Below are 68,234 nucleotides of genomic sequence, written 5' to 3'. Positions count from 1 at the left end.
CAGCAGCTCACACTTACACCTCAACACAACTGGCTTTTTGTCATCTCCGGACGGCCTACATTTAGTTCACAGTGCAACTGAGTCAATAAAACACGTCTGAGGACATTGCTGCACACAGCAGAGTGTCACAATTTCTTTAACTGCTGCCTTTCTGACGTTGACCTTACTCTGGGTTTACCTTATGCTTTGTTACCATTGGGACCATGATGCTCAATGCCAGGTGTTTGTTAGAGGGGTATGTATTCCAGCCTGTATCGGAGCAGTCTCTCGAGTGTTGGAAAGGATGGAGCATTATCCAATACCTCTTAGATGACCTGGAGGAGACTGCAAAATAATACGTATATTCATCTAGCCCCGTTTGTGGTCATACAGTATACAGTGACCTTCAAGCTCCAGGCTCTCGAATAAACAAAGTCCTTTAAAGGACCCTGAAAAAGTAAGATTAGTTATTTTTCCTCCAGAGCTCCCTCTACAGCTGAAGAGTGTAATTGCTGTTTATAGCACTGTCATGAAATCAAAGGGGACCGTGGTGGTTTCCTCTACACTCCTCCAAAAGTTACATAGTGCAGTCTCTGGAGCACTGAGACCAGAGTAGCAATGACAAAGACTCTAGTCTCCTTATTACAGTGATGCATCACAGTGATTTTGAAGCTATAACTTTAAGGTAAACATATATACTATCGGCTCTTTGTTAAAGTCAGAGAATGTAGAGAACAACTCTGTTAAACTCTGGAACCACTGAAGAACTGTGTTTATCCCAGTTTTAGAGCTTAGAATGAATGTGAAGGGTTTTTACATTAAGCCTTCGCTTTACTCTAAACAGGAATGCTAAAAACCACTCGTGTAAATAGTACCACTGGCAGTAATAACTAATAGCACTTTTCCACTGCATGGCACCTACACAACTCACTACACACTGATTTTTTGCTTTTCCATTTGGCAAATTTGATACCTGGTACTTTTTTAGTACTGGCTAACTCATGGTTCTCGCTGATTAAGGACTAGTCTGTGACATGGAATCCATGCAGAGCCCTGATTGGCCAGTGAGGCCTGTCAATCTTGACTAAATACAGACATCCAGCACAAACTATTTGTAAAATACCAAAGCTACATCAGAGATTACATTTGTTTTTATCTGCCTCATGATGGCAGCTCGTAAAATTACACCATAGTCTTTTGAAAAGGTTCAAAAGTTGGTGGCCGACACTAGACTCCAGCTTGGGCTGAATGGTACAACTAAGTTGGGTTCAGTCCCATTATTGGTGGAATTTTGTGACATCACTTGCTAAGTTTCATGGGGGCAGCCGTGGTAGTGGAGAATGATGCAGGTTTCGAAAAGATAGTAGATTCCAGTAGCGTAGGTATTGCACCTTCTAAGGGTTAAGTCTAAAAGGGTTAATCAAAAACTCTGGGCAAATCATTAGATGATTAGATTTGTCTTTAAATAATAAGAGTCTACTGTTTGTTGGGGGCCATTGGTATATTGTAGCCAATGAAATCTTTGGCAGTGCTCTTGTCCATAAGGGCAACAGGCTGTAGTCTTGGGAAATGTTCCAAATGATATCTCTACTCCTGTGCCCTGTTCCTTTACCTTACACAGCCCTGTTCATGTACACTATGCCCTGCCCTGCTCCGTCCATAAATTATTCCGCAGTCTTTAAAGGGTTTTCGATAGGCTGCCCTCTGGGACGGTCCCTTAAAACCTGTCAATTATTGGCCCTGTGCTGTGTTTCAATTCTCCACTTCTGGCTCATTGAGGTGGAGCAAATGAGGGGAAAAGCAGCATGAAGAGGCAACTAACCAAAGCAGAGCACAATGAGGAGGATTCTGTAATGTCTTGCGGACTTTGACATTTATTGCTTCAATCTGTGTAGGCACCGAATGGAATCTAATAGAGAGCAGTGAACCGGTCACTGTGACTGATTCGAGACGTGGCCAGTGGTCAGCCTGTGGGCAGTGCGCTTTGGCAGATGACAGTGCTGGCTCCAGTTCTGGCCCATCATTGGCCCAATGGCGGCATCCCAGCAGGACCAGTGTCAGGTGACAGGCGCCAAGCAGCCACCATCTCCCCAGCCCTCAAGCTCCAGCTGGGGATTGACTCTATACAGACCCTAATTACGGCCTCGTCTCAATCATTCCTCACCACAGAGCACAGCTTCTGGCCGCGGGGGGAGACCTGAAGGAGTCGTTTGGAGAGAAATCAAATACACACTTTTCCCCTCAAATCAAACCATGACACGTCTGTTTTTCTTCTTTAGCTTCGCACTGGAGCTTCAAGGCTTCGGCGGCTAACGTGGAGACTAACCCAACAATTGGAACTGCATTGACTTCATGCTTTAAATCATGCATTTGCCTCGGCGTGGTAGACAGATATTTAATCTCGGGAACACGACTCACATGAAATCGCTATAGCAAAGTATGGTCAAATTAATGGGTTACTCTGGAGCAGCTGCACATAAACCTAAGGTCAGCATACCTAATGTCACATGTGGGCTAGAGGGTTTAAATGCCCCCCATACTGGTCTCAGGAGTGATGGATTAGCAGCCAATAACTTAGGCACCAAGGTCTATATCGGGGTTAAAAGACAAAGATAACATCATCCCCATTTGAATACACACTGAAAACGACCAATTAAAGCAAAGAAAACTGTGCCAGATTCCCGTACCATGAACAGCTCCTGAGGTTTGATGCAGTGTTCACATATCTAGTGTATATTTTTCAAAAGTGTAGTTAAAGGCGGAAATCTAACAATGCCATGCATGAGTGGATCAGACACAGTAGTGCTGCTCAAGTTCTGACTCTGCCCATTCACTGGCTTATGTATTACATAAAACTACCTCATTTGTCTACCTCATCTAAAGTCAGAGGCTCATCTCCAGCACTGACATTTGAGGCAGTGAAGAACAGGGGAAAGGGGCTAACAAAGTATTCAGAGCAACTACATCAGTAATTGTAGAACTACAAAGTGCACAGTGGAGCTGATGAGTATAGAAGGTCATTTCATTTTGTAGGTATTTAACTTGAAAATGAAACTTATTGTAACATTTGCTTTGTAACTTCAGTGCAGTTATTATGCAGCTGTCAGAAACCGAACAATCTTTTCACTATTTTTTAACGCAAGTGCAGCAGTGCCTCAAGAAAGTAGCCTCATTGTTTCACCCTCTCTATCCTTTGCTTTCTTACTCTCTTCTTCTCCCTGTCCTGCGTAATGTGTTCTGTCCGTTATGTGCTTTGTGCCTGTGTCCGATCTCATTTCTCCGTGTCTGTTCTCTCTCTCTCTGAGACTGATGAGTGTCTGGAGCCAGGAAAGAGACTGGGCTTGCTGAGGGCAGATGGACAATCATTGATTTGGGACTGCACCAGAGAAAATAACGCTAAAGCAACTAAAGCATGCTCCAAGGCTAATACGATAACATTTCACTCACAAACTTATGACTTACGTGCCCAGAAACATCCCTCAAAACATTGACTGTAGACGTCTAGGGACATGGTTGTGGTTTTCAAGTTGAGATCTAGTCACTGTTCTCAAAATTTATTTTCAAACTTAGTTATTGGTACTTAATAAATGACATTTACATTCTTGTAAAGTTTAAAGGGCAAATATTATGAAAAAAATACAAATCTTTTATAATAAGGGCGGCACGATGGCGCAGCAGGTAGTGTCACAGTCACACAGCTCCAGGGTCCTAGAGGTTGTGGGTTCAAGTCCCACTCTGGGTGACTGACTGTGAGGAGTTTGCTGTGTTCTCTCTTTGTCCGCATGGGTTTCCACCTATGGTCCAAACACACGTTGGTAGGTGGATTGGAGACCCAAAGTGTGTTTGGTTTGAGTGTGTGTCGCCCTGTGAAGGACTGTATTATAAGAGTATAATCAGTAACAAAAGCAAAGAATCAAGAACAAATCATAGAACAAACTAGAGCTAAACCTTAAAGGAGCAATCTGTAATACTGACACCAAGCGTTTAAAATGGGAACTACAATACAATTTCAAAACAGTGGAGAGATCTGTCTGCCTCAACCCTCTCCTCCCCAGACACGACGCTCGGACAGGTTGCCAGTTTGAGGAAAACTGAACAAACCAGAGACGAGTTTAAGAATTTTGGACAGTAATAGCTAAAAGAATGTGCCATAATCAACCTATTTACACAGAAAAGTGTTTATTGTTTCAGTAAAACATCTACCTATGCTAAAGAAAGGCTAAAACTTGATTGAGCCCCCACCATTCTCCTGCATAGACAAAGCTGGTTTTATTATTATTTTCCCTTCCACCATAAATGTCGCTTTAGGAGTCAGATCTTTATTATTTATATAAAACACACAACCTATGTTTACTCCTTTTAATCTATACATAGGCATCTATACTTTAATATTTTTTCAAAAATGACTTCCTATAACCTGTTTAGGAGAAAATTAACCAACTTTGGAGCTGTTTTGTAATTCTGCTGCTTCGAAGCTGCCTCTATCTTTTAAGCACATGGCCAATATTTTCTGTATTTGCTGTCAGTCTGTTAAGATCTAACATTATCTCTGTTCACTTGGTCACTTCCTGGCTGTGTTTGTGGACTTGGCAACCCGGTTGGTTTGGACTGTAATGTGATGGGACAGAGGGCAAAGAGAATATACTGCTTCTGTACTCTCAGGGATGCCAGTGCTTCAACTTAGCTTATTTTCATTAATCTATAACCGCCCTGGACAATTTATGAGCAAGTACAATAAATGTATTACAGATTGCTCCTTTAAAACATAGATAAACTGAGGACTTAAAATAAAACCAAGGCAACAAATCAAGTATTAAACACTGGAACAGAGACAGAAATGAATAAAGGGACAAGATCAGACTGAAACAGGAACAGACTCAAACGGAGACTGAGGCAAAGACAGGGAAGGGCAGAGAAACTAACCCTGAACAAAGACTCAGAAAACCTGAGCAACCCGACGCCAGGAAGAAGGGGAACAACAGAGAATGTCAAGAGAAAAGAAACCATCAAAGAACCACAAACACCAAAACGAGAGTAACTATAAGCAATACATGAAACAGGATGAGAAGATAGCTAGGACATTAGAAAACAACCAATCGTAACCTATGACAGACAAACCAAAACACAAGTCAGAAAAACAGAGACATGTGGAATCAAACAAACCCAAGAACCACAAGCTACAAATGGCTTATAAACCTTAAAAAAACAAGGAACACCTTTGTGAGTCACATGAGGGCAGGGAACATGGCTAAGACAGGAACAGCAGGGTGAGTCACATGAGAGGAAGGGGCGTGGCCAAGGAGACAGACATGACAAACAAGAAGCACAAAGGAAAATAAACAGTGGATGTGGAAAGACAGAAAAACACAGCAGAGGCACATAGAGGATGTGTACTTAACTGCATTAAAAACAATGACAAACCCTGTAAAACTTACAGCTCTTTAATGCTGTTAGTTCAGTCACTGTAAGATGCTAAGTTACTACATTTGTGTCTTATTAAGTGCCTCATTTGGATTCAGCTCAGTCTGTGGGCTTTAAGGTGGTCTGAAGTGAAATGGGAGAGGAGTTGTAAATGAGGTCGAGAATTTCCCTGGGGCAGTCTGTTGCCCTGCTGGGCCGTGTGTTGGCATGTAGCTGACAGAGCTCTGTTGGGGGTGGTCTGGTCTGGTCCACATGGCGAACACCTGGACCCTGAATCAAGCCTCCGGGCCCTACCCCATCCATCCAAAAATCTGTCGACAGGGTCATATGACTAATTCAGAAAGAGTCACTGAAAAAACTTGCCTTAATAAACTTTAAATATTTATAAAACTACTAATACTTTTCTACATTGAGGATGTTAATTTGGCTGAAGTTGCCAGCGTTGTATATAATGCAGATCTAGAAAAAGTGCTAAAATGTGAGCATCTTTGGACATAATTAAAAATAGATGAATGAACATAGAAAGTAATTACGTATGTAGCAATGGGAGCAATGGACTTCACATAAAAGATCACACAAAATACAGACTGCTATTATTTATTGGGAGTTATGCTACGTTAATAGGAGGTTTATTTAGATTCTTTGTGCTATTATGGTTACTTTAAAAATCAGTCACACAGCCATGCCGTTCAGGTGATGGAATCAGGCAAAAACTGTAAAGAGTGAGATTCCCAGCAACTCATGGCCCAAATTGATAGTGGGAATAATAATTTAATCAGAGCCCCTTCAGAACAGAAGGTCTTACACAGTGTTTCCTGTATGCAGTTGTTAGTAACTATCAGAATGGTCCAAGGAAGGTCAACCAGTGAATTAGTGACAGGGCCATGGGTGCCCAAGGCTTATTGATGTGCAAGTGGAGCGAAGGCTAGCTCACCTTGTCTGATCCCACAGAAGAGTCACTGTAACACAGATTGCTGAAAAGATTAATGCTAGCCTTTGTTCCACACATGCATCAATAAACCTCGGGCACCCTTGATCCTGTCACCAGTTCACTGATTGTCTTTCCTTAGTCCATTTTTGTAGGCACAAATCACTGTGTATGAGACACACCCCACAAGACGTGTCAAAATATCGTGACCATCGCAAATTGTTAGTTTTCAAAGGGTTTCAGATGATAACGATTGACTGTTTCTTCTGCTTCCCACATCAATATCAAGTACTGCCTGGCCACATAGTGCCTTGCAGTTGGGCCTGTAGATCCTGCACATCCCAGCCATGAGAGGGAGCATGTGTCGGCAGGATGTTCCTCACATATCACTGAGCTTTTTGTGGGTATCACTAAATACCCACTGTCATATGTGGTGGCTCCCCACATCATGTGACCATCAGTTGGGGCAGCTGTGTTGTTCTGCAGCAAAGGCAGGAATGAAGCACTCACCACAAGGCATCCATACTCAAACCTGACCATCATCAGATCTCAAACTGAACCTGGATTTCTCGCTAAATACGATACTATTTCGGTCCATAGTTGTCCAGGTTTCACGTTCGTGACACCACTGCTCTCACACCTCCTAACAGCTTGGTCAGAATGGCCTAGATGGCGAGCAATTTGTGGAAACTGCCATCCTGCTTCTGTCAAACCAGTGATGTGCACCCTCTCAAAGTCTGTCAACTGGACAAAATGTGTCTAGCATTAAACAGTCTCTCACCAAGAGGTACACGATCCAAACATAGCATCTGAGAGACATTTTATAGGCGAGAGAAGCACTTTAACGTGCTTTTGTGGCAAGACCCAATGTCTAATCATACATCATACCACACCTGTAATCATTTACATATCTGAGACATAACTGCATGCTGAGGTTTGCAGTTGTTTTTTTGTGTGTTTGTTTGTTAGTTTGGTTTTAGTCAATGAGTTTTTTCTGTTAGAGTCCTGAGTATTACATGTAACAACACTTTCTAGGCCAATGACCTAATGTAATGTCTTTATGAGAATGAGAATGTAAATTGTAATGAATTACACTATTAATGACAGTGTGTAATTAACACATCGTTGTATTGCATTGCCTCGTATGCATCCCCTAATTTAGTTCATTGTTACTAATAACTATATATCATTCAGCGTCAGCAACCAGAGGGGCTCAGTGTATTAACTCAGTGTAATTTCAGGCAAGGTGCAAAACGATAATAGCAAACGAGCAAGTCTTCCTTTCACTTTTGCTCAGACACACTTTCATTTTAATAACTATACGCAGCTTACTGGCTTTATACTGAACGCAGTGTGAATGATGCTTGATATAATTGTGATGCCAAACCTTACAGAGTTCAAAATCCCTCTCACCTAACATGACACAATCTAACATTTGCAGTGAAATGCAGAATAATGAGTTTTGCCTGAGGCCAGATCATAGAGCAGTCTGTCAGCGAGAGGAAAAGCCCCGGCAGAGGCTGCTGGGATGTGCTTCTCCTGCAGCTGTTGTGACAGTGTGTTACGGCAGTGTTTGTAAGGTGTCGATCAGATGGCTTGACCGCAGATGTTGTTGTTGTTTGTGTTTGGCAGCATCCCCGGATCGGCTGTGTGTGCCTTCGACATGCAGCAGCTGGCGCGGGTGTTCGAGGGCAGGTTCAAGGAGCAGAAGTCCCCAGAATCCATCTGGACCCCTGTGCCAGATGAGCTGGTGCCTAAACCCAGGTAAAACCTGCATGTCTTCAAACACTTATTTGTAGAAATGTGCTAAAGCATTCCATTCTCTGTGTTGTATTTTTATGTTTAAATGTAGAGGCCACCATTTCAAATCGAACAGACCAATAGAAATGGTCCTTATTTGTAAACGGATTGTCCATTTCATCAGCTCCATTGACTCACGTTGTATTTCTATAGTTACGTCTGGTGCATCACACTACATGGTGAGCCTGTTCTTAAGTGTTCAGGCTGCCCCTGAAACATTAGAGGGCAGGTATTATTTGGGTGGGCGGTCATTTTCAGCACTGCAGGGACTCTGACGTGGTGGTGGAGTGTTACTGTGTTGTGTTGTTATGAGTGGATCAGACATCATACCAATGATCAGTAGAGCATTGTTATATTTGTTAACGAAACTCTGTGCTGAAAAATATTCAATGACAATCTCTATTTCACATTTTAAAACAAGAAATATGATCAAATGTTTTGTGCTTTTCATCGACGAATAAAGACTAAACTTTTGAAAACTGATAAATTACCGTTATTTCTGATTTGAAAACCGATATCACAAGGTCGACAACCATTGGTAAATGATTCTTTGAGAGTCAGCTCCTCTTCAATATCCACATTTTAGTGAAGAGGAGTCAACTCCCAATGAATCAATTCTTCAAGTATTTGGGTCTCGCCATTGGTCAATGATTCATACAGTTGAACCTCTTGTAATTGATTCCATCTTGGTTTGTAAGCGCCCTCTGCAGCATTGAACTTAAAAAGCGCATTTTAGTCAAAAGATTAGAAGCTAGACTTCGAAGCTTCTAGGTTGATACGATATGATTCCAAGAAAAAAGCCACAGAGAAACTGTCAAGAACTGAAGGTAACATGACATCACCATCAAACAAAAACATCTTGGCTTTTTAATGTTAATATTTTTAAACTAAATTTGAAATTGAATGAACTGATAGCAGCGCCCTCTAATGGCCATCAGTCAGTAAGAGATGCTGTAAATAATGTATAGTGAAATTGTCAGGGTAACACGAAGGGCGGACTGACGAAGGCAGACGCACACGCTACAACACAGACGTTTATTTAAATCAGAATATCAAAACAAACATAAACAGACTTGAGGGTAAACACGTTGACTGACAAATGAGAGGACTAGAAACAACAACATGAAACGAGGAAACAAAACAAGGAACAACTGACTAAGAATTTACAAATCGACTAGGAATTGGAACAACCGAAACAACACAACTTGGAATTAGAACATAGCAAAACAAATGACCGATAGCAAGGAAGTGACACAAGGGAACTTAAATATATAAACAGACGAGACACACCTGAAACAGATAACGAGGGTTAAGGACAAGGAGGCGGAACAAAAGCAGGACAAGGGTGGAGACATGAACAATAACAGACAGGGCCATGTGCTGAGAGAGCACATGGCAGGGAAAACAAACAGGACTGGGACAGGATGTGACAGAAATAATAAAATTGTGCATAAAAATCATATCATTGTTATTGAAACATTTTATATTGTGATACATATATTGATGATGATTTATTGTCCAGCCCTAAGACTAAAACGAATACAGAATCAGCTGCTAAACTAACACTGTAGTTAACTAACTGATACAGTGGACATATAGTGTAGAACCAAGGAGCTGATTCTAAGGTAGTGGCTGATTGGTGTATGCCTGGTTTTAACAGTTTGAGACTGAACACACACTGAATGCTGAATGTGCCAGTGATATTTCCTGGGTTTTGTTTGTGTCTAGACCTGGTGGGTGTGCTGTTCAGGGCTCCAGGTTCAGCTCCTCTACCGCCTTCCCTGACGAGGTGTTAAACTTCATAAAGACTCACCCTCTTATGGACGAGGCCGTCCCGCTGCTGGGACACAGACCCTGGATCGTCAAAACAATGGTCAGGTGGGTAACTGCACTGCAAAGTTGAGGGAATAGCACCTTCAGCCCTCTATCCTCTGAATTAAATCTGAGGGCTGGAGTTGCCATGACTACACGGTTTGAAGTACATAACTTCAAGACTGAACCTGATTACTGAGTTTTTTTTAAAATCCCAATTAATTTCATGCTTTTCTGTGGAGATTATGCAAACTGTGTGTTCACAATTGAACGTCCTTGTCCACGGTGCACCTCAGAGAAGCTGCATTCACCAATTATAAGAGGAGTCTACAAGCTAGTTACAAAAATCCAATACAAGATCTTTGTCGTTGTTTCTAATGGAGCTTCTAATTCAATGTGTGTTGGTGTTTTATCAAGTATCCATCAATAACCCAGACTGCATTACTTCAAAGCTACTTTTTAATGAATATACAGTAATGAATGATGATAGCCCTATTTCAATATTTCTTATGTGCTTCCTCAGTGGTATACCACATTATGTAGCTCCATTCATTTACTGATTGTCATACAAGCTTTCGAATTTTCTCAGAACACAGTACAATGTTTTTATTGTTCAAAAGAAAATATTTTATCCATTTGCAACTTTTTCACTGTTTTAAATTTTATTTTGTATTCCTGCATTTGGCCGTGCTAGGATTCCAACACTGTCATTGAACCACAGCTGTTCTGAATACTATTTTTAGGGCTATTTTTGGGGTGGGGTTCATTCAGAAAATCTGCAATTTAGACTTTTTCAAACTTCTATTTTAACTACACTTACTATGGGTGGAGCTGATCAGCAGAACGTTTTTTTTTTTGTTTGTTTGGACAGACTGAATATGGATGTAGTAGAGCTTTGTCTTTGTCTGTAGCCACATTTAGACCTATACCTTCATTTGAAGGGTGCCCCTGAAAAATCTTTGTTTCAAGGATTTGCCCATTTTAATTTGCTATTTTAAAAACATTTTTAGAGTCTCTAAACGCCATGTGTGACATGTTTGAACTTGGGTTCACATCTGAGCGAGGCATAATTTGACTTATATTCACATTGCAGTGACTCATCACTCAACAAGAATGTCCATCCCGGGGATTTGTCTGATTTCACTCTGATATCAGTCCTTGTGACTTGATTAAGGTTCACAGCAGAGTGACAAGTAACTTAAATTGATTTCACATTGCACTGACTAGTGATTCAACCTGGGTTCAGTTTAGTGAATTGTGACTCAACAGGGATTGACTTGGATTTACAACACAGGAATTGGTGATTTGACTCTGATCCATCCTAGAGTCTTAACTCAGATTGCCCTCCTAGTGTCTTCTGACTCAGCTCAGATTTGTATTCAATAACTCATGCCTGTACTAAGGTTTGCATCCTAATGAGTCCTGACTTGACTCTCATTTTTATCTCAATGACTCGTGAGTCAATTTGGATTTGCATCCTGGTGTCTCCTGACACGACCAGGATTTACGTGCCACTGACTGGATTTGAGCCTCATTGACTTATGACTCAGTTTTAATTTGAATCCCACTGACTCCTGACTCAACTCAAATTTACATCCCTCTGCCTCCTGACTCAACTTGGATTTACATCCCTCTGACTCCTGACTCAACTCAAATTTACATCCCTCTGACTCCTGACTCAACTTGGATTTGAATCCCACGGACTTCTGACTCAGTTCATATTTACATCCCACTGACTCCTGAATCAACTCAGATTTACATCCCACTTACTCTTGACTCAACTCGGTTTTGCATCTCTCTGACTCCTGACTCAACTTGAATTTGAATCCCACTGACTCCTGACTCAACTCAGATTTATATTGCTCTGACTCCTGACTCAACTTGGATTTGAATCCCACTGCCTCCTGACTCAACTCATATTTATATCCCACTGACTCCTGACTCAACTCATATTTATATACCACTGACTCCTGAATCAACTCAGATTTATATCCCACTGACTCCTGACTCAACTCAGTTTTACATCCCACTGACTCTTGACTCAACTCATATTGACATCCCACTGACTCCTGACTCAACTCGTATTTACATCCCACTGACTACTGAATCAACTCATATTTACATCCCACTGACTCCTGACTCAACTCGTATTTACATCCCACTGACTCCTGAATCAACTCATATTACATCCCACTGACTCCTGACTCAACTCGTAATTACATCCCACTGACTCAGGAATAAACTCAGATTTACATCCCACTGACTCCTGACTCAACTCATATTGACATCCCACTGACTCCTGACTCAACTCGTATTTACATCCCACTGACTCCTGAATCAACTCATATTTACATCCCACTGACTCATGACTCAACTCAGTTTTACATCCCACTGACTCTTGACTCAACTCATATTGACATCCCACTGATTACTGAATCAACTCATATTTACATCCCACTGACTCCTGACTCAACTCGTATTTACATCCCACTGACTCCTGAATCAACTCATATTACATCCCACTGACTCCTGACTCAACTCATAATTACATCCCACTGATTCAGGAATAAACTCAGATTTACATCCCACTGACTCTTGACTCAACTCATATTGACATCCCACTGACTCCTGACTCAATTCATATTTACATCCCACTGACTCCTGAATCAACTCATATTTACATCCCACTGACTCCTGACTCAACTCGTATTTACATCCCACTGACTCCTGAATCAACTCATATTTACATCCCACTGACTCCTGACTCAACTCATATTTACATCCCACTGACTCCTGAATCAACTCATATTTACATCCCACTGACTCCTGACTCAACTCGTATTTACATCCCACTGACTCCTGAATCAACTCAGATTTACATCCCACTGACTCTTGACTCAACTTGGATTTGCATCCCTCTGACTCCTGACTCAACTCAGATTTATATCCCACTGACTCCTGAGTCAACTTGGATTTGAGCCTCATTGACATCTGACTCAGTTTTAATTGCATTCCTCTGACTCATGACTCAGCTTGTGTTTATCTCCCCTATACAAAACATCAATCTGCACTTATTTGTAGCCTTTTGTGCTGCACCATTTTAACCTCTGACTGTGCTTCACTATTGCACTGAATGAAATTCAATGAAAAAGTCTTGTAACAGTAGAAATGAGGTCAGAGCTGTTTGCTTGGATTGTGCTTGCCTCACCTGTAAGCCATTTCTGATAAAGGTATGTACCAAATGAATAAATGCGAGTAGAAAATGTAAATGTCATTTTTGTGCATCCAGTTTGAAATGCTATTATGTATAAGATGCCCCAGGCCACGGTTTAGTCTAGTCTAGTTAATGCAAGGCTGATGAAGCCCTTCATCCATCTAGCCTAACAATGTAAATGTGCGGAAGAAATTATTTATCAGTGCTGTAAAAGTGCTGCCAAGAGCAATTTGACAGCTATTTACCTACAGCCTCAGCGCATGGTGGAGAGCAGTGGTGAAACTTTTTCTCTCAAATGGAAAAAAGCTTATTTAGCCAAGTCAACTGAATTTCAATTGAAATGCTCTCAGGGGCAGAAATTTAGATAATGAGCTGTATGCCTGGCAACACTTCCAATGAATATCAATGTAATGTCTTTATCAGGCATTGTAATGCTTGAATTAAATGTTTATAAATAGGGGCATACTGGCTGTTATCTCAATATCTTTCTATCTTTCTTATTTAACCTTTTTTCTTCATGAATCTTGACCTACTACAACACAGAGCCTGTATTATATACTCAGCTTAGACACTGATACATAGGCTATGTACACAGCCAGGCTAACACTAGTGTAACTTATTTATTAGGTGTACAAATAAACCTTAAATCTTTTTTTTTTTTTAATTATGCCATTTGAAAATAGCAAGCAAGAAATACATATGCGTCACTGCATTTGCTAAGGATTTTATAAAAGAAAAAGGGCTGCAAAAGCATGTGCATCAATTAGTTGTTCTTGAGGATAATATTGTTTCCAAATGATGTATAAATTTTGGTTTAGATGATTTAAACATAATGATTTTGATGTTAGCAATCATGAGCATAGCTCATTAATACTTTATTTGTGGGTTCAAGGCCCGCCCCGGGTGACTGTCTGTGAGGATTGTGGTGTGTTCTTTTTGTGTCTGTGTGGGTTTCCTCCGGGTGACTGTCTGTGAGGAGTATGGTGTGTTCTCTCTGTGTCTGCGTGGGTTTCCTCCGGGTGACTGTCTGTGAGGAGTGTGGTGTGTTCTCCCTGTGTCTGCGTGGGTTTCCTCTGGGTGACTGTCTGTGAGGAGTATGGTGTGTTCTCTCTGTGTCTGCGTGGGTTTCCTCCGGGTGACTGTCTGTGAGGAGTGTGGTGTGTTCTCTCTGTGTCTGTGTGGGTTTCCTCCGGGTGCTCCAGTTTCCTCCCACAGTCCAAAAACACACGTTGGTAGGTGGAATGGTGACTCAAAAGTGTCCGTAGGTGTGAGTGTGTGAGTGAATGTGTGAGTGTGTGTGTTGCCTTGTGAAGGACTGGCGCCCCCTTCAGGGTGTGTTCCCACCTTGCGCCCTATGATTCCAGGTAGGCTCTGGACCCACCGCGACCCTGAACTGGATAAGGGTTACAGATAATGAATGAATGAACTAAGCAACACTTACCCTAAAATGACATTAGTGCAGGAGAATATTTGAATTTCTTATTACAAAACATTACACAACAACACCTTAAAACATATTTATAGATCTAATAGGCAGTCTAACAAGACAACTTCCAGTCGTATCTCTCAGAAAAAGAGCATGTGTTAAATAAATCAATATTGTTTTTCACCGTTTTCACCCAACATTTTAGTCGATGCATACTCCATCTGGTGGAAAAATGAAACGCAATGAAAACAGTTCATAATCCATACAGCTAGACTGTACATCAGACTTGGTCCCTTGAAAACTTGTGATGTTTGTGCTGCTGTGGGAACAGAGCCTATGCTATGGGTGTGGACACTGCAAGTCAACCTTGATTCAAATGTAACTAAGCCCAAAACACAACGCAAGACACCGAATTACATTGTACTTTGTGATAACTGAACTATAATTCATGTGTGATCTTAGCTATCCGAGATGGCATGCAGATGTGGACCCTGTCAGGTACCACTGTCGGCGGTCTACTGCAAATTGCATTCCAAGCTATGGACCTCATATTAAAAATATTTATTTGGTTCACAGTTCACAAAACAGATCTGGCCAACGTCTAGTAAAGCTATAGCAGCCCTTATTTAATACTTATGCAGCCCTCACATGGTAGGCAGGAATGCACTGCTTTAATGCTGCCATTTAAATGGGGGATGTGGGCCAGACCAAGGCCGGAATAATTTTATTATCTAGGTCTATTGTAGTAGCTTCTTAACTCATTACATTATCAATGGTATCAAGTGCTGTGATGCATTACATAAACCATTTGATGATGAAAGCAGACAAATAAAAGCATATGCATTAGGTGTTAAATAATGCATTAACGTCATAGACTTCATCAGACAGGTTATTGTTACCATTGTTACTGTCAGCAGTGACTATATTCAAGCTTGTTATCCCAAATCATTCATATTTGATAGGTATCATTAACAATAAGCCTTTCAAAATGTCAGTAGTAAACTCCAGCTCATGTAGTCACAGCTGAGATTCAGTACAGCCGGTTTCAGTGAGGGGAGCTCAGATTGCTCATAATCATGGTCCAATTGTATCGCCATTTTGTTGTAGATTACAGTGATGTTATTTGATATCAGTTGTGAACCAAAGTTTACCCAATATACATTTCAGCACAGTTTTTAATGTGCTGTTTTACTCATTCTTTCATTCATCTTCTGTATCCAAGGTCACGGTGGGGCTGAGACCTACCTGGAATCACACCCTGAACAGTGCACCAGTGTCATGGGGGTACCAGTGGTCTGCTTGTGCTAAGACACACCCACCCTGGATTGGAACTTCTGATGAGGAAAATATCCAACTTGGAGACACAGGGCTGCCTTGCCCTTAAGCATGTGAATGCCTAGTACACTGCAGAACCCAAACACACTGTTCCCAGAGGCAACCATTCACTCACCAGGTTCAGAATATGAACTGTGTTTGTACAAAACAGGGGATCAGTGCATCTACCAACTGAACAAATTCTGGCGTGTTGATGTTTGTTTACCGGAGACTGCCACTTCAGGTCCTGCAGGTTGTGAGACATTCTCTCGCTTAAGGGCAAGGCCAGCCTTTTCCTTCAGGTTAAGAGCTCTCCTTTGCCATGAGTTCCTACTTTTTAAGTTTCAGGAGTTCTTCATAGCCTGGGGGGCTGGGTAGGTGGTAGCACAAATAGAGCAGTGGTACCCCATGACAACCTGCGCATCACCGGACATCACACAATCACCAGATCCCACACACACTCACCTGTGGACAATTTTGCACACATCAAACTACCTACCGACATGTGTGTTTGAACTGTGGAAAGCACAAGAGGAAACCCATGCAGAAAAGACTAAACTCACTACAGAAAGTGACCCGAGACAAGGGCTCAACAAAGGTTCCCAAAATCCTGGTGATGTGAGGCAGCAACACTATTTATTTATTGATTTATAGATTCATTTGGTGTAATTAATATTCAATGCTTTATTTGATAAGTTGTGTAAAAGGTAACAGTGTTAATCTAACACTAATAGTGTTGAAAATCTTATATTGTTTAATCTTGTATTTCATACATAGTTTTCCCTAATATTAATCTTCATAATGTGACATCACCAGGGCCATCCAAACATAAATATCCACCTGCACATAGCACAAATGAATGCTATTATCATGACCCAAAATTATCTTTTAACTCCATTCTCCTTTTTCCTTACTCTTTAGCTCAAACTGCAAGTTTGCAATGCCCTTTACTTGTCCCTGTGTGTGAGAGATAATAGTAATTAGCTTTATGTAATTTCATAAAGCACAGGTCAGCCCACAGTCAGCTCGTTATATATTTATTTCTCACTTGTAAAACTCTTCTTTCCTATTCATGTTGTCAGTTTTTATTGTGTTTTTTTAAGTATGGAAAAATGTAGTTTTATAACAAAGTAGTTTCCTTACCACATACCTTGCCTTTTTTGTCAACTCTGGAGCAGCAACACTGTGTGGGAGTAGTTAAACCGTGGAATTCTAGAATGATTCTGCTATTCATATTCTAATGATGTTGTGTTCTGTATTTCCTAATATTACAATAATAAAGAGATTTTCCTTGGCGTATATAAAAGCATATAGCTATTTAAACTCTGGGCAGTAAGAGGAGCAGTTGACTCTGACCATGAGGACAACCATTGGTTCAGGAGCTGCTGAATACTCTTCTTCTATTGGCTCACTGTCAAATCATATGCCTTCATTATATAAGTACATATATTTGAAAATACATTTTATTTATTCTGTCCTCTTTCCAGGTACCAACTGAACACCATGGTAGTGGATACAGAAGCAGGGCCACACAGAAACCGCACTGTAGTGTTTCTAGGGTCCACTAGAGGCACTGTACTTAAGTTCCTAATCCTCCCAGGCCGCGAAAGCCCTTACTCCAACACCAATATCTTCCTGGAGGAACTGGAGGGCTACAATCCTGAGAGGTAAGTGTTGTTAAGGTAGTTGATCTCTGACACTTGTGTGGTGGCCTGTTAGTCATCACAAACATGTGTTTTAATGATTGAAAGTGTTGAGCTGTTTGCCGTTACACTGATGTTACTCACAGGGTCAGAAGTCAAGTGTGTGAAATGGACTTTCATGGGCAGATATGGTGTTAATATTTGCCATATGTTGGAAAGGTCCTCAGTTAAACCGTGTCTGTGATTTAGTGTTAACCCCATCCCTATCTGCTGCACCTGTGGCATAAGGTCAGTGCCACAGCAAAAGCCCATTGTGTCCTATCCGTGGGTTGCTAGTGATGTAACTGTGTATAATAGCTGCCTACTCACATATTCCGACAAGGAGAACTTGAAAGCCAAATCAGAACAATAATTTCAGCAGACAGTTGCGATAAAACATTATCTCACAAGAATCTGTTACACTCTCAGAGACAGTGGGATCAGGTTATTTACCCTGTAAACAGTGGGGAAAGAATGAGAAATGAATATGTGGCTTGTGTCTATAGTCTCTAAAGCACAGAATCAAAACATGAGTGAAATAACATGATTACTGAAGCTTGTATATGATCTGTTTATGAATAACTCACACAGATTCATTCACAAGAGCAGAGACATGGATTAGAGTCTGGCGTGCTAACAGGTTTCCATTAGATCCTATGACGAAACTATTCATGTCGCTAATAGTATTTTTTCCCTCATTGTGAAGCACTCTGAGGCAAAGATACAGTGGCCTTCTGTGCTTCTGATTGTCGTGAGACTCTCTCCAGAGCAGGAAAGGAGCTGTGTATGAGATCAATTTATCCATCTTTCCCAGCTGCATACATTACTGCCGTGCTCTGAAACCAGACAATCAGTCCCCAATATGGAGCCATGGCAAAATAAATAATAATAATAATGTGACAGCAACCCATACACAATTGGCATTTTGTTTTCTGTTATTATTTGTTTACAAGGAAAAATGTTATAACTATTGTCTGTGGTAAGTAACAGGACACTACACAAATATTTTGCAGTCTTTCTTTAGAGAACCGTCAAGTGAAAGCTTGTTTTGAGCAAAGTTTCCCAACACTGGTCCTGGAAGCCCACAACTCTGCAAGTTTTAATGTTCTCCCTACTGCCTTTCCCCAACTAATCAGCCCATTAAAATGAGCAGGGCAGATGGCCTCAAGCAATAGATTTGGAAAACACTGCTGCAGAAAACCAAAAATATAGTTTTCATTATAATACAACATACTGCAACCATAGGCAGCAGAATTAGAATAAAGCACATACTTGTAGCTTCTTTCTGCAAGCCTCTGAGTGGCCATTAACCTTCTGGGAATGATGATTGTGCTTTCATGTCATATTTGATGTTCATATTTTAATATTAGAATTGCAATAAAGCACAGATATGCAGTTCATGCATCTCGAGTGTCTGTAGGGTCTACCCTTTTGATTCCATCTTAAAAGAAGATCATACATGACCCACCTCCAAGATGTTTGCAAGTGGATAGACTGTGCAAATGTGTCCACAGCTGTGAGTGTATTTTTGCTTTTCCACTGTTTGGTACCAACTCAACTCACCTTGGCTCGGTGCTGCATGATTTTTGGGACCTGTTCTGCCCCTAAATGTAGCAGGTGGCATTGCCAAACACTGAGAACAGCAGGCTTTGGAAGCCAAACCATATACATAACAACCTATACAAAAGACCATTATGTACAAACCGGATTCCGAAAAAGTTGGGACACTAAACAAATTGTGAGTAAAAACTGAATGCAATGATGTGAAGATCGCAAATGTCAATATTTTATTCGTAATAGAACATAGACGACAGATCAAAAGTTTATTCTGAGTAAATGTAACATTTTAAAGGAAAAATATGTTGATTCAAAATTTCACAGTGTCAACAAATCCCCCAAAAAGTTGGGACAAGTAGCAATAAGTGGCTGGAAAAAGGAAATTGAGCATATAACAAACCAATAAACACTAATTAGGTAAATTGACAACATGATTGAGTATAAACAGAGCCTTTCAGAGTGTCAGTGTCTCTCTGAAGCCAAGATGGTAAGAGCATCACCAATTCCACCATTGTTGCGCAGAAAGATAGTGCAGCGATACCAGAATGGTGTTACCCAGCGTAAAATAGCAAAGACTTTTAAGTTATCATCATCAACCGTGCATAACATCATCAAAAGATTCAGAGAATCTGGAACAATTGCTGTGTGTAAGGGTCAAGGCCGTAAAACTCTACTGGATGCTCGTGATCTCCGGGCCCTTAAACGTCACTACACCTCAAACAGGAACGCCACTGTCAAGGAAATAACAGAATGGGCTCAGGAATACTTCCAGAAAGCATTGTCAGTGAACACAATCCACCGTGCTGTCCGCCGTCGCCAGCTGAAACTCTACAGTGCAAAGAGGAAGCCATTTCTAAGCGAGCTCCACAAGCTCAGACCTTTGCACTGGGCCAGAGGTCTTTTAAAATGGAGCGTGGCAAAATGGAAGACTGTTCTGTGGTCAGATGAGTCACGATTTGAAGTTCTTTATGGAACACTGGGACACCATGTCATCCGGACCAGAGAGGACAAGGATAACCCAAGTTGTTATCGACCCTCCGTTCAGAAGCCTGCATCACTGATGGTATGGGGTTCCATGAGTGCTTGTGGCATGGGCAGCTTGCATGTCTGGAAAGTCACCATTAATGCAGAGAACTATGTTCAGGTTCTAGAACAACATATGCTCCCATCTAGACGTCATCTCTCTCAGGGAAGACCCTGCCTTTTTCAACAAGATAATGCCAGACCACATTCTGCAGAAATCACAACATCATGGCTACGTAGGAGAAGGATCCGGGGACTGAAATGGCAGCCTGCAGTCCAGATCTTTCACCTGTAGAGAACATTTGGCGCATCATAAAGAGAAAGGTGTGACAAAGAAGGCCCAAGACGATTGAACACTTAGAGGCCTGTATTAGACATGAATGGGAGAGCATTCCTATTTCTAAACTTGAGAAACCGGTCTCCTGAAATGAAATTTTGAAACAATATATTTTTCCCTTAAAATGATACATTCTCTCAGTTTAAACTTTTGATCTGTGATTTGTGTTCTATTCTGAATAAAATACTAGATATCGGCATCTCCACATCATTGCATTCAGTTTTTATTCACAATTTGTTTAGTGTCCCAACTTTTTGGGAATCCAGTTTGTACATTTTTGAGCTTCCATTGTGAGTGAGATAAAAACAAAAGAGTTTGCTACTGCAGCCTGGAGATTTTTCAAATGGCTAGTTTGAGCTGGAGGTCTGCATTTCATCACGATAGGCAGGTATTTCTGGTCAGTCAGCATTCTGTGAGGTTTACATGTCATGTGCAGCACCTACTCACACAAGCGAGCAGGAACTAAAAATGAGAGGTACCACATTTACGTAATGGAAAAGCAAAAAAGCTAGAGCCAAGTCGAGTTGAGTAGGTACCATGCAATGGAAAAGCATCCTATGAGTGAGTGGTGGAGCGCATGATGCTCTGTGAAGGACTGGTGTCATGTGAAGTGTGTGTGTGTTCCTGCCTTGTGTCCAGTGTCTCAGAGTAGACACCAAACCTGCTGTGACCCGATCAGGATGAAGTGGTTACAGAAAGTGAATGAATTAATAAAGAAAGTCCTTTTTTCTTTTGGTTTTCTCATTTCCAGTGAAATATTGCCAACATTACTGAAGCTATTTATGGTTTCTCTGAAAAGGGGTAAATATCTAATCAATGTCGTATTGAATTTCTATTTATATTCTATTCAAGATATGAACTGATTTAAATTTAGATCTAATATATTCCCTTTAATACTCGGATATGCTTCAAAGGCATTTGTCATGGCGTAGGTGTATATTATACAATGACGTTAAGCAGTAAACTTCAAAAAGCTTACCACAACTTTAAAATAGATTCAGTTTCAAAGGCTTTGTAAAGGCCTTGACTTACTATAAATGAAGGGCATAGCAAATAAAAAATGTTAGCGAAAGACAAAAAGAGGTAAACAAATTCAAATAGCTTTCCTAGATATGTGTGTGTTTGTGTGTGTGCGTATGTGTGTGTGTGTGTTTATGGGGGCGGAAAGATGAAAATATGGCTGCAGTTTTGAAGATGAAAGGCTGTACCTGTCTGATGAGAGTGTGGTGGGGTTCAGAGAGGTGCATGCTGGGATAGGAAAGCAGGACATGTGACAGTTTAGATAAGACTCTCAGCGGGACACAAAGCAGTTGGAGAAACAAACAAACACACATAAACACACACATGCCCAGTGTTTCAAATCCCACAACACCTGCTGTCTCCTCCAGCTGAGTCCTCAGTTCTTCAGTGTTAATGCAGCTCCTGCACTTCTCTGACTTTCTTAAGCAGTCGGACGCTCGAGGAACATTTCCAGGGCTTTCTGCAAACTATAAAATGAAGGCCATGTCACCACGTGGTGACGGATAGTAGGACATTTTACTCTCACGTTTACTCACTCACATTTAACAAAACAAAGGCTGCTTATGAGGTCTCAGTGATATTGTTTGTGTTTTTGTTTCGTACATCATTTAATGCTTTCATTTAAATTATTTTCCTCATTTCTGGACAAATTTATCACTAAAAATGCTTGTTCATTGACATAGTTTGTTATCATTCATAAATAGAAACACTTAAGCAGTTATTATCGTTAAATATAAAGGACTGATTTAATTGTTTGTCAATATTTTTCAGTATTTTTAAAAAATACAACATAAACGTTTATAAAAATGTATAGAATGTGGCCAAAAATAAGGCAACAAGAACTCTTCATCAGTGTGGAGTCCACGCGTTTAACGGACTCGCGCTGAGCTGAGTGAGTGTGAGATAATTACTGAAACACACAGGGGAGTGAAGAGTGTTAATAAATGTGTGGTTTGTGGTGTGTGTGTGTGTGTGTAGGTGCGGAGATGACTCTGTCCAGGCTCGCCAGCCTCTGTCTCTCACTTTGGACAGACCCAGTCACACACTCCTGCTGACCTTCCACTCCTGTGTGGTCAGACTTCCTGTAGCTCGCTGCCAACTGCACTCCCGCTGTATGAAGTGAGTACACACACACACACACACACACACACACAATCACACAAAACACAAGCCTTTTATTGACTCATAAGTGATTGAGATAACTTAGAAAATTATAAAGCGCTTATTTAGTGGCTTTACTCAATATTCTGTAAGTTGTGAAATAAATATAACGCAGACATATCAGATTTATTTTGACACATCGCCAACCACAAGATTTGTTTACCACTTTTTAAACTTGAGGCCGTCTGGATTTTAATTTTGTAATAAATTCATAATAACATTCTTGGCACGATACATTTTTCTCAGTTATTAAAGAGAGGGCTGTTCCCCGGCGATGGTAAAACCATGAGGTAAAGGTCCGTTAAATTAATTTAAGTTTTGATTTATTTAAAAAAAAAAAAAACCTAAAGGATTGGGAATGGGAATGCCACGGATAAAAATGATTTCTAATAGGGATGCACTGATTCCCTAGATTTACGTAATAGACAAATGTAACATTTATTTAAACAACATTTTAGCATTCAACAAACTGTATTCCAACTGTATAATAACATTCATAGCCACATTTAGTTACTTACCTGGTCTTAACATTAACTGCCCACTTATTTTTAAGTTAGATTTATTTAAAAAGTTAAATAAAAGAATAGATCTACTCCAAACTACTGGATTAAACACATACAAAATACCAGTGGGCTTTAGCAGTGGAACTATTTAACCATACAGTAGTTCAGAAATAAGAGAGCTACAGCACTGCCTTTGTGCTTTTCCACACTCTCAAAAGATGTTAAAGATTATCTGCCAAAACTGATATCAAATCAAATCAAATCAAATTTATTTGTATAGCGCCTTTTACAACTGACGTTGTCACAAAGCAGCTTCACAGTTTCAGAACAGAACATTTAAATCAAAGCTCAATGTGAGCAAGCCGAAGGCGACAGTGGCAAATAAAAACTCCCTGGAGGCTGGAGGAAGAAACCTTGGGAGGAACCAAGACTCACAAAGGGGACCCATCCTCCTCTGATCAAACTATAGATTGAATTTTAAATGATCACCGATGAAGTGTCATTATGCTACATAATAATAATAATAATAATAATAATAAGGTGAGCAGCTGGTCTGGTCTGGTCTGGGCCGCAGGAGAATCCAGCAAACAATTATATAATATATTATTGTTATTATAATATAATTATATTATATTATAGTGATCAGATATAATTCTGATCACTCATTGAACGTGTTGAATAAGGTGTTATCCTCCATTATACCACGTTTATCGTAGCAGATATTTACAGCTGAGATGGCTCTGTAAACACGGCTGTTGAGCTGCACTTGTTAAACATGCTCAGTGCCACAGGTAAAGATTAAACCTGTGTAAAAAAGAACTGCCCATTAGTTTGTTGTACATTTTAGACATCTGCACACCACAGTGTCAGGTTTCAAACATCAGACCGAACAGGTTCATAGCTCTGATCAAAAAATTAAATTAAATAAAATAAAGCGACTTGTTTTACATTCACAAATCTATATTGTGTTTTTAAATTTATCATAAATTAATCATTGATTCACAGTCTAAGGATCATTATACACTACAGTTTCTACTAAAGGGCACTTGACCAAGAGATGACGAGGTCAAAAGGGACCAGGAGGTGGACATAAAGGCAAGAATGTAGATTTGTTTGAAACAAAGGGTAGAGAAGAGAAGAAAACAAACCAGGAGAGGAGTCGCACACGTTTACAGTAAAAACACAAACGGCACTAAACAGAAACCCTAATAAAAACAAGGAACACCTGGGTGAGTCACATGGGGGGAAACACAAGATAGAGACAGGAAGTGTAGGGTTGGAAGCTTCATTCACAGAGTTAGGATCTGTCACAAATTACTGAAAGAAAAAGTGTTCTTGTTATTATTATCTTTATTATTATTATCTTTGTTATCTGTGTACATCTGCTGGTGCCTCTGGACATATTGTCACTGATGTTTCTGGAAGCATCAGCCGATGTGCTTACACAGATAATAATAATAGCAACACTTTTTCTTCCAGTAACATTGAGACGGCTCCTAACTCCGAAGAGGACGCTGGAGCAAACAGTGATCTCATGTGAGTTGACATTTGATGCTTAATTCTGTCAAAAAATAAAGAAGTGCAGAAACTCTAGGACATGAGGATACAATCCCTGTCTCCTGCCTTAGAGCCTAGATGAATCTGTTTGTGTTTGTGTTCTGAATTAGAGGATTTGGTGACAGTATTTTTATAATGCTCTTTTTTACATTGTAATAAATAATGTACTTTAATATCATTTTGTTTGAATCATGAGGACAAGAATAGAAATGTGTGCTTCCAACAACTTGTTTTTAACAATTGGTAACATAAACCAGCTAAATCAAATTAAGCCACACAGCTCCAGGGACCTGGAGGTTATGGGTTCGATTCCCGCTCCGGGTGACTGTCTGTGAGGAGTGTGGTGTGTTCTCTCTGTGTCTGTGTGGGTTTCCTCCAGGTGACTGTCTGTGAGGAGTGTGGTGTGTTCTCTCTGTGTCTGCGTGGGTTTCCTCCGGGTGACTGTCTGTGAGGAGTGTGGTGTGTTCTCTCTGTGTCTGTGTGAGTTTCCTCCGGGTGACTGTCTGTGAGGAGTGTGGTGTGTTCTCCCTGTGTCTGCGTGGGTTTCCTCCAGGTGACTGTCTGTGAGGAGTGTGGTGTGTTCTCTCTGTGTCTGTGTGAGTTTCCTCCGGGTGACTGTCTGTGAAGAGTGTGGTGTGTTCTCCCTGTGTCTGCGTGGGTTTCCTCCGGGTGACTGTCTGTGAGGAGTGTGGTGTGTTCTCTCTGTGTCTGTGTGGGTTTCCTCCGGGTGACTGTCTGTGAGGAGTGTGGTGTGTTCTCCCTGTGTCTGTGTGGGTTTCCTCTGGGTGACTGTCTGTGAGGAGTGTGGTGTGTTCTCTCTGTGTCTGCGTGGGTTTCCTCCGGGTGACTGTCTGTGAGGAGTGTGGTGTGTTCTCTCTGTGTCTGCGTGGGTTTCCTCCGGGTGACTGTCTGTGAGGAGTGTGGTGTGTTCTCTCTGTGTCTGCGTGGGTTTCCTCCGGGTGACTGTCTGTGAGGAGTGTGGTGTGTTCTCCCTGTGTCTGCGTGGGTTTCCTCCGGGTGACTGTCTGTGAGGAGGGTGGTGTGTTCTCTCTGTGTCTGCGTGGGTTTCCTCCGGGTGCTCCGGTTTCCTCACACAGTCCAAAAACACACGTTGGTAGGTGGATTGGCGACTCAAAAGTGTCCATAGGTGTGAGTGAATGTGAGTGTGTGTGTCGCCCTGTGAAGGACTGGCGCCCCCTCCAGGGTGTATTCCTGCCTTCGCCCAATGATTCCAGGTAGGCTCTGGACCCACCGCGACCCTGAACTGGATAAGGGCTACAGATAATGAATGAATGAATGAATGAAAATTAAACCAATCAAAATGTACTCTTTTAAAAGTCGTTGACATTTATGAATGCTTTTATTTCTTGGTTTTGTTCTGACAGTGTTTTGATTGTCATCTCTGTAGTTTTTCACTGCTACTGAACTAGCCTTTATTGCGTTTTATTGTCTGAAATCTGTCATTGGGGAACACTTTACAGTGAGGGTAAATAACTCATGAAACTAAAGGTAAAGTCACAATTAATCATTAAGTACTAGCATTTTTTTAGGGTTCTTTTAAAATCCTAAATTAATGTTTATTCTTGTTTCTGTCATTTCCTCAATGATTAACTGTGACTTTACTTAATCGTTTAGTAATGCCTGATATTACTTAAACCTCTCTTAAGTATCGTTAATTAATCGTAAAGTGTTAAAGTCTTTCCATAAAGTGTTAAAGTGGTAATTCCATAAACAGTATACACATTCACATATGTGCACACACGCAGTCAGAGACACACACACACACACACACACACACACCCCTCTCCTCTGACATGTCCCTGCACGCTTGCTTTGGCAAAGGCTTAAACCAGTCTAATTGAACACTGAGCCTCCTCATTAATAAGCTCCATGCTGTTTAATCTCTCTTCAGCTCGGGTCTTAATGAAGGGCGTGGTCCTGCTTCACAGCATTCTGGGAGCTATCTCAGTGCGCGCCTCCGTGCAGTCAGAAATCTCTTTACTGCAGTGTCCTGCTCTCTGTCTCTCTCACACACACACACACACATACACATATATATATAAGCAGTGCTATCTTTAGATCGACTTCACCTTGCGGTGTGGCAGCGACCTGCGGCAAGAGCATAAGCTGAATGTGTGATCTCACCTAAATCACAGAAGCAGTCCAAAACGCTTGCTGTGTGTGTTAGTCCCCAGCCACGGCTGCCACATATCACCCATTCCCTTTCCGTCAGTCTCCAGTCCACGTGAAAAGGGGTCCGTACACAGCAAGGTGCCACAACATGCTCAAAACGCAGAGTGTGGTCTGGCTTACCTGGTTTACCAAATATGTTTTACATCTTACTTGTATTAAAGGAAACATCCGTATAAGAATAGCCTGGGACATCTGAAGCTTTGGGGTGTGTAATATGTCTCAGGTTATGAGATATCGCCAGTAGTGTGTGTTATTCCCATGCCGTGGCTGCCATGTGTAGTATATTATGTTTGTGTCAGTCTCCAGTCAAAGTGTGGGGGTTGTAAAGCAGCAGGGGGCCACAATATGCAGCGTACAAAACACAGCGTTAAACCAAAGGGGAAACTGATTAAAGACAGGCGTGAATTAATGTTTATTGTAAATTGTTTAGCATTCATTTTTATTAATCAAGCCATCCACATAACAATCACCTGGAATACTGGAGGGTTGCTCAAGTTGCTTACAGCTAGGAGCGTGTTAATCGCTGAGCGATCACTGGATTAGGAACTCCTACCTTGTTTCTACACTCACTGTCCATTCTCTCAGCTCCACTGGCCACACAGGAGCACTTTAGAGTTCTACAGTTACACACTGTAGTCCAGCTGTTTCTCTGCATACTTTTTATCCCTATTTCACCCTGTTCTTCAATGGTCAGGACCCCCACAGAGCAGATTTGGGTGGTGGGTGTTGGGGATTTGTTAGTGTGTGTTGTGCTGGTGTAGAATGGATCAGACACAGCAGTGCTGCTGGAGTTTTTAACCCCTCAGTGTCTGGACTGAGAACAGTCCACCGACCAAAAACATCCAGCCGACAGCGTCCTGTGTCACTGATGAAGGACTAGAGGACGAGCGACACACACTGTGCAGCGACAGATGAGCTACTGTCTCTGACTCTACATCTACAAGGTGGACCAACGAGGGAGGAGTGTCTCACAGAGTGGACAGAGAGTGGACACAGGGTTTAAAAACTCCAGCAGCACTGCTGTGTCTGATCCACTCTACACCAGCACAACACACACTAACACACCACGACTACCACCCAAATCCTACCTGCTCTGTGATGGTCATGACATTGAAGAACAGGTTGAAATGGGGATGAGAATGTATGCAGATTAACCTTTATAAATCTAAACATCCACCTAATAAACAACTGGAACATCTGTCAGGAGGCTCACATCTAGAGTCTTAAAAGGTATCTCACGTTATAACACCTCTTGTATGTGTTAGACTCAAGCCACAGCCGCTACATATCCACTATTACGCTTGTGTCACTCCACAGTCAACATGTGAGGGGTTGTTACACAGCAGGGGTTCGCAATATGTTCACAGCACAGAGTTGAAGCAGTGGTGGCTGTGGTTAAAGACTGCTCTGCGTCGACGTTATATTTATTATTTATTTATACCTCCACATAACTGGAATATCCCAGGGTGGGTCTAGACTTTCACAGCTTTTAGGAAATTGTCATAAATATTTTGTAAATTATTACACCTCTGCTGGCCTTTACAGCAGTACCACATTCATAAGTTTGGGGACCCCGGCCGGATTCGGTTTTGATGGCTTTCTAAGTGATCCTCGACACAGAACACACTTCTTCTCATTTTAAAGCAACAATAGGTAGCATTTTCACTGTAAAATTACAGCTTGAAAATCATTGTGATGCTTCACTGACCTGTGATAGGAGAACTGAGTCTCTGATATTGCTACTCTGGGCTCAGCACTGCAGAACCTGCACTATGTAACATTTGACAGGGTGTAGGAAATCATCCAACTCCCCAGCTAACACTAACCCGTGTTAATATTGCATTAATTATATTAAGTGATGCTTTTTATAGTCGTATTACACAGTAGTCTAGTTTTTTGTTGCTCATGAGTAATTTAGTGCTGATAATAAAGTGTTATTATGTGTGTGTGTGTGTGTGTGTGTGCCTGCGCAGGAACTGCATCTCCTCCAGGGATCCCTACTGTGGCTGGACCAGAGGAAGCACCTGTTCTCTCCTCAGACCTGGAACCAGGTGAGATTCCTACACAACACACTCTGCAACACTTTATCATCACATCGCTGTCAAAAAAAATTATAAAAAAAAGCTCATAACCTGAAATAGCACAAGGTTCTATTTCAGGTTCTTTTTAGACATTGTTCATAATTAAACACAATGGAATTGACGGCTGGTGTTTCCAGATCATTCTACACTAGCTTCTACTCACGTAAAACAGGATACGGTAAGATAGCACTGAAGGAAATTGCAGCTTCACTGAAACATTAGTCAGAAACGAGGACAGGGGAGGTCTAAGGATATGAGGTAGTAAACTGACAAGACATTTCTACCAATAGTTTTAATAATCAGGGGTTTCAGCCTAGAATCTTTTAACAGTAATGAGTTCAGTGAGAAATAACTCACATTTAACAATAAAAGTGCTTATCCAAATGTATTAATTGACTGTAAATATTAGTAAATAATAAAGGAATCTACTTTTTACTCAATTCTAATCTCTTTTAACATACTGTTTTTTGATTGTTGTAATCGTCTCGCATATTATTTGGATCAATACGATCCATAAAGTGAAGTATAGACTTTATTTATTTATTTAAATTTAGTTGTTGCACCGAGTCTCTCTTGGGGTGAAGCATGTGTTTCTTCTAAGGCTCATGAAGCCACTCCACTGCTTCTTTTCGAGCTGTTTCTAATGTAGTGATCCATGAATGTCTTCACACACAGGAGGTTAACGCAAACTGTCCAGATCTGTCATGATGCTAATGCTAGCTACCACCATGAGCAAAGTGTTGTGCAATCGTGTGGTGGGGGGTGGGCACACATATCATAACCACCCACAGAGCAAGACCCAGTTGTTATCTCTAGGACTCCCAGCCTCAGATGTTTGAAGCAACCCATAATCTCCTGATGATAGGGCAGTTTAGTAGTTTTTGGTCATTACTCAGTACTTTAGGAGTTTTACTCAAAGTGTTGATTGGAAAATCAATCACTGCCCTCCACACAGCAGACTTGGGTTTGATTCCCAGCTCAGGAACACAAAATAAAAGCCAGACTATTGCTGCATTGGGCTTACATCCATAAAGCATTTTATTTGTAACTCACTCAGGACAAGAGCAATTGTCAAATGTTTAGAATTCCAAAAAATATGTTACAAAAGTTGACTGTATTTTCCTTTTCTTCCTTTTAAAGGCTGCCCTTTGTGCAGGACGTGGAGTACGGGAACACCACACACCTTGGAGACTGTGATGGTGAGTTACTGGACTAGTGCGGCTTGTGGGTGACAGAGCTTTGAAAGTCTTAGACGCTTTGACAGATTATTTATAGAGTTTATGCGTGTGGAAAATCTGTGCTTGTTCTGAACTGTTGACACACACACACACACACACACACAGTGTTAACACAAGTAATGATGTTGGTGTTAAGGCAGTGATGGGATTATAATTCTGCTGTGCAGTACAGTTCAGTGTCAACTTAATTGAACTGCGCAGCAAAATGATGAGTACAGCACCTTACTGTGAAATGATGTAGTAAAATTAATTGATATCCTGGCAATATTTGATAGAGTATTTATTGATAATTAATGTGATTTTTTATTGAAGTCAAACTCAGTCTAAAACAATCTAATTAAAATGAAAGGCCTTTTCTCTGTCAGTTTTAAGGTGTAAAATATGGACGTTGTCGTGATCGTTGTTGTAGGTTAGCCTTGTTTTTCTGTGGCCGCTGTGAGGCTGTACATCTACACAGACAAGTGCCAAAATACATCAGTTTTCATGTGTTGTGGGGACATTTCAAAGTCTTCTATTCATTTTGTGGAGTTAATAATAACACTTACCTTATCCATAAACACTACTAGCCCAGTCCTAACCATAATCTTAACCTTAACACTATCCTTAAATCATGTTTTCACCTTAAAAATGTAATGATTGACATTGTAGGGACCTGTTCTGGGTGCGGAGAACATGAAATATACCTGTTATACACACACACACACACACACACACACACACACACATATAGTGGTGCAGCTGTGTGAAGCTGCAGTACACAGGCCTTTAAACTTTCCACTACTGGCAACAGCCTACAGCAAGATAGATCCGACACTCACACAAACAGAGAGAAAGAAAGAGAGAGAGATGAACAGATGGAGAGAGTGACACAGAAAGAGAGAGGGACACTGACAGAATATTAAGCGACCGAGGTGGGAAAGTTAAGTCGCAAAGTTTGTAGAAGTTTGGGGGGGGAAAAAAGGCACAGAGACGAAGGACAAGACGCTGCTGTTAAAGTCAAGCAGAAATCAGGACACATTTGTCCTTTTTAATGTGACATTTCTGAGGGAAATGGGTTACTCACTTGAGGAATAACTCTGGGCTGGTTCTAAAAAACACTAAATATAAATCTAAACAACTCTCGGATGCAGATCATTTTTACGAGTGATTTTCATCTTCCAGCTCATGGCTGCCGAATTACTATTAAACTCAGCTAAGTTCAGCCTGACACTTACTTTAAACTTATACTTAATGGCAGCTCAACGCTTAAACCTAACCCTGAAACAGTTACATAGTGCAGTTTCTGCAGGTGCTGAGCCCAGAGTAACTGTAATTTTAAGGTAAAATATTACATAATGTTCCTTAAATCTGGTAACACTTTATTGTAGGTGTTTGGTAATTATTGTTGATGTAGCATTGTGGGAAACAATGATTCTTTCTCCTAGCTCTTAGCATGGGCCACCTGCAGTGCTATAATAATAATAATAATAATAATCATAATCATAATGCTCCTGTTTCCTCCCACAGTCCAAAAAGACACGTTGGTAGGTGGATTGGAGACTCAAAAGTGTCCGTGTCAGGAGCGAGGGGCGGATTGAAGGAGGCGGACGCATTCGCTAAAACACGGGATATATTTAATAACCAAAGATATAACAAAACACAGGCAAACTACAAAGGGAACTACAAGACGAGGACATAAAATACTGAGACAGAAAATACACTAAACGACAAAACTAGGAAACAAACATGACTTGACTAGAAACGAGAGATAAACGACGCGACATGACAAGACCGGAGAACAATACATAATGAAGTGAAATGAACGACAAACAGGACGTGAAACAAGAGGGCTTAAGTACTCACACAAACGAGAAACACCTGGACAGATAACGAGGACGGGTAACACATGACACGGACGAGGAGGCGGAACAAAGGCGGAGACTTGAACATAAACAAAACAGAGCCATGTGCAAATAAAGCACATGGTCGGGACAACAGACTGACAGGACGAAGGCGTGACAGTCCGTAGGTGTGAGTGAATGTGTGAGTGTGTGTTGCCCTGTGAAGGACTGGCGCCCCCTCCAGGGTGTATTCCCACCTTGCGCCCAATGATTCCAGGTAGGCTCTGGACCCACCGCGACCCTGAACTGGATAAGGGTTACAGATATGAATGAATGAATGAATGAATAATAATAATACGAGTTTCTGGGTAAGAATACTACTCTATGCGATTCTGCCAAATGCTAGAAATGTGAATGTGTTCAATCATAACGCTACATGACATGTAACTGTGAGATATAAATCTAACCCTATCTTCCTCCAGAGGTTACATAGTGCAGTATCTACAGTGCTGAACCCTGACTAACAATGACAAAGACTCTGTTAGCTAGGTATTTATTGTGGGCTGGAAGAAGAATATCACATTCCAAGGTCTGAATAACATTCACCAAAGTTTGGGCCCAGATACTATTACGACTTATTAAACCTGACACATCAGCTGGGTGGAGTAAAACTCTTCCACTGATGGGAGAATAAAGAGGAGCATCCAGTCAGTCTTGTAGTAATTGTATGTGTTCCGTAGCTGCTGCCACTGGGTTCAGAAATGAAACTTAGAACAAAGCGGAGACGGGTTCCACTCAAAGCCGTTTAAAGCCCAAATTCCCATTAAGTTGAAAAGTGCTTTCGGAAGCAGCACAAAGCTGTTCTGCTGGCGCTCTGCAGAACTGAGCCACTCTCTGCCTCGCGCTTTGTCCTGCTTCCAAACGCACGGATCACAAATCCGTCTGGGCGCCCCACTTTGCGGCGGAGTTGTTGTGGAGGAGTTGTGGAAGTGGAGCGGCAGCGGGGGTCCTGAGAGCTCTCGAGCAGAAGAGAAGAGCGGGGGTTAGCTGGCTCTGGCCGAGGTGATTATAGAGTCGGGGAAATCTTCACAGCGGTGAGACAGCTCCTGGGCTCTGAGAGACGGACTCCATCTTTCTCACATTACTCTTGGAGAAGTGCACCGTAGGCCCTCGCTCAGAATGGATATTACTGCATCTGTACAGGCCCTGGTCAGACTGCACGGCTTGTTTATTTTCGAAATGGAAATAACACCTCCTGCGCCAGTCGTAATGAACTATCACTATGTCATTAGCTGTAGGAATAAATTAAACGTCTAATTTAAATGTGACTCACTTTTGCACAGGACACAGTTTATATTTCGTGGAGCTGTGCTCATGACTTTCCTTTAGAGTAAGTTACAGTGTTAGCACAAACGACTGTGTGGGATTATGTATATTTATTACATGGGGTATTATATTTTACTGTTTTATAAAGAATAATATTTAAACATGCTTTACTAAGTAATTCCCATAAATTATTAAATCATTTTCACACCTTCTTTAATTCTTACTCTTATCAAGGCTTTCTCACACATTAATAATTTGTTCACACACTTACATTTATTTGAAGGGATATTACCAGCAGGACTCCATAGGAATGCACTCTAAAAGAAAAGTGTGGTGTGTTCTCCCTGTGTCTGCGTGGGTTTCCTCTGGGTGACTGTCTGTGAGGAGTGTGATGTGTTCTCTCTGTGTCAGAGTGGGTTTCCTCCGGGTGACTGTCTGTGAGGAGTGTGGTGTGTTCTCCCTGTGTCTGCGTGGGTTTTCTCCGGGTGACTGTCTGTGAGGAGTGTGGTGTGTTCTCCCTGTGTCTGCGTGGGTTTTCTCCGGGTGACTGTCTGTGAGGAGTGTGGTGTGTTCTCCCTGTGTCTGCATGGGTTTCCTCCGGGTGACTGTCTGTGAGGAGTGTGGTGTGTTCTCCCTGTGTCAGAGTGGGTTTCCCCCGGGTGCTCCGGTCTCCTCCCATGGTCCAGAAACACACGATGGTAGGTAGATTGGAGACTCAAAAGTGTCCGTAGGTGTGAGTGTGTGAGTGAATGTGTGAGTGTGTGTGATGCCCTGTGAAGGACTGGCGCCCCCTCCAGGGTGTGTTCCTGCCTTGCGCCCAATGGTTCTAGGTAGGCTCCGGACCCTGAACTGGATAAGGGTTACAGACAATGAATGAATGAAAGAATAATTTTACATTTACATATTTTTACAGTAAATGACAGTAACTGCTATATCCGCCTGATATACCAATTTTATCAGTTTTTTTTGCTTTCAGTGCATAATTATGCATGACCAATTGCAGCAAATCAGTGGTAATCCCTAGCTTCTACATTATTTGTTGTATTTCTGTGTGAATTAGATTCGACTGTGTGTTCTGTTCAGTAAATAACAGTGATCTCAGCAGGTGATGTGTGCGTTTACACAGAACATGAAATTTCTTAAATCAACTGAGATCGACTATGGCTTAAGAATGAGAGTTGTTGGCTTTTCTCTCACTGAGATTTTGTGTTTGATTTCGCCAATTAGCATTGGCATTAATTAGCTTTGGCATTCATTAATGTTATTCAAAGCAATGCCAGTTCCTTCTGAAAACCTGAGAAAAAACTCCCCCACGTCTGACTGCATTTACAAATGAACTTTTGGAGACATCCTAAACTTTCTCTCATTTCTCACTTAGGAGTTTGGAATGGCCTTTAATTGAATATACGCTTAAATTAAAAATAAAATGTGACAGCTCTTTCATGAGCATTGGCTTCTGCTCATAGGGCATTATTCAGCTGGGGTGTGCAGTCATAACATTAAAATGACTCTTTGTTTCTACAGTCATTGTTCATTTTATCAGCTTCACTGACCGTATAAGGGCACTTTGTAGTTCTACAATTACTCGCTGTCGTTCATCTAGTGCTCTGCACTACATTCATTGATAGCTCAATTTAAACCTGTTTTTCGATGGTTAGGACCCCTAAAGAACCACCACAGAGCAGGTATTATGACAATGAACATCTAGGGCATAGGGGTTATTGAATCTTAAAGTGGAACACAGTCAGCTCAGGTGTGAACTGTGACATCATTCCCAATTTCACAGTATAAACGTATTTGAAATAGGGCTGCTTCTATGTTGGGGACCAACTCTATGGAGCATAATCTAATTCATGGATATTGTTTGCATTTTGAGGTGGCACGGTGGAGCTGCAGGTGGCGTCGCAGTCACACAGCTCCGGGGGACTGTCTGTGAGGAGTGTGGTGTGTTCTCTCTGTGTCTGCGTGGGTTTCCTCCGGGTGACTGTCTGTGAGGAGTGCGGTGTGTTCTCCCTGTGTCTGCGTGGGTTTCCTCCGGGTGACTGTCTGTGAGGAGTGTGGTGTGTTCTCTCTGTGTCTGCGTGGGTTTCCTCCGGGTGACTGTCTGTGAGGAGTGTGGTGTGTTCTCCCTGTGTCTGGGTGGGTTTCCTCCGCAAAAATGTTTGTAGGTGTGAGTGTGTGAGTGCGTGTTGCCCTTTGAAGGACTGGCGCCCCCTCCAGGGTGTGTTCCTGCCTTGCGGGAATACCCAGTGATTCCGGGTAGGCTCTGGACCTACTGTGACTCTGAACTGGATAAGGGTTACAGACAATGAATGAATGGATATTTGCATTTTTTTTTGGTTTTAAAAATAAGTAATTGTTAAACAGTCTTTAGAAGTGAATATAATCAGATGAGCCAGAGTATTGAAAAATAGTGAATTACACAGTGTTGTAAAACTCCAGCACTGGGATTCAAGAGCATCGCAATTCTTGTGTTTAAACAAAAAAAAAGGAAAAAAAAAAACCTCGTCCACACTGCTTAGCCCCAGGCTTCCCCCAAGGCCATCTCCCAGCTCTGATGCCTGCCTGTCATAAACCGAACAGCCCCCATGTTTTAATCCACTATCTGCATTATCTACTTACCATGGCGTGTTTCAGCTGAACCAGCAGTGAACTCTGCTTGCATGTGTTTAAGCCTCTTCACTTTGTCACTTAGCTGGACCTCATCTCCACAGCTTAGACCGAAGCTGAAATAAACCACAAATATTACACAGAAACAACATTAAGTCTAATGGCTCCACCATTACCGTAAACCAGAGGAGCTGGCATTGAAAAGCCTTTTACTTCTACAGCGTAATAAGCTTTTTTTTTCCTCTCCAGAACTCATTTTCTTTTCATACGTGGAAATTATAATTGGCCCACATATGTCATTACTTCAAGGGGCCGCGATGCTGCCGAGGCCCAGGGCAATCAGGTCTGCCTAATGTAAGAGCACATCTGTTAAGACTGAGGAGGACCGTGTACCTCACAATTTGCCTTGACACTGACAGGGAAATGGAAGTTAACCAAGAAGCTCCTTCTGAATTGTTCAAATGCGAAATGAGGGCAAAGCAGACAAGGGAGCGAGAGAGAGAGAGAAAGAAAGAGAGAGAAAGAGAGAGAATTTAGAAATTCTTTTATCTCTTTTGTCAGGTTAAATAAAGAAAAATCTCATAACAAACACAGTGTAAAAACCAGAGGTAACTCACATCTCACATTAAAAGAGCAGTCTGTAATTTATTTACTGTACTCAATCATAATATTAACCATATACATGTGTCATCAGGGGCAGCAGGTTAGTGTCGCAGTCACACAGCTCCAGGGGCCTGGAGGTTGTGGGTTCGATTCCTGCTCTGGGTGACTGTCTGTGAGGAGTGTGGTGTGTTCTCCCTGTGTCTGCGTGGGTTTCCTCCGGGTGACTGTCTGTGAGGAGTGTGGTGTGTTCTCCCTGTGTCTGCGTGGGTTTCCTCCGGGTGACTGTCTGTGAGGAGTGTGGTGTGTTCTCCCTGTGTCTGCATGGGTTTTCTCTGGGTGCTCCGGTTTCCTCACACGGTCCAAAAACACACGTCAGTAGGTGGATTGGTGACTCCAAAGTGTCCGTAGGTGTGAATGTGTGTGTGTCTGTGTTGCCCTGTGAAGGACTGGCGCCCCCTCCAGGGTGTATTCCTGCCTTGCGCCCAATGATTCCAGGTAGGCTCTGGACCCACCGCAACCCTGAACTGGATAAGGGTTACAGATAATGAATGAATGAATGTGTCATCAGGGGTTAAGGAAACATGCAGCTGTAGTTGAAGCACTGGTATCTGCTCTAAAACTACAGACACGTGTGGATTAAAGTTGTAAACTCTGTAGGTTGTGGGCTGTAAACTAAGAAAGTGAGGGATATATAACCGTATAAGGGATAAAATAAGAGCAGCATTAAAGGTGTTAAGAGTACGAGTAACAGTGTAATCACTGTGATATTTGCTTTTCAAACAAAGAAACTGGGGAATAAGGGTTGTGTTTCAAAAGCTAACTTCAGGCTCACACAGTTATCTAATTAAGATGGAACAGAAAATGTTAAATCTGGCAAATAATACCAGTGTTAACCTCATAAACCGACCCTTTTAATATGGAACTAAATGCAAAATGAATGCAAAAATTGTGAATAAGAGGCAAACGTCTGTCTTCTACGGTGGAAGGGAAAAGTCAGACAGAAAGGTAACTACAGCCTCGTCTAAGGATTTGAGCCTGGGAACCTGAGGGAGCTTCATATCTAGGGGGCGGGGCACTCTCTTTCAGTGTTTTGTATCTGTGTTACGGTTCCTGTTGTAAACGCTTGTCGTCAGTTTTACAGATTGCTCCTTTAAAGAGAACAGATGTGAGGACATGATGTTCTCTCTGGTTTGTTTACGTTCAGAAGCACTGACACTGGACTGAGACACTTGGATTTTAAGCCATTTACAGACACCAGGGCTTCGTAAACACATTAAACCAGTTCCAGACACAAACTAGAGCTAGCCAATAGTGAGGAAACATCCTGAGCATGTTATATAAATAGGTATTTGATTAAATCAGGAATGGTGTCTTTAATGAGCAGGGTGAAGTGTTCCAGGTCGTTGTTATGGTTTGTTTAATACTTAAGTCAGAATCTAATCTCATTAAATGTTAAAAATGCAGCTCTCTGATCAGCGCTTGTCTGTCGTGGCCTGTGTGTCCTCTGCCTATCTGTCCTCAGCGTGTCTGTTGTCCGCCTGTCCTCCTCCTGTCTGTTTGCCTTCAGCTTGTCTGTCTTCAGTCTGTGTAGCTTCAGCCTGAGCCTGTCCTCTGTCTGTCCTCAACCTACAGCCCCCAGTCTGTTTTCAGCCTCTCTGCTCTCAACCTGTCTGTCATCTACTTGTCTGTCTTCAGCCTGAGGCTTTCTGTCCTCTCTGTCCTCTATCTATCTTCTGCCAGTCTGTTGTCAGCCTGTCTGTCCTCATCATGTCTGTCTGTCCTCAGCCTGTCTGTCCTTAGTCACTCAGTCTTCAGTCTGTCTGTCTGTCTGTCTGTCTGTCTTCAGCCAGTCTCCTTTCTACACTATCTAATGTCATCCTGTCTGTCCTCAGCCTGTCTGTCCTCATCATGTCTGTCTGCCCTCAGCCTGTCTGTCCTTAGTCACTCAGTCTTCAGTCTGTCTGTCTGTCTGTCTTCAGCCAGTCTCCTTTCTACACTATCTAACATAATCCTGTCTGTCCTCAGCTTGTCTGTCCTCATCATGTCTGTCTGCCCTCAGCCTGTCTGTCCTTAGTCACTCAGTCTTCAGTCTGTCTGTCTGTCTGTCTGTCTTCAGCCAGTCTCCTTTCTACACTACCTAACATAATCCTGTCTGTCCTCATCATGCCTGTCTGCCCTCAGCCTGTCTGTCCTTAGTCACTCAGTCTTCAGTCTGTCTGTCTGTCTTTAGCCTCTCTGTCTTCAGCCAGTCTCCTTTCTACACTATCTAACGTAATCCTGTCTGTCCTCAACCTGTCTGTCCTTAGTCACTCAGTCTTCAGTCTGTCTGTCTGTCCCTCTGTCTTCAGCCGGTCTCTTTTCTACGCTATCTGTCATCCTGTCTGTCCTCAGTCTGTCTGTCCGCATGCCCCCTTCACATCAAAGAGCAGCTAACTTCAAAGAGCTCTACTCCTCCGTAGCCAGACGCCACGGCTCTGATGTTTTTAACGCTGACCTCAAATGTGGGCAGAGAAGTTGTGAGTTGGAGGGTCAGAAAAAAGAAAAGCTGTAGGGAGATGTAGCTGGATATTTGGAGGAAGTTTGGAGGAAAGAAGTGTACAGAAATGTATGCTTTTTGCCCTTAAACCAAACACAGTCCAGTCTCACTCCAGAGTTATATGTGGTGTCTGATATAACAATCTGCAGCGTGCATTTAGTCCAAATTTAGTCTGTTATTAAAAACACGGACCATAACATCAGCCATAACATTAAAATGACCTCCATTTCACATGTTTTTACTTTGTGGTTCTACAGGTTCAGACTGTACTCCATCAGTTGCTGTGCACAGTTCATTAAGTCCCTATTCATCCTGTACTTGAATGGTCAGATACTGACGTGGTGGTGGTGGTGTGTTAGTGTGTGTTGTGCTGGTACGAGTGGATCAGACACAGCGGTGCTGCTGGGGTTGTCACGGCTGGTCTGAGAATAGTCCACCCACCATCTTTATATCTACAAGATGAACCAATGAGGTAGGAGTGCCTCACAGAGTGACAGTGAGTGGACACAGTGTTAAAAGCTGTGTCTGATCCAAGCCCCACACAGGGGGAGGGGGTCCACACTTTTTATTTTTTTAATTACGTTACAACAAACTCTGAGGAAGTCGTATCAGTCACGGTGCTCTTAGCTCCTTTTCAAAAGCAAAAGAGCAAGCTTCAGACGCCAGCCGTGTCCTTGATCAGTAACCACTGGGAGAACGGAACATTTTTAATGTACATTTGATTTGCCTCTGAATTCTGACTTCAAGAGCAGATACGCAGAGGCAGAGCATCTCATATCAAAACAGGCGCAGTGTCAGTTCCTGCAGCTAACGACAGCAGAAGTCTTCTTTGTCAGAAACTGTTCTATATCATAAGCCGAGTTGATGTCGTAGCTTATAAAACACATTTTTTTTGGCCCATTTAAGAAACGAATGTTCTTTGAGGGCTTTGGAGACTTCATTGTTTTCCAAGTGCCTTTTCATCCTTTTGTGGTACGGCAATGTTCTCTTTTTGTCTTTTGTCAAAGACGCCACTCAGTATCAAGAGCAGGAATGAATGAAGAACACACACACACACACAGAGAGAGAGAGAGAGAGAGAGAGAGAGAGAGAGAGAGAGAATATGTAATACTCTGTTGACTCTCACTGTGTTCCAGGTGCTCCATAAAGAGCTAGTGTTTGTGAAGTGGGGCTTCTTTCTGAAGCTGAGAGCAAAGTGACGATGGCTGAAGATACTACTTTAAAATGGTGTGAGTGTTTGTTTAAGAGAGAGAGAGAGAGAGGGAGAGAGGGAGAGACAGTGAGAGAGAGAGGGAGAGAGGGAGAGACAGAGAGACAGAGAGACAGAGAGACAGTGAGAGAGAGAGAGAGAGAGAGGGAGAGACAGAGAGACAGAGAGACAGAGAGAGAGAGAGAGAGAGACAGTGAGAGGGTGAGAGAGAGAGAGACAGAGAGAAAGACAGACAGAGCGAGAGAGAGAGAGAGAGACACAGACAGACAGAGAGAGAGAGAGAGAGAGAGACAGACAGAGAGAGAGAGGTTGAGCAGATTGTACTTTGCTGTTATGTTTATTCAGAACATACTTATTCATAACCTTCTACTCTGTGTACATTGTTAGCCTCCTTTCCCCCTGTTTTTCAAAGATCAAGACCCCCTCAGGCCCACCACAGGGCTACTATTAATTGGGTGGTGGGTCATTCTCAGCGCTGCAGTGACACTGACGTGGTGGTGGTGGTGTGTTAGTGTGTGTTGTGCTGGTGTAGAGTGGATCAGACACAGCAGCACTCTCTCAGCACAGCTGATTCTTTACACTTCAGTTAGAAAGCTGCTGCTCTTCTATCCACCCCCACATCAAGCCCTTCTAGGCCAAAAGGGGAGTATCACCACTGTTGTGTCTATGCTTTATCTATGCCCCATCACCTTCAGACCTGTCTTAGGTGGGTTCTACCCCAAGCCTCCCATTTGTACCTCCTAATTCATGCATCTGCAGCGATGCTTCTGCTCCTTAGTCCTGGGAAGAGATGGATACACTCTGTTGTTCACCTGGAATCCCACACTTCACTATGATATTCCAGTACGAGTGCCACCTGCCAGGAAAGCAATCATTTAAGAGGTGTATACCAACGTCTACTTCACAGATCTGCTGTGCTTCAGTAAAGTGAAGCGGAGGAGGACGTGTAACTCACAGAGAAACCTCATCATTCACAGTTTATAACAATGTAATTCTGCAAATTGTAGATCTTTACATATACATCACTGCAGAATAGTATCATGGCCCAGGTGTGTGGGTAATTTCATATTTCAGGGCTTGTGTTGGTGTGTGTGTGTGTGTGTGAGTGTGCGGATGCTTGCTTTCACTGCAGTAACTTGCTCGCTCATTGCTTTTCTCATATCCAGGCTGTATTCCATGTATTCTTCACAAAATCTTTTCGGAGGACTTGGTTAATATGTTTTTTCGTAAATCAGAATCAGGTGCATGCCGCAGCAGGGCAGAAGTTAAGCCATCTCCAGGCAGGCTGCTTGATAATGGAATTCCGAATACAGACTCAGCCGTAGCGTATAGCTTCTCATTCCTGAGGCCTCACAGCCCACACACACACACACACACACACACACACACACACACAGGGGAGGAATGAGAGAGCGAAAAGAGAAGAGGAGAGAAGAGGAAAGATAGGGGGATTGAGAAAATGGTGGTGAAAATCAAGGGCATCCCACAGGGACGACAGAGAGGAAAGATTACAGGAAATGCCATCAGCAGAGAGAGAGAGAGAGAGAGAGAGAGAGAGAGAGAAAGAGAACAGCCATGATACTGCATCTGCAAAGGTATAGATTAGAAATATATGTATATACACCCACACTTTTAAATCCACATTATTACACTCCTGTGTATTAGTCCAGTAATGGATCACTGGGGTGTGCAGATGTGTGGGTGGGCTGCCACCGTTCAGTAACAACTATAAATTAGGAAAATGGCAAAACTCCCAATGACCAGACACTGGGCACTAATAATCTCCCAACTGTGCTCTTCTAACGTCACTATCTACTGTAGTACAATGGACGATCACTGGATTAGGAACACCTACCTTGCCTCTACACTCACTGCCCATTCTCTCCGCTCCACTACAATTACAGACTGGAGTCCATCTGTTACTCTGCATACTTACTTATCCCCATTTCCCCCTGTTCCTCAGCGCTCAGGACCCCCACAGAGCAGGTGTGATGTGGTGGTGGATCATTCTCAGCGCTGCAGTGACACTGACGTGGTGGTGGTGTGTTAGTGTGTGTTGTGCTGGTGTAGAGTGGATCAGACACAGCAGTGCTGCTGGAGTTTCCTTAGCTTCTATTATCTGTGCTGCAAGGCTTGTTGTCATCACAGTTTGCTGTTCTTGGTTAAACAATAAAAGGAGGACAGATACAATTTAAGATACAATTTTTAAAGTAACACTAGGTAGGATTTGGAGTTTTCGCTCGTGGCCTCCCCCTAGAGTTGCAGAGTGTACAGCATTACAGCTAAGCCCTGAATAACAACGACAGAGGCCATGTTTTCCTTGTGAGACCTCCCTAACAGGTCACTGAAGCATCACAGTGATTATAAAGCTGTATATTAAAGGTAAAATAACTACCTAGTGTTGCTTTAATGACATATTACACGTACGGAAGGCCATTAAGCTCAGTCCACTGATATCACTGAGCCACACGGAGGAAATAATCACTGGAAAGTAAAAAGGTTGAAAGGTTATTGCATGAGTGTGTACATTATGTGGCCAAAAGTATGTAGACACTGGCTACTCATTATTACTTTTGAAATTAAAGGCACCAATATTGTGTTTGTCCTCCTTTTGCTTCAGTTAATGTCTGTACACTTATTTTTAACATTTAAACATTAGTGAGATCTTCCTGCTGTTTGTTTCCATTGTACAATTTGAAAAAAACCTCCCAAATGACAGAGAATGACAAGGTTTTCTAGTATCGCTCCCTTCTTGGTTGTTTTTCCAATATGAGAAGATTTGTTTTCCATTTCCATCCGTTCTTTTGGCAAAGCTCCGAGTCGTGGGTTGCCAAGGGTTACCAGCTGTGATGCACATCTCTTAATATCTTCATTTCTTTGTGTGAGCACGGTGACACGTGTCTGCTTAGCTGTGTAGGGATTGATCATGGGAACAGAACAACCGCACAGTGAATCAACTCCACATGCTTGGCGTCTTAATAAAGTAGTCGCGCTGTTAGATCAATTATCCTTGTGGTAAATGTGTTTCTAATTGTTATTTCAGTGAAGGTTAATTAAGTCGATATTTGCTGAAGCCCCAGTAATTCTGGTGAAGTCCTGAACTTAAGCCACATGAAGGTTCCCGTGGGCACTTCTGTCTAACCTTGAGAGGAAAAAAAAACATGTATATGTATATATTTTCCAGGACCCCCTGCTGTGTCTGATCCACTCGTCCTAATCGCAACACACCACCCCCACCACTATGTCAGTGTCAGTGCAGCGCTGGGAATGACCCACCTGCCCTGTGGGGGCCCTGGGGGGCAAAATTGGTATGCAGAGTCATAGATAGACTACAGTGAGTGATTGTCTATAGGTTTACAGGTCTATATTGTCTACAGTGAGTGTGTCTATAGGGTCAGTGGAGTGTGTGTGTGTGTGTGTGTGTGTGTGTGTGTGTGTATTTCCAGGCCACTGTTGTATGCATTGGCCTCTGTGTTATGGTTGTATAGCCATACAAAAAGTCAATACAGGTCAAAATACAGAGAAGTGCTTAGTGAATGCTGTCTGTAAAACTTTGAAGGTTGAGCTGGATCTATAAAAATGTATAAATGTATGGAAAATATTAAAGTTAGTGGCTTTTAATAAAGTGTTACTGCTATGTCATAGACCTTCATCTTGTTTATAGATCACACTATGTCCTACGTTGTCAGAAACAACACGCAAAGTCCAAACGGCTGTCCAGAAACATGTATCTCCATCATGTTGAGGCATCGTTACCTTTGAACACTGTATGAAGGACTGTATGAAGACATCTGAATGATCACTGGATTAGGAACACCTGACAGGTGGTATATAGTCACTGATAAAGTGCCCCCAATTGGTGGTTATATCACAGTGGAGCAGCTCTCCCACCAGTACAAAAGTGCAACCAATTTCGGCCGTGACCATGCAACATACCCTGCATCGACGAGGGTACAACAGCCTTAGACAAACGCATGTCATTGTTGAACACCCATCGTCACAACCAATGCCTCGCATGGGCCAAAAAAGGGATGAGTTGCATTTTCTAGTTGCAACGTTGGAGTGCTACAGGCTGCTGGTGGTGATGTGACGGCCTCGGGAGCATCCTCTTGGTACGCCCTGGAACCCTTAGTCATTTCACCACAATCATTGAATGGTGAATGCTACAGGGACCTGTGAGCTGACCATCTGCATCCATATTTTCAGAAGGTCCTTCAGCAGGACAGTTCCCACGTATCATCAGGCTCTGATCACTCAGGAATGGTTGGAGAAAAACGACATTGCCTTGTCGCCCAAACTCACCAGACTGCAACCCTGTTGAAGATATTTGGGATATGCTGGAGTGAGCTGTGCAATCCGCTCCCACTCGCCTGCAAAATGTCCACCAACTAAGAGAGCTGCTGTAGCGGGCGTGGGCTGAGTTGCATAAGGAGGATGTTCACCACCTTGTGGAGTCAGTTCCCTGGCGTCTGTGTGCAGTATTTAGTCATAAATGTGGACCATCCCACCTTTATTTGCAGGATGTTCCTAATCCAGTGATCATGCAGGTTTAAAAATGATACAATCTTAACTTACTGTACATTAGGAGTATAGACCTTTCTCCTGTAAAGTTATTCTTATGGAGATAATACTTGTGAGGTCCTTGGTAGCAGGTATTGTCACTGCCTCACAGCTTGAGGAGTATTTGTGCGAAATTGTTCACAGGTTTGACTGGCTGAGTGTGTGATGCCTGTCTTGAAAAAGCCATCTCAGAATTCTCTCTCTTTCTCTCTCTCTCTCTCTCTCTCTCCTTCTGCAGGTCTACTGCATGAGAGTTTTATGGATGAGCCAGAGAGCCTGGTGACTCTGAACCTGCTTGTGGTGGCTGCGGTTTCAGCCTTCTCCACCGGGGCGGCGCTCTCTGGCCTGGCCGTGTGTTGGATCATGGGTCAGAAGCATCGACACCATTCCCGTAGCAACACGTCATTGTCCTCGTCCACGGGGGGAAGTCAGAGGAAGAGCGAGAAGGAGCGAAGCATGCTGGGTCCTAGTGGGAGTGGGTCGGTGATGAGTGTGTCGCGGCACAGTGTTACAGAGCGCTCACGGCCACAGGGAGAGACGCTGTTCGTCATGCCCAACGGCTGGGTGAAAGCAGGCGACCTTGATCCAGGGCTGCTGCCCACTCCTGAGCAGACACCACTGCAGCAGAAGCGTCCACCTCCCGGTCTCCTGCGTCTCTCGGACTCAGGCTCGGGCTGGGACCAAAGTCAGACCTTCCTCAACTCGGTGGGCACCCAGTGTCCACCCCCACCACCCTCTGCCATATTCCTCAGTTCCAAGCTCCTCCAGGGTCCAGGCGACAGACGCCATGAGGACTCTATTGACCGCCAGCGCTACGTGTCCCTGTCCAGGTACCGCGAGCAAGGCGGACGTCCCGGGACTCTTTTGCGCAAGTCTGCCGGAGACTATGACTACCCGGTCACTCCGCAGGATTCGCCTGACCGCAGGAGAGTAGTATCAGCGCCCAGCACCCAGATGGAGTATGGAGGAGAGACCCTGCGCTGGACCCACGAGGGATACATATTCAGCCACGCGCCACCGCCCTCTGGTCACCACTATGCCCCGGCCGGACCCCACCTCACCCGCTCTGTCCTACATGGCTCCCGCGGCCTCATGGACCTGGCAGAATTCAGCCATCTGCTGGGCAAAGGAGGTGTTGAGCGAGCCCCATCGGGCCAGTGAAGGAGAGAGAGGGCGAAAGAGTTCTGTGAAAAAAAGGAGGGAGTCGTAAAAGAAGAGGAAGTGCTACTTTGCAATAAGACCACTCTTATAAAGCATTTATGAATTAAAAACAGCTTATTCATGCTTGTAAATTTGGTCATAAATGCCTTATAAATGATTCATAAGCAGTTATAACACACTGTAACCTGAACAAAGGCAAAGGGTGTATCTCTGACTGATGAAAAATACAAAATATGTCTAACGACCCTCAAAATATATTTGGAAAGGAGCAGGTCAATGTTGCCTTGTTCATTTATGTGTATGTAACTGCTTATTGATGGTTATAAGTTATTTGTAACCTAATTAATAACAGTAATAAGCTCATTTTAAGCCATTTATAAATTGTTTATAAGAGTAATCTTATTACAAGGTGGTACCGAAGAAAATGTGAAGGAGGCAATGCCTCAGACCTATCACAGAGCCAGCAGGATCTGGCCAATCACATCTTTCTCTGCCGTTTGTTCTCTCTTTCTGTCTCTCCCTCGTCTGTGAGCTCTGTTTTTTTGATCTCCTCTCGCTCTCTGCATCATGCCGTGATCAGACACTGGAAACGCCCCATTGCTTTCAACCTTAAAGCTCACGCTGCTGCAGGGGAGTAGCGGGAGTGTGTGTCCTATTGCAGGGATGCCGTGAAATTAATTTTCCCCCAAATGTGACACAAATACAATTTATTATTTTCTGCACACATGAAATGATATCTTTTCACACAGCAGGGCAAATTGAATTTGTTTGTCAAATCCAATTTTAGGCTGAGGGTCCACATTAAGTGGCAAGTGAGAATATTCAATTTACCTGCTTTTTCTTTAGCTGCCTTTGCTTGTCTTTGCCCATTGGTTTTCTTATGGCGCTTTTCCACTTCATGGCACCTGCCCAACTCAGCTTTTTTGTTTTTCCATTAGGTGAATTTGGCACCTGGTACATGGGACTAGGTTCTTTTTGAGTCCCTGCTCGTTCGGGACTAAACCATGATGTGTAAACCATGCAGAGCACTGGCCGGAGAGACGTGTCAATCCCAATGACATCTTTCATAAACTAAAATCTCCAGTCTACAGTAGAGATCACGTTTGTTTTTATTTGACTCAGCGGCAACTCGTAAAATCATGCTATGGCCTTTCAATGAGGTACAAACACTCCTTGGATTGGTTGTGAACTAAAAACTCCAATGAGAGCCAAACAGTGCAAAAGAGAAACAAAATAAACTACACGGATCTGTATGAACTTATGCACAGAGCTGTGTTCAGTCCCAGAAACTACAATAACTTGCAAATACACAGTGAGAAATAAGAGATTTTTTTTCTACGTCACTGGCTACATTTTGGGTTGGAGCTGTGCTTGTGGAAAATCAACTCGTACCTGGTCCCAAACAGTGAGTTGGGTCGAGAAGAGTAAATGGAAAAGAGCCATTATTAATGACTCACTGTACGTGACTAGGATTCAGGAACAACGTCTAAATGTCTAAACAATGTCTTTACATTTACACTTACAGCATTTAGCAGAAGCTTTTATCCACAGCGACGGAGTGTGTATCCTCGCTCGTACAAATAGGTTACAAATTACAAACCTAGAAAGAACAAAACGTGGTAAGTCTTGACATGATCCTAGATCAGACATCTGATACACGTTACTGTGACTGTACTGAGAAAATCAGATAACAGTCCTGTACACGTCACTCTCAGCACCACCCAGTGCCACATGGAAATATGAATCACGCACCTAATGTTATTGATTTAGTTATTGATTTGTGACAGAAATGGGTCACTTACAAGATTTATAGTCACGTGCAAATGAAAGGTACAATGATTTACTACATGAAAATGAGCACATCCTCTAAAGGGAAAACACATTTACACATTTTAACAAATAAGTATTTATTTGGAGAATTTAATGTAATAAAATGTAGCATAATATGCTACATTTTTATGTTTAATTATTACAATTTTTTAGATATTAAAGCAGTATTTAAAGGGTTAAATGGTGCTCAATTGTGATATGCAAACAAAAAAAAGATTTTAATTAAGTTTTTTGTATTTTGCTCCTGGGCTCCCCCTACTGTCGCAGAGTGTAATCCACTCTTACAGCACGGCCCTGAAATCAACAGTGGATGGTTTCCTACCCTCCACCAAAAGTTACGAAGTGCATTATCTGCTGTGTGTAGCCTAGATTAGCAACGACAAAGGCTCTACTCTCATATTGTAGATCAGTGAAACATCACAAGCATTTTGACGCTGTAAATTTAAGGTAGAAATACCACCTAGTGTTGCTTTAAACATTTCTGTAGCTTTATGTTTTGTCCGTGAATGTTTCTCTCGATTCAGGTGAAAGGGGCCTAGTCTTGTACACGTGGAAATGGCCACAGAAAGGACAAGTTTCCCTGTTCCTATCATTAAACCTGCAGAAAAACACCAGGTTTAAGGAGGTTCCCTCCAGAGGATGTGCACTTATTTTCAATTAGAAAATCAACAAAACGTCAAACAAAAGTCGAACAATCAGGTTTGAGTGAAAAATCAGAATCGAGCAGTGAAGACAGTGACCTAAACCCATCCTAACACACACACCTAGCCTTGTGCGGTGTGTGCTCACAATGTGCGTCTCTCTGGCCACGTGTGCGGCCGACCACACACTGCAGATCCCCAGCAGCAGGGAGGCTGCTAACAAACTGCAGCATATGCGAATGCAGCCCAGTTAATGATGTCCATATCTATTCCCAGTGGCAGACGCTGTGCCGGCTGATGAAAGTAATGTCTTTGCCTCACACACACACACGCACACACACACACACTTTCTCTCTCGTCGATTATAGAATGTGCTGGCGTGTTCTCATTCACTGAGGATTTCCAAGCCACTGGATGTAATAAAACCAAGCCAATTCCCAGAGCACTGTGGGGACAGTCTGCACCTCCAGCCATAACTTATTCAACTTCCTCCAAAAGTCCTGACCCTCAGTGTAGAGACAAACGTAAGCGTTAAATTACCTGTGGTTCTTAGACTCATAGCACATCATAAATGCATTATAAAAGTGTTTTTAAATTGATTTATGGCATACATTACACTTAGCGATACCTAGCGTGAGTCTATAGTTGTGTACACACCCTCAAAATAACGGTGCGTTAGAGGTGCACTATTGGACACGAACGATTCAAACAGTGTACAGCGGTGGTGCTAAAGTCCAGTGGTGTTCCCTAAAGGTGCATTACACTCTCATCTCCAGAAGGAGAGGGGGATCTCTGTGATCTTTCATTACACAACTGTGTAAAACAATACAACACAAGACAAGTCCTACAAAAAAAATCAACACTTTTACAATTCTAATAGAGTAAGGTACAGTTGGGTTCCCTAGTGAATGGCACTGACTGTGTTCCTCTGAGGGGGCCTCCACAGTCACAGTTTTGTCTGAGAGTGCCTGTAGTATAGAGTTTCAGTCTGTCAGGTTTAATCGTGTATTATAACATCTATCTATAAGAGCATTGCCAACATTAAAAGGTGCTAGAACAAGATTTTGGCCAACAATGTCTTTATTAAACACACAAACCATTATAACGTGTTGATGAACACCAGTGTTTTACGACGTGTCATTCACGTAAGTGTAATTACTTAAAAGCAGATATTATAATGTCATGTGTATGCCATAAAACCACTTCAAAAATGCATTTACAATGTTATAATCACGAGGTTCATAAGAAGTGATACCATAAAGGCACGGTCCCTGCCGAGGTGTGGCGCCTCTCTGCATGGTACCTCCCTGACTTGGCTCGTCTTCACTGATTGGCTGAAGAGTCTTGCCCAAACACTGCCTGCTTCCTTGCTCCTTTTAACGCTACGCCTTTTTAAGGGCTGTGTAAAGGTCACTTATTCACAGTATGGCTCAGATTCTCAATCTCTGAATTTGATTCCCGCAAACGGCAGGAACATCCACAGCTGAAGTGCCCTTGAGCAAGGCTTCTAACTACGAAAAGTGCTTCATGGGCATTGAGAATGGCTCTGGGTGTTTGCGTGTGTGTGTGTGTGTGTGTCCGCTGCCCCCAATCACTAGTGTGATCTATACCACAGAGGGAATAAATGAAGAAGGTAAAATTCGTTTTACTGTTGTTCAAAGACCATGAAAGCATTATTTCATTTAGATTTCATGCATTAATTTCAATCACGATGAAATACAGACATCAAGGACAAACTATCCATTTATAAGACCTCCAAGCTACAGTGGAGAATGTATTTGTTTTTATCCGACTCACCGTAGTCCGTTGAAACCGGGAGAGGGTGCAGAACAGGTCCCAAAAAGCGCGTAGAGCCGAGCCGAGTCCAATAAGTACCATGCGGTGGAAAAGCCCCAATAAACAATAACTCTACATTTGTGGGGGTCATGGCCCTGTCGATAGGGAGGTTATGTCTTAAAGAGACAGTACAGTGTTTATGCAGAAGTTTGGGCGCAAACCCAGTTTTCTGAAAACTCTGTAAACGCTTGGATGTGCTGTTGCCTGGTTTTTTTTTTTCCAGCCAAGAGGAAAAATTTGCAGGAAGTGATGAGCTCAGCCCTGGCACAGTGTTAACGATCCACAAGCTCAGAGCTCAGACCTTCCAGCCAAACCTATTGATGATCTAAAACGAGAAAGAGCGCAAGACGGAAAGACAGAGAGACAGAGGCGTGAGAGAAAGATGTGATTAGTTTTAAAGTCTCAGCAAGTGGCATCTTCAAGCAATTCTCTTCAGGCAGAAAGAGAGAGAGCGAGAAAACCCTGTGAAAGCAAGTGCCGAAGTGTTTGATCCCTTAGACGTTGGACGTTTCTGATTTTTGTTCTGCATTTATTGTGATTCCTTCCTCTTTGTACAGTGTACAGTGATTCTTTTTTTCAAAGTGGACTGTTGTCTAAGAGGAAAGCCGGACCTACGAAGGGACAGTACGGAGCTGTACGAGGGAGGACACAGTGTTGACCTACCTCTCGAGGGCCTTCATACGGAGACTTTAAGGACACTGTATTTTGTGTTTCTCTCTGCAGTAAACGCTGTAGGGGACAGCATTCCTCTCTCACTTACACAGGTAAAGGACTGAGAGAGAAAAGAGGATCATATTTTCAGAGGAAAAGTGGGACGGATACACAATGGTATCGAGAAACTTTGCGACAAACGAGGACCGTTCATTTGGACGTCGTTGATGTCACCATCGAGTGTAAAGACTCCTCTTTCAGACTTGTATTGTATTATAACCACTTCTGTTTGTTTGCTTGGTGTTTGGTTTCTTTCTATGATCTGGAGAGTCCTCCAGCTGTTAATTTACAATGTTTTCGAGTTCTAAAACACACCCCTGAAATGTAATATTGCCCATTCAAGTTCTGAAAGTATTCACAGAAGACGTGTGCTTCAAGCACGTGGGAACACGAAGGCGGCATTTCAGGTGTTATACATTATACAAGCAGTGCACCAGACTTCTGACCATGTATCACACCCTCCCTCACTTGAGGACACACATACACACAGTGGAGAGAGATGTCTGACCATATGGATGATCTACATATGGCTGATTAGGGTCTCAGAAAGGCTGCGATCCACATGTGTCCATTTAAACGTGCGGAAGCAAGGGGCTGCCGAATGGTGCACAAAGCCCCAAGGGTCAACTTCCCATGTCCCGAATGCTTGGTTCAGAAGAACGTTAAGTCCTGTCTTGTCCACCTACAGAAGCCTTAGATGTTCTGTCTGCTCACTACACAGAAGTAGGAGGTGTGTGCTTTCCTCCAAGGCCACATTCACATTCGAAGCCTCATTAATCAATACTGATGTTTTTGCTTAGATCAGATTTGGCTGTGTTTAGAGTTCACATTCATGAAGTGACCTGTATCTGTGTGTAATACCTGGACAAACCACTAGGAGATGATTAGAACAAGAAGGTGAACAAAGCTCAACCTCAAATGTCTCCCTCCACCCTATGTAGTGCACAATGTAGGTCACAGTTCATGGTTTCTGCACTCAAGTAGTGCCTTGTATGTCCAGTTCTAAAACTGTTTATAATCAACTTGCAGTTGAACGACTGTCCTGTCTGAGTGTAGCAGTTTGGGTGTGTGAAGTGCACTATGTAGGGAGCATGGTGTGATTTGGGACACAGCTCGAGCCTCTTCTCATTGTTGTTTTGCCGCGCTGTCGGTGTTGGTTGAGGCGACTGCTCTAAGTGCATTCCTACTTTCACTTTCATGTCACATGCCCATAAACCAATCTAAGAACACATAGGAAAGTGACTCAAACGTTCACACAGCCATAAAATAATCAGATCTGATTATATTTGAGTCACTTCAGCCTAGTGATGTGCACATAACCCAACTGTGTTTAAATGTGGCATGGGCAAGAGTTGACGGGACCTACTCCATGAGTCTAGATTACAAGGTTAGACATGTTACAGGGTTAGACAAGCCTAACAGTACTTTGGCAAATATCCTATGCAACATAATGGCCATTTTAATTTAGATAAAATAACTTGGTTCACTATCGGAGCATTTTATTCCTGGAAATGCACTGTTGCGTATAAATCAAATCCCCAAATTGAATTCAATAGGTTGAGCCAGTTTTTTTATAGTTTGCCCAGCCAAACTATAAAATGCAGATGTGCATTAGTGTCCAGATGTGCATTGGCAAGCGTCCATCCTGTCCACACTGCTGTGGAGTCTGTAAGCACTCAGGCGAGGATGGTTCTTCAATTATGTGTTTTTCTTTTCTAATTAAATGGCTTTACATTGGATTTAAAAAGTGACATGCAGCAGATCTGTCGCAACAAGTGTATTCTCCTGTTAATATCTGACCATAACTGGATCACAAGGACCTCCAGGGTCTGAAATATCTCCAGGCTTCAGAAGTGATCACATTTGTTTTATTATTTGACTTTGTAAAATTAACCGGTGTTTTTGAAGATGTTCAAACGTCATCAACGACATCATAGGCTACAATTTTATAATAGAAAACCAGCCAAGTACCTAGAGAGTAGAGCCGTGAAGAGTCCAGCAGAGTAGGCACCATACAGTGGAAAAGTACCCATAGTTAAGGAGTAAAACCGGACGTGATTTGGACAGGAATACGGCAGGGGATGTGCAGAGTTGATGGATCGAAACTAAAAACCCTTCAAAAACAAATGTAATGTGGCCTTTGACATTTCCAAACGGGCTAAAAGAAAACACACAGAGCAAAGCAACTCTCTGCACAGAGGAAGACTCGTCCTCATTCATTCACAATTAGTTCTGCCCTTTAAGAGCTAATACTCTAAAGATGGAGGAGATTGAAAACATATGGCTGGAGCTCAGAGCATAAACGGCACCACACACACACATACACACACATACAGGGCTTATGTACACAGAGATAAAGGCTCATAGGGGAAAACATGCACCTGCTCCCATCCCCACAACTCATTTTCTGTAGTTCGTTTCCAGGTCTTGTCAATCAGGAGGCCACACTGGATGCACACACACACACACACACACACAGAGGGAGATACACATGCAGCGTGACCACAGCTGATTAAGCAGGGAGTGTTTCATAAACTCAATTGGGACAGATTTCATGCTGATTACATGGATATCATTTGTGGGGGGTTATGGTTTGGTGGAGGTACATATGTATCTGTGTAAGTGTGTGTGTGTGTGTGTGTGTGTCTGATTACCCTGGGCCACCAAGTTAAAACCCTCTTGGAAATCAGTTAAACCTAAAATGGAGGGAATGGAATCCACAAGGCAGGAAATACAGGGTCACCGCACTTCACCTCCAGGTCAAAAGCTCAAAAGCACCTGAACCTTGAATTCCATTCCGGATGCAGCTTCAAAACAGCTGAAGAACCTGGGAAGCAGTGGGAGGAACAATTCATATACATTCAACGGCGAGTTTATTAGAAAAACAGACATGTACTGGGTAATTATTTTATTTATTTGATACACCATCGCTGCCCATTTCACTAGATCCACTTACTGCAGAGATGCGTTTATCCTATGGTCCTCCACAGAACCCCAAACAGAGCAGGCACTGTCATTCTTATGGTACTGACATATTACGGCGTGTTGTGTTGTGCTGTTAGGAGCGTATCGAGTACAGCAGCGCTGCTAGGGAGTGTACACACAACGTTGTCGCCGCTAGATCGAGTGGTCTGCCACGCAAATGCATCCAGCCGAGTAGAGAGGAAAGATTAATTGTTTTATATCACAATGTGCAAGAGAGCAATTTTCAAATTGCAAGAGCTGCGATTTTTATTACCGCCTGAATCATCAACAATGTTGTCATGGCTTATTTTAGGCCGGGGGAATTTAGCACCGTAACCCAATGAACAAATCGGATGCTACCAAACAGCCATTTTATTTGGCATCACATCAACAACCCAAATGAACCCTTTAATTTATGGGAAATATCCAACACAGTCCCTAATCGTGGTTCTATAAAGTGGAGCTAAACCACCACCAAGTTTGAAATCACTTGCTGATTAAAATGTCTGTTGTTGTGGATTAAAATCAGTGATTAATAATTTGTTTAATGTTTTCAAAGTCACTGCTTCATTAATCAATGTGGACACTGTCTTATTTAGTTTCCTACTGCTCCTAATCTTTGCTCCTAGCTGCACTGGAATCACATTTTGAATCACGGGACACAATTATCTGCAAACAAACTGCTTTTAATTTATTACAAATATTGCATTCAACGTTTTGGATGTGGTACTAAATATGGTGGGTGGTTTTAAGGAGGTGGCCAGTGCTTAAACCTATATTTGTGCCAATACAGTGACCTGTACATGCTGTGGATGGAGAAGCGTAGACTTCTGTAATGGACAGAGAGGTCTAAACGTTTTTTTTTTAAAGAATGTGAGCTGTAAAATGCAGCCGAGAAGTGCCAAACTGTAAGTGTGTACTCTGTTGGATTTCTCTTTGTATCCGAAGGCATTGGCTTAGTCAACTTTACCATGTTTTCTTCTTTCTTCTGTCGGCCATTCTCAGTGTCTTCTGTGACTGTCGGCCTTGCAGTAAGCCCGGGGGGAGTGTATTAATGTTGTTACGTTCCTGGGGTTATGTGCTGTTCTCTGGTGTCTCTTCAACTGGTTTATACCACAACTGCCATATCTTTGCCTCGGTTAGAGGCGGTGAACTTAGCGTACTGTTTGATCATAAACTCACAACACTCTACTGTTCGTAAGCACAAGAGCCAGTTTACTCCACTGTGTTTGGGTTTATTTTTCCTGTCCCTAAGAACTAAGTCAGTTAAAACCAAGAGGAACCAAAATGGAACTTAAAAACGACCTCAGACTGCATTTTCGAGGATAAAAAAAAAAAAAGATCAACAAGGACATGGCTTTGTCTTGTTTGAAGTTTCTTTTGTAAAGATGACTCAGTGTTTTGCTGATTTCTGATCAAGGAGAGCCTCGAAGGTTTCTCTCTGTGACTCAGCAAACTGTACATAGTTTAAATAGTCCGTTTGAACCCAAGACTTGAAGAATCTGGTTTTCACGTCCCTGTGTACAGAAGATACATGTATGCGAGTGTACAAAGCTAATACGGTTGTTTTTTTTAATCGTCACATGTATATGAGTACACTCCTTGAAAACCACAGTTACACACGTACACACAAACACACACACATTTCACACAACTCAAACTGAGAAGTGCACAGACTTATTTTGATCTGTAAAAACAACATGGATATTTTATCATTCTAATAAACACATTGGATTGTTTGTGTCGGCTTATTTTACTTGTGTAAAGCTGATATTAAAGCTGCTGTGACTAGACTGGGTGGGCATTACAACTGGTTTAATAAAAATCAGGTCATTTAAAACACCTTGAGCTAGGAATGAACCTGTATTTTGTCTTTACACGGCGTTATACCTGGTCCAACTATCGCTAAAGGTCTCCTGATTTACTGCAACTATCAATGACGATCTTCCCAGAGCATCCTGCAGTGTGTGGAGTCCATGATCCAATCTTTACTTCTCCAGTCGTCTCCCAGTGCAGTGGAGGCATCCTGATTGTGAATTGTAAATATGAAAGGTCCTGTATTTCCGACTCTGACTCTCAGGTGTGAAATGCAGCGTTAACCTGAGGGTATGCCGTGTTTGTCCACACCTGTGCTGGAATGCCCACCCTTTAAGGACTAACAACAATCTACAGAGACTGGCATTAGGAGGTTAATGAAAACCTGGCTAACTCTCAAAGAAACGCTCAAACTTGGTCAGGGTTGAATCGTCCAGCAAGATCCTGATACAGTACATACACTCAACTCTACACCAAACGGTTCAGGTGCAGCGGAGCGTAGGTTTCGTCCTGATAAGCCCAGGCTGATGTGGGGGTGTTGTGCTGGTACAAGTGGAGCTGATACATTGCATTGAGCTAAGAATGATCCACCACCCAGATCATACCTGCATTGTGGTGGTCCTGTGGGGAGGGAGGAGGGAGAAATGGGGATAAGAAAATATGCAGAGAAACAGGTGGATCACAGTCTGTGATTAAAGAATGACAAAGAGCTCCTGTGTGGTCAGTGGAGTTGATAAAGTGAAAGGTGTCTGTCCTTTCGTTTATCGAAGTCAGGGTCACAGTGGGTCACTGGGCACAAGGTGGGAACACACCCAGGAGGGGCCGTCAGTCCTTCACAGGGTGACACACACTCACACCTACGGACACTTCTGATTCGCCAATCCACCTACAATTGTGTGTTTTTGGAGCGTGGGAGGAAACCGGAGCACCTGGAGGAAACCCACGCAGACACAGAGAGAACACACCACACTCCTCACAGACAGTCACCCGGAGGAAACCCACGCAGAAACAGGGAGAACACACCACACTCCTCACAGACAGTCACGCGGAGGAAACCCACACAGACACAGAGAGAACACACCACACTCCTCACAGACAGTCACGCGGAGGAAACCCACGCAGACAAAGGGAGAACACACCACACTCCTCACAGACAGTCACGCGGAGGAAACCCACGCAGACAAAGGGAGAACACACCACACTCCTCACAGACAGTCACCCGGAGGAAACCCACGCAGACACAGGGAGAACATACCACACTCCTCACAGACAGTCACCCGGAGGAAACCCACGCAGACACAGAGAGAACACACCACACTCCTCACAGACTGTCACCCGGAGGAAACCCACGCAGACACAGGGAGAACACACCACACTCCTCACAGACAGTCACCCGGAGGAAACCCACGCAGACACAGGGAGAACACACCACACTCCTCACAGACAGTCACCCGGAGGAAACCCACGCAGACACAGGGAGAACACACCACACTCCTCACAGACAGTCACCCGGAGGAAACCCACGCAGACACAGAGAGAACACACCACACTCCTCACAGACAGTCACCCGGAGGAAACCCACGCAGACACAGGGAGAACACACCACACTCCTCACAGACAGTCACCCGGAGGAAACCTCTGTGATTCTCACATGCTTCATGGTGTTTTGAAATCCTTCCAAAAGAGGTCACATGACCCCCTACCTGACTTAGCCATGAACCACACCCGTGAGCCTGTGAGCTTTTAAGAGGTCATGTGACTGAGTTCACAGCTGTATACATTCACCTCTTGATATTTAAGCCATATCCTGTTTGTTCAATCAGTGTTTGTTGACACAGTTTTCTGTGTCACTGTTTTTCCAGTGTGCTTCAGTGTTGCTTTTGTGTAGAGTAAACCTTTCTCATCTCTGCACATGCCTCCACCTTCTCATCTCCTTTGTACCTCCTACATCTGTAAGTGGGGAAAAAATATTTTTAAAAAAACAATAAAACAAGTATCTCTGTCCGTTATTCTAGGTTTTCTCTCTCCGCTCACGACAGAGAAACAGCATCAAACAGGTCTCCAAACGATGAAAAGCATGAACCTGTATTAATATAATATTGATTACTTCTGCTGTGGATGGAACTGACTCTAAATTCCAGAGAGTGCTAAAGGCATGAAAGTAAACACAGACCCAAAGTGCTACAAAACAAACAACTCGAATTACAAATGAGTTTATAGACAGTGATCTTCAGCTATGTACAAAGAGCAGTCATTCCTTCTCCACAAACTTACCGCTCCACTTTAACAGACACTGAGATTCTGAGCTTAAACAAAGCAGAGGACAGCATTTCCCCACGATGAAGGTGTAAGAGGTCTCCCTGGGGCTGGGGCTGGGGCTGGGGCTGGGGCTGGGGCGAGGCTGCCTGCTAAACCACCCCCAGTCACTAGAGGGAGACAGAGACACTCTTAATTTGAGACAATTAGTTCCACCTGGGTCACTCCTATTTAAGGGAAGCCAACACACACCTCAGTGCTCAGTCTGTGGTTCTCTTATCAGAGTGCTGTGCAAGGCTGATGGTGATGTGGTAAAGGCTCTTGAGTTTACTCCTGGGTCTCTGTCTTCTTCTTCTTATTCACCAGAGCTTTCCCTCTGGTTTTTCCCTTGGGATTCAATATTTTCTTTTCTTTACCATTTTGGTATAAATAAATAAATAGAAATAAAATAAGTTGTGTTCTATCTTTAATTTTTTTTTGTCTCTTGATCCTCCCTTTTGTTTTGAGGGATACTCTCCTACCTTTGTTTTCTTTTGCTCAGTAATTTTGAGCTGATCAGTTTTCCCCTGATATCTTAAGCTTCTCTCTCTCGTGTTTCATTTTGTCTTGGTATTCTTAACGTCCAGAGGTAGTTGTTTGTGTGCCTCTGCACTTGAGGCCTATTTCTCCAGTGCTCTGTTGGTGGCTCGCCCTGTTCCAGTCCCCCCCTGCGTGAGTTCCCACGTTACAGAAGTGTGTTACAGACGTCAAACTCTAAATTTGTTCATATTTTAAAAATACCATGTCGTTCGATAAAATCATCTGAAATGTTTTCTTTGTGCTTTTATTAATTTAATACAATTTCTAGAGGATTAACAAATCACATTTTTGTTTTATAATCAACGAAGCACCTCAAACATTTCTGAAATCAGGGTTGTACATGGAACACGATTTTACTTTGAGTTTCTATTGGTTCCTTAGTTGTAAAAATGTGTCACAGTTGGAAAACGTTGTGTGAATGTTTTACTTTTTTGAAAATGCTTTGTTAATCTTGTCCTTGTAACTGAACTTTTTATTTGCATTCAATGTTATATCATTGATAAAAGATTGATTTTACAGTGTTTTAAACGTTCTCTAAACGTACGTCAAATTCCCTGACTGTCATCAAAGGGCTTCAGAGTGTGTTTCTGAAACGACTGAACGTCAACGTGAGGATCAAACCCTCTGTCATTTCACTGAGGGTCCAACAGAGGGCGCTGTAAAGCTCTTGCTCTCAGCTCTCAGCTTCGCTCTGTTGCTATGGACAGCTCCATCGCCATGGCAACAGGAGTATGATGGCCAGAGCTCAGAAAGTGATGGTGTGTTATGTTTAAAAATCGTTACATCTACGTTAATTAGATGCGCTCCAGTCATGTTAACACATAATTAACACAGACATCGGTTCACCTGGATTCTCTGCGATCTGCATTTCAATGTGTTCTTAATTCTAGTTCTTTATTTAGACTCAGTTGCGGTTACTTTATTAAACCCAGAGTAGAGACGTATCTCTTCATATGATGCCCAGATGTTTATGTGCTGTTCTTTATTTTATGAGGCTTAGGAAAACTCCAGGTCACTGCTGGACACTGGTCACTTGCAGTAACCCAGTAAACATTTAGCCGTTGATTCAACGTTGAAATAACGTAATGACTGCCGTCTAATCAACGTTCTCTTAAGGTTGAAAATGAAAGTTGAAAAGACGTCCAAACACAGACATTGAAAAGACGACTATTAGACGTTTTTTAGACGTCCATTAATTGGTCCCGAAATAAATGACTTGTATAAAACGCGTTTTGGACGTCCACTGACGTTATCAATTGGTCACCACTTAACTAACTTATTAAGATGGATTTTGGACGTCCATTGACGTTTAAAATATGTCCTTGACGGACAGACTACTTTTAGACCTATTTTGAACGTCCAGGGACGTTCCTTGTTTACTGGGAACCTTCACAAGTGAATGCTGCGCATATAGTATTTAATCCATTCACTAGACATTGGATGACTGAATGAATGCAGGGTGTTGTAATGCAATACTGTTAAATATTATCATCATTATATATAAATGCCCAGAAAAAAATATATAGATTTATTTATTGTCTGCTTATTATTTTTGATTAAACAAAGAAAATCTATATCTGTGATGTACACCTGGTTCTTATTAACACCGCAGTAAAGAAATCCAAGTCAGGAGTTTCCTCAATAATGCACCATTTTACAGAGAAAGCACCAACAAAATGTTATTACTGTGCTTTAGAACTCACTATTGGAGTTAAACAGAGCTACACTCTCCTTTAATAGACACAGAAGTCTGTTAAAGTCCTCGGAGCACTTGCCTGTAGCCAACATAACTTTCTTATTGCGGCCAGAAAAACGTGTGTCCAGATCACGTGCTACTGCAGTACAATTTGTACTTGTATTCTACCAAATGACCACAAGGGGGCAGGGTGGTATTACATTTCATGTCTTTCAAGACTGAGGCTTGAGAAAAACAAACAGGCCGCTAACAAGAGTCGCATACTTTATTGTTGTTCAAATGAATTACAAAAATACGTACTATAAAACATTATTCACAAAAACAAACAAGTAAACTGTACATTGCTGTTATTAGCTCAAATCCAGACACGACTTCACATTTGACAGGTTTTTTTGTTTTTTATATATTTTCCCTGCGCTGACGCAATTGTGGAATAATGACGTATAAATCATATTCTGAGGAAGTGCAGTCATTAGCCAGTTCCTCTTTTTGTTTTATTTATTTCAGAAGGCTTTAGTGACCTAAGCACAGCCTGCAGTGTGAAAATGACTTGTGAAAAACAATAGACCACTGTGTGAAACAAAATGGGACTTCACATATGAGTAAAAATTCAGTTAGCTCAATGCTAGTTGTTAGCTGGAGGGGTGTAAACTCCCCAGTGTTAGCAATGTTCCAAAATGTCTGAGGGACACAGCAGGAAAGGGAGGGAGGTTTATTTAATTTGATTATTTATGTTGGACAAATTTGTCACAGACCTTTGGACCATAGAGCATTGCTGCTTATTTGAGAACACTTTTAAACTAATATTTCTTCTGTGTGTGTCCTTCTACAACACCAAGCATGCATTATGTACGCATAGCATTTAACCACTGGGTTATTCACTGCTGCACTAATGCATACAGACATGACATTTGACTTTCTTTCAGTTTTGTTAGCTATCTTACTACTTTCTGCATTTCACAACAAACATCTGCACCACAAAGGATTTCCTAAAGTTCCTCCCAACTTCACGAGGCATCGTTTGAAAGTTTTCAAGTTCTTATTCTAGAAAATGCTAGAAGTAGCAATGTTTACATCAGATATGGCCATGGATGTTTTTTATATTTTGGCTGGAATGTCACTTTTTACCATGAGATAAATACAGTACCTTTATCTTTGGGGTTATCTGGTGTAAGCTGCTGTAACACACAGATGTCATTAGTGTGACACTTTACTGTGACTGGCCGGGTTTTTTGAAAGCCTCTAGCTAGGGTTGGATGATACGCCAATATTTATATCATGACACATTTCTTAATTTTGGTTGATATTTATATATGACCGATAACACAGAGGGTCCACACCTCTAACCAAAAAAATGCTGAATGGCAGCACATCCCACTGAAAACTCTAATATTTAAGATGATCTTAACATGGAACAAGGACTTTGACTTTAATTTAATTCGTCAGTTTGTAAATTTGCAAAGCTGTCTGCTAACGATTTAATAAAAGCTTTAATAAATATCTGAACACATTGGCCATAACATGTCCAGCAAGCGTGGCCAACTTGTAGGCTACCTGTTCGCCTTGAAAACCTTTTTCAACAAGAGGTAGTATCCTATAGCATCCAGGCAACAGTTGGTAGTTGCTATCCATTCTGAGACTTCATAAAAAATATGAATAACCCTAGCCTGCGAAGACCCTTCTGGATAAAGGTATCTCAACAAAAAACCAACATGTACCGGAGTGAAACAAACAAAGAATATGACGGTGTTTGCCACGATTATGGCCACTGCCCTTTTCCTTTCTACTACAACTTTGCTCTCGAGCTCTTCTGTTGACTTTAGGACTGCATAAATCGCTTGAGTCGAGCAAGTTGCGATGGTGGCTGTTGGTAGAAGGTACCCGACTATCTCCAGAACCAGTAAGAAAGATAGCTTCGTTCTTCCTTTCAGCTCGTAGCATGTCCGCAGCTCTCGCGGATACATATTGGGGTGGAAAATGCCACAGAGGAGCATGATTGTCAGCCAAATGACAGCGCACACAACGACTGCCATGGTCTTTCTCTGGGTTTCTAGGCCTCTGATCAGCATGGGGAACCTGAGGGCCACAAAGCGATGGACACTGATGGCGGTGATGGTGAAGATGCTGACGTACATGTTGCTGAAATGCACACAGATGAGGAAGGTGCACAATCCCGTAGGATTAATCGGGCAGAAGGTTTGAAATATCCGGAAGGGCAGGAAGAGGAGCAGTAAGAAATCTGCAAGCAGTAGATTGAACATGTAGACGTGAGTGGCTGTCCACTGGTGGATCCTGAAGAAGAGCCACAGGGCCAGGACGTTGAGGGGCAAGCCTACGGCAAACACAGGCGTGTAGGCCACCCGCTGGAACAGCCTCAGGGCATCCTCGGTATTGTTCCACACAGCGCTGCAGTTAAACCACATGACCTGAGACACTGCATGCAGAAAAAAGAGAGCAGTTAGCACAAGTATCAGGAGTAAAAAAAACAACTGAAACTTTAAGCTGACCTCAGTGGAAAGACTGTGAAACAGCCACATCTCAGACGAGCAGCGCAGTGTAAAAACGACATGGTCAGTAGTGAAGGGCATCCTATGTTTATTTTGTTCTTATATTTACTCATTTACATACTTACAACCCCAAATTGTTCTCTAGTATCTTTAATACCAGTGTTGAGCATCTTTGATATTTGACCGTTGTAGTTCTACTAGCAATATTTAAAAATAAATAAAAATTGTATTATAATGTGTATGTGATCATAACCATATTTAGCAAATAGGACTGGCACTATCCTCGAGCCTCACAATTCCAGGAAAATCCCGGACCCTCCAAGGCATTTGTGAGGAAGAAGAGGTTACAAAAAATGAATGAATAAATAAACGAATCAAGTTACTTCTACTAAATAAAGTATCTTTGAAGCTGCTGAACGCTTGGAACCACTTGACTTTAATGGAACCTCTTTAAGTCAGGAAGTGTTAACGTAACACACTTGCTTCTTATGGTTCAGTTTGTTGAGGCCTTGTACTTGTGGTTAACAGCCATGTGGTAATGCAAGTTCTTTTTTTGTTTAATTTAATATGAATACTTTATTTCAGGGCCTTTCAGTTCTCAGTTCTGAGAGCAAACAAATTAATGAGTTAAAGGAAAGCCGTGAATAAATATGCAGAGAAACACAAGCATCGTCCAGAAACGTTGTATTGCAGGATTGAATTAAGACATTAAATCTTAGCATTTTTAGCATCTCTATAAGTATTAAACTGGTAAAAGGGAAATTTGTAATGTTTTGTTTCCTGTGTTTAAAGGGGAAGTTCTCAATTGTAATTAAAATAACACTTGCTAACACATGCTAGGCTTTCTCTCTCCGCTCATGGCACAGAAAAGGCATCTGTCGTACTTTTAAACAAGAGAGAAATTCAAACATTCAAAAGCATCAACGGAGATGAGGATATTGTTCTATTCCTCCTCCACAGGTGTGTAATATTGGCTTATTGTTGCAATTTCTGATTATTTAAGGTGGAATTATCTCCATATTCAGGAGACGGCTAACTGCGTTAGCGACAGTGCTACAAAACTAAACAACTCGAGTTACACATGAGTTTCTGTGGTAATTCAAACAGTGGATAAAAGCTTACAGACTTTTAAAGTTAAAGTTACAGTTTAGACGCGTACAAAGAAATGTTTTCTTCTCAAACACAGCATTCCATCTGAAAAGACGCAGAGCTTCTGAACGTAAACAAACTGCATTTCTTTGTTTTTTGTTCATTTTATGTAAATATTATTTCTGGAAGTTTCTAAGACTGAGAAGGCCCAGGTTCATTGATTCAAAACATTAAAATTATTAATTTATTCAATGCAACTTATACTTAAACTCTTTTGGGTCATTTAAGGTGGAACTAGCAAGAAATTGGGGCCGTCATTAGAATACGGTCATGAGCTGTTTTTTTAAGGTAGCAGCAGGCTATCGACTATATTTTAGCAAATCTTTTACACAGTCGCAAGTGAGGGACTTTGCCCCAGGCCTGTACTTGAGAAATCTTCAAACCATTTCCCTTTACGTTCACATTATAAGCAAAGCCACAAACCCACAACGACAATGGCTTCAATCAAACTGAGATTCTATGTCCTCTCACTGCAGCTTTGGCAAAAGAGCTAGGCACGTTTTTAACACAGTTCTCAAAAAGTCAGTCAATATACCTCTCCTATAGGCCACAGATACTGTTAGATGAGATTTTCTTCATCATATTTTTGCAGGTGAATGAATTAATGTCTGACTTGTACCTAAGAAAAAGTGGGGGGGAAGGTAAAGGGCAGTTACTTTATTCAGATTGTGGAGGACAGCTCTTACGCAGAATGACAGCACGTCAACGCACACGGGAAGGGCTCCCAATATAGAGTGCAGCAAAACGTGTCACAAAAAGCCACATTTCAGTGGTTTTGTTTTTTTTTTTGGAGGGGGGGGGGTGTAGGGGCAGAGTTTCGATACCATACAAAGACCCATGTGAAACTGAAGGTCTGGAAGCTTCTCAGAATGACTCCTCAGTTTAAGGAACAAAGTTTTATGACGCAACAAGCATTAAAAATAGTCCAGCCCTCAGCAAAATCACACCATTTGTCTGTGACACCTCTTCTGTTTTCCCAAGCTATGACTATGTTGAGGTGCACACTAAATGCGTACTTTAAAGTCATCACTAGACACTAAACGCTTCCTTGGAAATACCACTCTAACAGGTACATAGCACTTTTGTTTATCCAAGAGCAAGTGGTTTTACGTAAATCTTACCACTGCCCACTGTTGACACTGCTGTTTGTTTTATTGTGTTTTGCTGCTATTTTATTTATTTTTAAATCACTGTGCATGACAATGTCTTGAATGTGTTCAGTGCACAGCCTCAAATCCTTTATCACTGAGGATGCGCCGACTTAATTTTCCTTCATTTTAAAGTTTAAATTTAACACATCAGACTGGAGAATCTTTAGAGATTTGGCTGGTGTCTTGATCTAAACAATCAGAAGTATTTGGGCATGTCTGCCTTGCTCTGTGCTGCTTGTTTTCTCTGGAAATGAGTGTTAATACAGACCTATTATCAATATGTTCCGTTCAATTCAGTTTTTAAACAAATGGGAAATTAAATATTTTTTAAAAATTTCATGTTCAGATTTTTTTTAAATTTCCTCAAGAATTTCATTGACCTTCACCACACTTTTTCCGAATGTGGCTTTGTTTTTGTTTGTTTAGATATAAAATGATTCCTATAGTCACGTAATAAACTGGGAGGAGTTAGGACAAAGAGCCTGAAAGTGTGAACGTTACTCTTTTCACAGACTGTACACACACTGCTTTTAAGAATTATTTACGATATAAATTGTATCGATAATAATAAAGTAGGCACACACACACACGCACAAGAAATATCAGTTCTGCATTGTGAACCTATTAATTAGAGAACTATGAGTTTCCATTTTTACAGACAATATCAAACAGGTAAACACTGAGTAATTGAACCCTTCATGGACGGCTAGCCCACAGCAGCTAAACTATAGGAATCTATTAATTACATGAATTCAGGTACAGGTCTTACCAGTGTCAATGGATGATTATTCTGTTCAGTCAGATTTAGAAAGTTCTCTGCAGGCGCATAGGTGTAGGATATGAACCTACAGGAAGTAGGTGGTAAGTGTTTAAACCATTGACAGCTGCATTCTACATGGGCCTGCTTACGTGGGGGTTCCTGTGGTATTCTCATATCATGTTCACTGACTTTAGTCACGTATTAGATGCGCTTGTGTTCCATTTGGTGACTTTTACACACTGCTACCAAATGTACCGACCCTCACCTGATCTGTGACTCACAGTTGTTTGCATATTCATTTACAGTATTTAGCAGAAGGGCTAATCCAGGGTGTCAGTGTTCAGACAGGATGTGTAGCCTAGCTAATAGAAATACAAAATACTATACTAATACTAATACAATACTAATACAAATAGGTTCAAGCCCAAATTCTCACTGAGCTCAGACGTTGCCAGAACAAGGGCCACTGCTGATACCTAGAAATACAAAAATGTAGTGTAAAGTGTATAAGTAGTATAAGTTGTTGACAGATGTTACCAAAAGAGATGAACTTTCCAAACCTATTATGAGGTTCAGGACCTGCTATTTAGACTAGGGATCCCTCACCGTTAGCATGTATGATGTTCTGGAGCTAAAGTAACAACACTGAGCTATTATTGTGTATGCTACATTTATTTAAGTGTCCTAACAAGGGCAGTAAGGAGCAAGTGACCAACAGCAGTTTTCGTCCAAACCCCAAACGATGGGACGGTGAATAACTGCCACTCACCAAGTCCAACAACACAAACACAACACAAAAAAACACCTAAATAAATCCCAAAAACAACCCAGAAGTACCAGACGTACTTGCTGAGCACGCTGAGAGCTCCCCCACAAGCTTTTCTTCTGAAAGTAAGTCTGTTCATAGGTAGTGTGTCCCTTTTCACTGCGTTAACAACCTCTACTCTTTTATACTCTCATAATCTGAGCCAGATCAACATTAGCATGGTCAGGGACGGATGCAGGATGACTGACATGGGGTAAAGACAACTCCAACTCCAATGAGATTTACAGCTTCATACCATTCTATAAATCGAGCTGATGCTTGTCTTTGGTGATGGTAACTTCAGACAGTGTCTGCACAACTGGACCCCAGTTCTCACGTTAAATTCACGTAGAACTTACTGTATTAAATATACAAATAATACATTGCTTTACCTTTAGTCCAAAAAAGTGTCAGCTGGAACTTAACCTTTCTTAACCTCATCAAATTCTGTCCAAGATAGATTTCAGTAGGAGAAACGCTCCCTCTGTTGGTGGAACAATGTATTACGTCAAAATGTGCCTTTATGTTTTGTTCCTGCGTAGTGCAGCTCTAGCCACAGTTTACACTGTGGGTGACAGTAGAATGATATGACACTAATATGACACTAATAAAACAATAATAATAATAATTATTTAAAACTCTACAAACTCAAATACAGTTGACTGGATTTACTAAAGGGTTAATAAATTAGTCTTCACCCAAAAAAAAATAGCATTCATTCATGTGAAATGAAGATCCACATTTCTTAGTGAGCCCTGAAAGAACCTGAAGGTCTCCCATGTTTAAAATGGGTTTAATACAAAATCCCGTCCTCTAGAGGTCAGTGCACTGGCAGTTTTAGAACATGAAGAAGAATCACTTGTTTTCAGTTGTTGCTTACCTCCTTTTACCTCTTTCCCTTTTTAAATAAATTTAAAGCCATCTTTAATCATAGAGAAACTGAAAAAGTATAATTACATTTTATAATTTAGTTTATTTTACAAACCAGAGAGGTCAAAGGTCAAGTCCAGCTTTTTACCCTCTTTTACCTGCTCACCTCTGTAACATGTTTGCAGTTTTAAATACACACTCACCCGCTATGTCCTCTGAAATTAAAGGTTCAAGTAAAACGCTTGTCCCCTTTACCGATCAGTTCTGGATCAGAAACTCCATTCCACTTCCAAAGAACACAGTTCCACAGTTCCACAGTTTCACGGCCCAGTGTTAGTGAGCTTTATAACTCTCTAACTCACACTCGGCGCTGAGAGGAGTCTACAAACTGTACCACAGTGTGACTCTGATGAATGTGTGGTCTGTAAACAGTAAACTAGAAATACTTCAGTATTATTAATATTAATAGTGAGAAGCATAATTGTGTAAGATAGGAACTGCTTTTCATCCTGCACTTCTGCTTCTCTCACACCCACAGAACCAGACAGACGCTCTAGACACTTTAGTGTTACCTCTGTAAACAGTCTGTTTA

At 42.1% G+C, this 68,234-nt stretch overlaps 2 protein-coding genes and 1 long non-coding RNA gene across 5 annotated transcripts; 1 reads left to right on the top strand and 2 right to left on the bottom strand.

Annotated features, from left to right (window-relative positions):
- Positions 1–7,934: 7,934 nt before the first annotated feature.
- LOC136675492 (semaphorin-6B-like) lies at positions 7,935–47,915 on the top strand. Its single transcript, XM_066652042.1, has 8 exons — positions 7,935–8,092; positions 9,857–10,006; positions 17,382–17,561; positions 22,492–22,632; positions 24,657–24,713; positions 28,901–28,978; positions 30,149–30,207; positions 45,150–47,915. The coding sequence occupies exons 1-8, from the start codon at positions 7,935–7,937 to the stop codon at positions 46,070–46,072; spliced, it is 1,746 nt and encodes a 581-aa protein (XP_066508139.1). The 3' UTR covers positions 46,073–47,915.
- A 6,415-nt stretch (positions 47,916–54,330) lies between these two features.
- On the bottom strand, positions 54,331–58,256 carry LOC136675332 (uncharacterized). The gene is made up of 3 exons (XR_010796170.1): positions 58,144–58,256; positions 57,655–57,819; positions 54,331–56,490 (listed from the first exon to the last, which is right to left on the bottom strand). It is a non-coding gene; the product is annotated as an uncharacterized lncRNA (long non-coding RNA).
- Positions 58,257–60,702: 2,446 nt separating this feature from the next.
- LOC136676124 (G-protein coupled receptor 55-like) lies at positions 60,703–67,876 on the bottom strand. Of its 3 annotated transcripts, none has more exons than XM_066652991.1 (2): positions 67,846–67,876; positions 60,703–62,834 (listed from the first exon to the last, which is right to left on the bottom strand). In XM_066652991.1, exon 2 carries the CDS (start codon positions 62,821–62,823, stop codon positions 61,951–61,953), a length of 873 nt encoding a protein of 290 aa, XP_066509088.1. In that variant the 5' UTR covers positions 62,824–62,834; positions 67,846–67,876; the 3' UTR covers positions 60,703–61,950. The 3 variants fall into 3 exon arrangements, with proteins under 3 accessions (XP_066509088.1, XP_066509084.1, XP_066509085.1); XM_066652987.1 differs by lacking the exon at positions 67,846–67,876 and adding an exon at positions 67,165–67,233; XM_066652988.1 differs by lacking the exon at positions 67,846–67,876 and adding an exon at positions 65,977–66,031.
- Between the last annotated feature and the right edge of the window lie 358 nt (positions 67,877–68,234).

This window comes from Hoplias malabaricus, chromosome X1, assembly GCF_029633855.1.
Source record: "Hoplias malabaricus isolate fHopMal1 chromosome X1, fHopMal1.hap1, whole genome shotgun sequence".
NCBI lineage: Eukaryota > Metazoa > Chordata > Actinopteri > Characiformes > Erythrinidae > Hoplias > Hoplias malabaricus.
The sequence above is the reverse complement of the archived record's forward strand: the minus strand, read 5'-3'. Positions and strand labels throughout refer to the sequence as shown.

What these genes read in the sequence shown, in the direction of transcription:
- LOC136675492 (XM_066652042.1), top strand. Translation starts at nt 7,935, where the DNA reads ATGTTGTTGTTGTTTGTGTTTGGCAGCATCCCCGGATCGGCTGTGTGT. An exon ending in CTGCACTCCCGCTGTATGAA is followed by an intron (nt 22,633 to 24,656) that starts GTGAGTACACAC and finishes TTTTTCTTCCAG; the next exon opens with TAACATTGAGACGGCTCCTA. An exon ending in ACACCTTGGAGACTGTGATG is followed by an intron (nt 30,208 to 45,149) that starts GTGAGTTACTGG and finishes CTCCTTCTGCAG; the next exon opens with GTCTACTGCATGAGAGTTTT.
- LOC136676124 (XM_066652987.1), bottom strand. Translation starts at nt 67,213, where the DNA reads ATGAGGTTAAGAAAGGTTAAGTTCCAGCTGACACTTTTTTGGACTAAA. An exon ending in GACACTTTTTTGGACTAAAG is followed by an intron (nt 62,835 to 67,164) that starts GTAAAGCAATGT and finishes TTCTGCATGCAG; the next exon opens with TGTCTCAGGTCATGTGGTTT.